The 72,089-nt window shown below is 39.2% G+C and overlaps 1 protein-coding gene across 1 annotated transcript; it reads left to right on the top strand.

Moving 5' to 3' along the window:
• The first annotated feature begins 12,832 nt into the window (after positions 1-12,832).
• LOC149007503 (PX domain-containing protein EREL1-like) lies at positions 12,833-44,717 on the top strand. The gene is given in 11 exon segments (XM_089167497.1): positions 12,833-13,393; positions 16,593-16,703; positions 24,239-24,337; positions 24,534-24,620; positions 28,268-28,376; positions 28,555-29,324; positions 30,370-30,534; positions 30,622-30,864; positions 43,788-44,006; positions 44,249-44,470; positions 44,473-44,717. Coding segments are annotated over 11 exon segments (2,145 nt in total). The 5' UTR covers positions 12,833-13,303; the 3' UTR covers positions 44,503-44,717.
• Positions 44,718-72,089: the final 27,372 nt, after the last annotated feature.

Genomic DNA, 72,089 nt, shown 5'->3' with positions numbered 1-72,089 from the left:
ATATAGTTCTAGATATCAAGGTTAAACTCAGAATATAACTCTTAGAAGAGTTGTATTAGGAAAGTAACTCTACGAAGAGTCCTTTACCTGACTTACCCTTCTAAGAAGTTGATAGGTGATATGAGTTTACCTAGATCGGGCTCCCTTAACATGATGGCCGGACAGACCACTATCATTATGGTCGAGACAACAAGTATTGAACCCGTTGGTCGGACCGGTTAGGGAAGAATGACTATTTTAGTCATTAACACTGGATTCACAAGTGAATTGGGTTGAAGGGAAAAAGGGGTGGAAGCAGTGATTTTAACGATGGAGGAGCAGCGAAGAGAAGAGGATGCTCGTGCATGAAGAGGATTTTTTTTTCTTCCTAAAAGGATCTTTTGTTTATTTCTGTGAAATTTTTCGTTGTTTAGAAGTGGGTTTTCAATTTTGTTTTGGGTTTGGAAGATCAAAAACGAAGCCAAAACAAGAAACCATGATTGCCCTGAATGCAAATCTTGTACTCAAGATCTTTGTGTTTTTATCTCTTCTTTCTCAGTTTAGGGTTTTTCAATTTAGGGGATTGTTGAAGATTGATTCATTTGCGTGCAATGGATGGATTCTTATTGAAGTATGAACTTCTAGTAAGTTATTCTGAGACCTTAACTTGAAAAATGAGTGAGGTCTGAAACCTTAAAGGGAAACAAAGGTTTTTGGGCATGTTCGGTTACATGAATTCAAGGATTTGAAATGAAATGAGATTTCAAATCTATGGATTCATGGTTTAAAAAATTAACTATTGGTTAGCCTCAAATCTATCGAAGTTCGTAGAACTCTGTCGGGTTCCTTTGCGTGAATCTGTAAATTTCATCCATTTTATACTTAAGATGTAATCCATAGATTTCACCCAATGCCCAAGAATGGCTTAATTCATGTTTTTAGGTAAAAAAGCGAAATCCCAATATTTCATGAATCCATGGATGTTTTACAGCCATACAAGTATAAATCTTCCATTCATGGATCCATGGATCTTAAATCCTTGGATTTAGATAACTAAACAGGAGAGAAGATGAGTGAAGGGATTAGTATGAGAGGGTTTAAATGGGGTAGTTACGTCATTTGACTCTATGTGGGTAATATGGTCATTTCATTCATGTGTAACTTGTAATTTTAAGAATTTGCAATCTATAATTTAAGGCACTAAAGTGAGTTACCCAAAGTTTGCCAATGATGGGTTACTAAAGCGGTTAAAGGCCCAACTTCCCTAAGGCTCCGTTTGTTTGCAGGGTTAAAGTGGGGTGGACAAAAAGGGGTGGGAAACTTGTACCTTTTTCCCATAAAATTCTAAAGTGTGGTATGTTTGGATACCTGGGGTGGGAAAGTAGCAGACCATATTTGCCACCGTGGAATTCTTGTCGGGACTGTTTTTTCCCACCCCATCTCCTCTCAAAATCCCACGATTTAGATGGGGTTTTGAGGGGGAAACGAGGGAAAGTTGGGAACGAACGAAGGCTGTAGCGGCTGAAGCGAAGCACTTCGCGGGAGTTCTAACGGTGAGTCTTCTTCTTCTTCCATTTCATTTTTTCTAACGGCCAGCCTTCTTCTCTCCTATCTCTTCTCTATTTTTCATCTTCTATCTCTTCTATCTCTTCTCTATTTTTCATCTTCTTCCATTTCATTTTTTCTAAAATGAGTACTTCGGTTGTAGACTGAGATTGGAAAACCTTTCTCTGCAACATAAGGGCAAGATTCTGACCCATCATTGCTAACCCTGCAAGTCCAATACGTGATATTGTAGAGGCTTCCATGGCTACAGTTCTCAGGTGAGGAAACTAGGGTTTAGGAGTTTGGTGAAGAAATGTTGCTGGAAACCAAAAATGAATTGGAAGAAGAACCTGGGTGAAAGATTAAGTGATTTATTAGCCTCTCTCTCTCTCTCACTCAGGATCATAGATGGAAATCTGGGTCGTCTTCCTCACTACTCTAATCCTTGGTGCTGCCGTCAGGTTTCTGCTTGATTTCCTTGCAGACAACACAAACCCCAGATGCCCAACGGGACCTTGGACGGTACCCATCATTGGCAACTTCCTGTGGCTTTGTATGAACTTGTTAGATCTTGAGCCAATACTCTGCAAATTACATGCCAAGCACGGCCCTGTCATCAGTCCTCCAGTTGGTTCTCAAGCCAACATTTTCATTAAAAGCCCTTCCCTTGCTCATCAAGCCCTCGATCAAAATGAAGTTGTCTTTGCCGATCGCCCTCAAACACTTAATCAATTAGCCACATGTTCTGTTTCCCCCCTGTATTTGTGTTTCACCCAAGCTCTTGCAGTCAGGCCTTAAAAAAGGATCTCACAAGTGTTGAAGGCAAATCCATATTGGCCTGAACTTCTGAACCATATGCTAAGCCAGAACTTTAATTATGTGCACTATAGAAGGCATACATAGAAATCATTTTCCATTTCAGTTTCTCAAATCCACACTTATTGATGATTTACAATCTGTAATTTGGTTCTACGTAACCCAGGGGATCGGTTTAAGAAATACAAATTTTTCATAATACAGGAGAAACTGGTGCTGAATGTATGTAATTCATGTCAAAAGTTAAAAGAGAAAAGGTAAACAAATCTGAAAAGTTCAACAAAATCAGATGGGTTGAATTGAAGACATAAAACTATCCTACTTGATTAAGACGGCTAAGAACTCAACAGATTGAGATATTTCAGAAAAACAGAAGACCAAAGAATCAAATCTGGTCGAAGATTGGTTGAAGACATAGATCAGGCTGGAGAATAGAGAAGTATCAAATTAATCTAATTGTTAGTGTCAGATACCAATAACTGGAAAAAAAAAAAGAAAAAAAAAAAACTTTTGGAGATGAAATAGTTTAAGAATAGACGACTAACAGGAGACCAAAAGCTTTAGATTAGCAAGTAATTAACCATCAAATTAGGACATAAATTGCAATACAAACTAGAAGGAACCAAAAAAATAGAAAAATGAATTTAAGACTCAGAAAACAGGATACAAGAATGTAACTACCTGGAATTGGACTCCTGAAAATTTAGGTTAGACTAGATGTTTTTCTTAGCCTCAGTAGCAATATTAGGTTAGACTAGATGTTTTTCTTATTGTCTCCATGATCACAGTGGTTCCTTTTTGTTTGAATGACTTGCTAGGTGATTATATTTTCTAGTAGGAATCATATTGTCACATTCTTTATGTATATGCAATTTTTTATATATGAACAGATGATGTCAAGTGTGGATGTTAGTAGCTATGAGCAACGAAGAAAAGTTGCAGCCGTTGCATTTTCTCTAGCTACGATAGCTTGCATATTTGTTATATTGGATGATGGGGCTGATATACAAGATGAAGAAGAGGATGGACCATCACCACCTAGAAACTCATATTTGACTACAAGGACCTTATTAATAGACATTGAATCGAATGACATAAGATGCCATGATATGCTTCGGATGAACATAGAGTGCTTTCATAGGTTCACATTCCTATTCAGATCATCAGGAAGACTCCATAACACAATTCATTGTAGTGTTGAGGAGCAAGTTGCTATATTCTTACACACTATAGCATTTGGTGTAGTCAATGGTAACAATGTAGGTTATTGGCGAAGATCAGGAGAAACATTTAGTAGGTATTTCAACTTAGTGTTGGGTGCTATTCTTGATATGCAAGATCAATTCATCATTCGACAACCATCTACAGAGACACACTCAATTATCAGACATAATCATAGATGGTGGCCATACTTCAAGGTATGGAATTCTTAAAATTCCAAAATTTTGTTTATTTATGTTTTAAGATTATGGATGTTGATCTAATAGATCATCGGCATTCTAGGATTGTATAGGTGCAATTGATGGTACACATGTACCGGCATCGGTACCTAAAGAGATAGAAGGTAGATTTCGTGGCCGAAAGCAATGGTTATCACAAAATGTGTTGGCGGCTTGTGATTTTGATCTTAAGTTTACAATGGTTTTAGCTGGGTGGGAGGGGTCGGCTTCCTACTCAAGGATATTAGGTAGTGCCATTACAATGGAAAATGGAATTGTGTGTCCTCCAGGTTTGTGATTGGCATTATATTTAAGCATAAGATAAATTTATCTTTTCCTTTTTATTCAAGCACTAATCTTAGTGCTTTTATTTATATGGTCAGGTAAGTACTATCTGGCTGATGCTGGTTTTCCCTTGCTTCAACACTTTGTTACCCCATTTCGAAGCACTCGTTATCATCTCAATGAGATACGGGGTCGAATTCCAGCAACAGAAAATGAATTATTTAATCATAGGCACTCCTCTCTTAGGAATCACATTGAGCGGGCCTTTGGTGTGTTGAAGAAGAGGTTTGACATACTAAATATAAGACCAAAGTACACTTGGAAGAAGCAAATAGATATCGTGTTAGCTTGTGCATCAGTGCATAACTTCATTCGTGGAGTAATGCCACGAGACTCTATATTGGATGAAGTGGATAGAGATCTTTTAACACGCGTTCTTGATCCTATGCCAGTCATTGAGCCACAACTTAGTAGAGTCGAGAGTGGTCGACAAGGGGTTATATTAAGGGATCAAATCATGCATCAAATGTGGGGTGATTGGCAAGCACACCGTCAACGTCGAAATTGATGCATTCAATAGATATTGACAATCTTTTTTGTACATGGATATTTTGGGGTCATGTTTTGTACATGGTGAATTATTTTTTGGTTGTCAATCTTTTATGTATATGAATATTCCTGGGGCCATGCTTTGTACATGGATATTTTGTGGTCTTGTAATTGGTTTATAAACTTAAAATATAGAAACAAATGCAAGGAAGTTGTGATTCCTAGAGTTGGTAAGGTGGCGTTTGATTAAGAGGAATTGAAGAGAGGTCTTACATGAAAATATTTATATTAAAGAAAGTTGTCAGACTTCTTTACATTCCAACCTGATTGATTGGTATCCTTAGTTACAAGACCAAAAGCAAAAGCAAGGACTAACAAAATCCATCTGAATCAACCTACACAAATCTAACTCAAGGAAATGTATGACATTTAATCACCATATAGTAACACCATTTACTTGAAGAAGCAGAGATGGTAGTGGGTGAGGGAGCTAAAGTAATTCAGTATCGGAAGATGATACCTTATTATTGTTATGTTGTTATTGTTATTATTTTTTTCATTGAAGTGCACTAGCATGTTTAGTATCTTGCCTATGGGTTTCGATTTGAAGTTATTGATTTTCCTTTTCATACTTATGTATCATGTATTCACGTGTAGATGAATGTATGAAAAGTGCAAGGATACTTAGAGAATACATGGAAGAGTATCAATTAAATTGTCTTTCATTTGACACATGGCGAAATAGAACCCTTTGTTTTACTTTAAACTTTAAATTAATATTATAATCATACTTGTATAGTGAATTTCTTTATTTTTCTTCTAGAATGGAACTGATTTGGTCTTCAAACATAATAATAAAATTTTACGAATCTATTTGAAATGTTTTTGTAGTTAGTTAAAGAATCATATTATTTAGTGACTACAAGATTCCCACTTGGGTTTGATTTGAATTCAATTCTCTTCCCTTTACTAGAAAAATACCTACTTTGCAAACCATATTATGAGATTGAATTCTAAAAATTCTCTTTTCAGAAAGGTTATAGAAGATGCAATGAACTAATCATATTGTTTAGTGACTGCAAAATTCCCACTTTGGTTTGATCTAGATTCAATACTCTTCCCTTTACTATAAAAATAATACTTTGCATTTGGTAAATACCATATTGTGAGATTTAATTCTAAATATTCACTTGTGAAAGGTAATGGTAGGTACTATAAATGAACTAGATACAGAAATTAAATCATTATAGTACCTGTGAACCATTTGAATAAATTGGGCTGTGCATTAATGTAGTGATCGGCTTACGAGTTGATTAAGGGATTCAACCCCTGGCTCGTGGGCAAGCTCGAGAAGATACTCTGATCATGAGGTGAGATTTGGCCATGAAATCCAAGACTTAGTCTTCAATTAGTTTGAATCTGGTTAATGAGGTAGCTTGTACATGCTGTTTGATGGTTAGATAATACTTAACTTTCCCCTTCAAAGGACCAAGTCTACTTATGTTTGTTAAAAATGTCGGTTCAGAAAATATTTTCTTATCTCATGTAGATAGGTATGCTAAGTTGTACATGGTAGAATATCCATTGATTCTCTTAGAAAGGAGCCAAAAAATTCAACATTCCCAAGCCAGATCACCTTAGCCCTGCAAAGAGAACCATAATTAGGTTTGATTAATCATTATATTATGTTTTTAATTCTGTTGATTGTTTACTGTAAAATCAGTGTCTCACATAATACATACTTTTCACATTGTTGAATTTATTGTTTAGCTATGAAAACCTCTACAGGAAACAGCCCCAATACATCATTCTCTACCATCTAAATTTTCACTAACTTTTCCTGAAAGTCTCATTTTATCTTTTCTATTCAAACATATGGGTACTTGTTATTAAATTTTAGTCATTTATTTTTACAGATTGAACCAATCTACAATTCACCACATTCTAATGATGCCAACAAGAGAGGAAGAAATCAAACTTGGAACCCAAACATGGACAAAACTTTGTTTGAGTTCTTAGATAGTCAAGTTGCAGATGGCAAAAAATCCCAAAATGGGTTTAAAGAGACAACATATATACAAGCAGCCCAGGTTATTAATGCTGTCCATGGTTTGAATCTCAATAAAGAAAATGTATGGAATAGAGTTAAAAGTGTGAAGAAAATCTTCAGAACAATCCTTGCCATTATCAACACCAGTGGATTTGGTTGGAGTTCTGAACTCAAGCAATTCACATACCATGAAGAAAGTGTTTGGAACTCTTATGTCTTGGTAAATTACTTCCTTATATAGTTTATATTACACATTATCATTGACTTATATTGTATATTGAATTCAAATATGTTTCTTATTTTGCAGGAACATCCTGAAGCCAAACCTTTTCTTAACAAAAAATTTGAGTTCTTTGAGATTTGGGAAAATCTTTTTGGTGAAGACACTGCAACTGGGCAATGGGCTCGAACTCGAAGTAGTAGTCAAACTTACCACTAAAACCAAGCAGAGGCAATGGATGGGGATCAATTCAACTTTCGTGATATTCCAATGGGATCAGAAGTGAATGAGTCACAACAAAATTTCTCTTCATCCCAAATTCCAGTTACACAACCTTTTGGAGAGGGTGCTAGTCATCAAGGTCAACCTACTCCATCAAAACAGAGGGAGAGACGAGGTGTGTACGCTCAACAGATGACCAATATTGCTCAAAGTTTAAATGTGATGGCAAATGCATTTCAAGAGAAGGATTTGACACCTCTGCTTTCTGCCATACAAGAGATCCCTGGTGTTCTTGATGATATTGTTGAAAAGTCATTTGAATATTTGAGTGAAAATCCAATGAAAGCAAATGTGTTCATGACATATGACGTTTCACGTAAAGCATCATTTCTCCAAAGGTTATGGCAACCTCAGAACAACGGTGGATAGAAGAATTTCAGATTTTCGGAGACTTTGTTTAAGGTATATATTATAAGAAAACCTTAAACATATGGAAAAAGATAGTTGGAACTCTACTTTGTATTTCTCATTTTTAAGTGGTCATGATTCATGTGCATGGGGTGTCACATCCACCCAGCCGGTACCCCATTTGGAATACCCGGGATGTGATCCACAGTCCAAGGATCAATGATCTGAGGTCCATGCCTCCCACATACACGGTAACACAATCATGAACAATAATAATCAATGGTAAAAACAGTTAATACTAAATATCATGAATAAGATAAGACTAAATAAATCGAGTGCCAGAAGGCAATAACATTAAAGCATAATCATAAGGGTGAGAGAAGGTATGACAATCACTCTCTCAGAACAGCGGAAAAGAAGTGTGATAACGTCAAATACATGTCTAAGTGTCAAAAGGTAAACTCAAAGATAAGTTAGTTACAAGACCAATGGTTCCACAAATACACCAGGGGAATGGGGCACTATGCTAGGGTTTCTTCTATACTAATAGTAGTCTCCTCAACGAGATCGAATGAAGTAAACCCCAGCGCTGCCGCTCCCGCACAACCGTGGGGCTAACCCCTGGTGCGAATAATAATCCTCCTCGGCTCCAATATACGAATCCTCACCGACGCCACTACCCGGAGGGTAGTATGTGGAATCATAGTCCGCCTCATAGGAGGTGCCATCGTAATCTTTGGTACCTGGAATGTAATCTAAAACATTTGCACAAAAGGAATGAGTTCGAAGAACTCAGCAAGGAAGTTATTCCATAATTAGAAATCATACACATTCGTAACATATAATAATGCAATGTGATATGGAACATATGATGCGAGATATGAGCCTAACTCTATGAATGCTGGTCTCTAAGGTAGACATGCTTTAAGTCATAGCACCGTACTTCTCTCGGGTCGTCAGTCACTCTCCCATTTCCATATCTTGGGAATGCCCGGGGAAGATCGGTAAAGTCATCAAAAACCATGGTAAGGGGAATCGGTCACCGCTCTCTCACATCACCATTTGTTCAAATCATGGCGCATGTCACGGTAAAGCCTAGCCCAATGCAAGTCATCTACTCGGTCGGTCAAGTCGATTCAAATACGTCCATTCCTCGCCCCCGGCGATCCTTTCCGGTATCCTTCACACTAGAGTCAGCGAAATCCTGGATTTCGGACTCATCAACCCTATTGGTCATCCACATATAGTAAACGGGAAGCTCTCACGTCCTCTCACGGATTGGTTACCGGTCTTGAGCGCCCGTGAGCCCAAGTCTATCCATATGCAACCCTACCAATAAATGGCCCCTTTCAGGTATCCGTAGCATGGTTTATATCCCCTACCGGATTGGCTACCGGCCTAGAGCGCCCATCCAACCATACACTACCACGGGTTGTTCGGTCTCAATGCCCTTCCGATTCGGGTCTGACACGACAAGGATGAACCTAGCCACACCACTAGACACTCCTATGTATGTCATCCAATAACTCGGGAGAGTGTCGATAGGCACCATCGGAGAATATCCCATACTATTCCCTCCGATGCCCAAGGACGAAGTGTCAGTGAGGACACCCTCCAATCCCAAGTCATACGTAAGCAATCACACATCAGATCTCATCATTTCTCATGCATCCAATGCATATTCATAATAGTAATCAAATCATGATACTGAAACGAATCATTATAAACATAAGCAAATCAAAATGATAGAGTAACACAACAATTGTATAAAGATTTAAATATTACTGTTCCAACACATATGTATCAGTATCATAATGATTGAAAGAATTTAGGGACTTCATTCTTTGAATAAAGCATAGTTCAATATTTGATGACTTATATGTTTATGGATATAACCATCCTTACCTTGGATGAGTTGATGATGAATTGAGAATACCAAGAATAGTCCAATAGAAGTGTTAAGGCCCTAAACAAACATCAATAATAAGTTAGAAAAGAAGTCGGGAAGATCGGATGTCATTCGAGTCAAAACTGACCAAGGTTGCTCTCAGCAACAACTTTGGTCGATGGTATCGACCAAAATGATCGACCAAAATAGTCATCGGGCAGAATAGTGGATTTTGGGGATTTTTGGTCCGAAATGAGTCTTCCGGTGTTCGGATCAATCTGGAACTTGGAGGCATACTTAACAACAGTAGTAGGACACTATAAATCAAGGAATTAACCCAATCCAATGGTCTAATTAAAAAGCCCCAATTTGAGCTATCAAGTTCAAGTGATAAACATCATGGCATGAGTTGGAATTGATTGCATTGATGAGGAATAGCATGCAATAGCTAGAAGAACTAATAGAAATTCGATTGGAATCATATGGCAATGTTAAACATGAACATAATACACTTTATAGCTCAGTTTGATATCAAATGGTATGATGTTAATAGGTAAAGCATGGAATACATATGCTAGGCATGAGATATAAGCATTAGCATCAATGAATGGCTAAGGGAATCATGGATTGAGCATGAGTAGGCACTTGGAGTGGTGGTTGCAAGGTTGCAGCACCATTCCAAATGTCCCATCAGCAAGATGACAATAGAAAGGAGTAGAAAATGGTAGGGTAGAGAGTGGAATGAAGAGTCTTACCTTAGTGTAGAAGATGAAGGCAAGAATCAATGATAAACTAAGTGTCTTTGATGAGATACCCTTCACACTAACCAAGGAGCTGCTTTGGGAAGCTCTCCCCACGTTCCCAGGTGAGAAAAATGATTGCAAAAGGCTCAAGGCTTGAGGTCATATTAAATAGAAAAGGAATATTCCATGGAATCATTAACTTGGCAGACTGGGACATTTTGGTCATGCTTTTGGTCGATGGTATCGACCAAAATGATCGACCAAGATGATTTCAGCAGAAAACTCAGGCTTAGAACAACAACTTCAAGTAGGGATTTGAAAGGCTATACAAGGTCAAATTGAGTGAGGTTTTCTTCCACAATTCAATCAAGAAGTCTAGTTTCGGGGAATACCTTCGGATTGTGCACAGGAGGTCATTTGGTACATCAACCATATTAATCTTCTCCGATGCGCAGACTTTCCTTAAACACTGACAATGCATTTAAGCAAGGGGTATCATTGTCAATGTCCATGGGCTCGGTCTCCAAATCATGATCATCAATCAGGATGGTCCATAGATCTCTTCTTCCACCGCTTCGGGTCCTCGGACCTGAATACAACAGTGGATCTGGGTCAGGGTCAAGGTTAGAATAGGGCTGGATATTACATGGGGTGCTGAATGATTCAAGATATATCTTCTAAAGATCTTTAGTTTCTTCTTGCCTTGATCTGACTTTCATTCTGCTGCCAATTTTTGTGATGCAGGTAAAACACTCAATGCATGTGGTGAGTATTGTTGAGTAAACAGGTTGAAGGGACTCCATATCTTGAGAGAAGTAATTTTATTCTGATGTATTACAGCTTTTTTTTGCATGTTTATAATACTGCAAGATTCATGGCAGAATCCTGTGATGATTTGTTTAATCCACCCCTTTCCTGAGCCTTGTGTGTAGTTCCTTGTAAGCTTATGGTAAACAAGCTAAGTATGGCTTTCTTGGATTTTCTTAGGAATGTTTTTCTGTTAATTTAGACCATTTGGACATGGTAAACAGGCTGAGTATGGCTTTCTTGGATTTTCTTTCTAGAAAACTTGATTATCTTTTGTTTTATTGGTATTATCTGAATAATTGGATCATTTCATGGTTCCCGCATGGGTCTTTCTTCTTTGTCCATCTTAGTTGAATATGGTAGATAGATAGCATGGAAGGGGCAGTGACACACAGCTCAATGGAAATGTAATCCACTCTAGGAAACCTTGCATTTAAGGGCCAAAGTTCCTCTTCCCTAATGCAGACACAGTTGTATGGAAGCAATCGGTTTTTGAGATACGAACCTCCAGTATTGGATGAGTTGATTAGCAAGAATAGGAGACACGGAGGTCCTGTTTGGGGTGGAAGAGGAGACCAGCTGAGCCAGGATGGTTTGTTTGTGATGGAACAGTAGACCAGTAGAGAGTAAGATGGTTTTGTTTGTAATTCAACTTGAGCATAAGAGTGCCTAAGGGTTTTCAACGAAGAATGTCATATGGAATTTGTTGGTGTTAGTTTGGATTTTGAAAGGAATGGAAATGATGGGGATCAGTATGTAAGAACCCCATAATTATTTCTCAGATACAACAGCCAAATGTGTGCTTGGTAACGGTTTTTCTAAGTACGGCGTTCTTTGTGAGAATTGTTTTTCAATGTTTTTATGAAATACCAGTGGTCTAAGAATAAGTGGTAAAATTAGCACTTAGAATATTAAATTGCAAAAAAATAAAACTCAAGAAATTCTCTTGAAATTAAATTTTAACCAAGGTTAAATGGCATTTATGTAATTATGTATCATGATTTTGACAATTTTACCACCCCATCCAACCAAACAAGTATTGGGGGTGGAAAAGTATTTTTTCCCATGCCAACCAAACAAGTATGGGGTGGGAAAAGTTACTTTTCTACACTTTACTATCCTTTCCTTTTCTTGTCTCTCACCCCACCAACATGTGGGACCCAAAAGTACAACTTTCCCACCCCTTTTTATCCTGCAAACAAACGGTGCCTAAGGGAAGTCTTGGATTCGCATCTGTTCGGCAGCATTAATTATATATATATAAAATCTCCCTTGAGGATATAATCATGGTGAGGGTAAGCTGGCCAGGATGAACCTCATCCAAAAAAAAAAAAAAAAAAATTTAAGCCCCACTAAAGTTTGCAACTTGTAAAAAACTTTTTTTATTTTCGGATCATCATCAAATAGTGATAAGGGTTATTTGACTCATAGGCCCAGGAAGAAAATGTGAAGAGATGGAGATTCGAAAGGGGATGGGGCCAGAGGGAGAAAGTATGAAGAGACGGAGATTCAATCCAAGACTTTCTTGAATTTTGCACCCATTGTATGATATTACACAATAATCTACGCACGTACCGAGTGGGATGTAGGGTCAGCACGACACATATATCACCACTTCTCTCTTAGGCTGATGTCCTACCTTGATGAGCACAAAAAACATCATGGAACCACATGAAAAATTTGTCTAACCAGTAATAATCAACAGCTCTTAATAGATTTGTCTAATCAGTAATAATCAATCGCTCTTAATGAAGAGGTCATCAATAGTACTCACCCGCTAATATAATGTAATGGCTGCCAATTCCCAAAAAACTGAAAAATAAGGGGGCGTCATGGAAACAATCTTTGGTCAATGGCGTAAGAACAATGGTAAGGAATGAAGACAGGTAGTTGAGGAGGTTCCCTTGTCTAGTAAAAAAGCTGCCTTCCAAGAATTCCCACAACGCACGCGCGCGCGCGCGAGATATTCTTAGTATTGGAAACTCTGTTCAGAGTTGAACCAGGAGTGGACAACTCGAGCAAGCAAGAAAAGACGAATGCAGATGGTGGGTTCCTGGGGACCCTCCGAATTCGTGTAGCCACGTTTCCAATTTCTCTCTGCTTTGAAATTTTGATCCTGAATTTGCTTCACACCAGCTCTTCTTTTCTTTTCTCTTCTCCTCTCCTCTTCTTCACAGTGGATCGCCCTCTTTCGCTTATGTTGTCTGTTAAGTACTTCAGGAAGAGAATGATACCCTCCGATCGCCATTCACTTCTTCCGATTAAATCAACGGAACCCCAGCTCTAAATTTCTTGTTAAATTGTGGGCGTGCTGAGAAAAATTTGAGGAAGAGACCGAGCACCAATAGAGCGATGCTTGGCCGGAGTCCTCCCAAGCACCGCCACGATGGTAACTCCCCTCTGCCGCTGGGGATGGATTGGAGCCCCCCACCTAAGAAATGGGTGAGCTGTTCCGGTTTTGATCTTGAATTTTGGATTGTGCGTTGTTGGGCGTGTTTGAATTATGACCTCTATGATTTTGGTTGGATGACTTGATTAGTTGACAAGCTGCCATTGATATTTACTATGAATTCCATCATCGATATTTGGTTTTCATTTTTACTGCATAATCATGATTGGTCTGGAGTCCGTATGGCACTTACTTCATAATGCTTTAGGTTTTGTAGCTAAATCTTATCTAATTAGTCTCCGAAGTTCCGTTGACCTGCTTAAAATTAGTTTCATGGCTTCACCGCATTTCATAATGAGCTTGAGGTATAGGGCTTAGTCCTAATTTCTTTTGGGCAGGTTGATAAACATATTATCAGTTCTCTGGAACTGTTTCATGCGAAAAAGGTTACACTCCAACGTGTGGTAAAGGCTAACCTGTAAAGGATTGAATTCTGGATTGGAAAACGTGGTTGTGTCGGTGGGGGGGGGGGGTTGGGGTTGGGATGTTGTCACTGTATGTGCTTTTCTTCTTTCTTATGGTGGAAAAGGGAGCGGGGGAGGTGGGGTGGGATGGGTTGAGTATTTGCTCTGATGCACTTTGGACATCCTGTGGCATTCTGTGTCCAATCTGTGAGCTACTCTAATTTGAAATTGATCTGCACTATCAAAATCATGGGGCATGTATGTTCTTTGACATCAAATTCTGAGCAACTGAATCTGTTAAAATAACAAGCTAAAAGTCCATTAAATATTTGATGCCTCTTAAAGAGATTGATCCTCAAAACTGGTTAATTTTTGGTAGTTAAACATGGTCACTTCATTATCTTCTTTACCTTTGACCACCACTGCCCATTTTAACACCTACTGCAGACAGATGTAAACTCTGTCTCAGTTGCCATCTTTAGGCTAAGCATAAAAAGTAACGAGCATATCTCATGAACACATGTAACTTCTGAAACTATCTTGGACGTCTTGAATGATGAGCGAAGAAAAATCTAATGGAAAAGTGCAACATTGAAGTTTTGGCCATGATTTCCCTAAGAAATTTGGTTCTCTTTTAGAGTGATGTGGATGGTTTAGGGTGTGGAGGGAGACGATGAAAGCTTCTATAGAAGCTTTTCTCTAAAATATATTAGGATCTTTTATTTGTGGGTAAACTTTTGTGGAAATGAAAAAGCAGTCACGTTTTACAATCTTCTCAATGATCAGAACATGAGAGACTGTCAAGTGTGAACAAAATGAAGGAAAGCATGTGGGAAAGCCTAATTATGGGGTGCGGTACCTTCTAAACAAATTGGGAAGTAGATTTATTAAGAGATTCAAGCTGGTTTACTGTGTGGGCTTTCATCCACCTGTATTCTATGCATGTTCATAACTTCTATATTACTTTCCCGTGCAATTGGAATTCCTACCTAGTTCATTGCTTGACTTGGTATATCCATCATGGTAGAAGATCTTGCCACCTTGAAAAACCGAGATCTCGACTAGCTTGGCGAGATCTCGGTCGAGATATACAATTTTTTGGCAATAACTCGGTGGCCCATCTTGGTGGGTTTTAGGGTCCCAATTAGGTAGAAACTTGGTATTTAGCCTATTTAAGGCCCTTTGAACACATTGGTGGCCTTGGATTTGTCAGAAAACTACCCTAAGCATGATTTATAAGTCTAACCATAGTGTGAAACCAAAATGTTGTAAGATTAGGGAATGCAAGGTTATACAAAATGTAATATAAAACCTTTAAGACATATAAATGAAAAGCAAGTGTATCAAATGCATCAAATGATCTAAATGTTATCAAAATTCCATCCATATGAGTATCGGAATCTCAATTTTAGACACGGTCGAGAAGTGCCATGCATGGTCGCCCCCCGTCCTTTCTTTCTCTCGGTCCCACCCAACTCAAAAACGGATGCGCGCGCCCCCCTGAAAGAATAGAATAATAAAATTATACAATCATTAGAAGTTTTATATAAGTTACCAAATCATTCATAAGACAAGCAGAGAATGATTGATCTTCCTTCGATGTTGTAGATGTGCTAAGGAGTAGTTGCAAGTGAAAATCCAGTTGAAATCCAAAAAAAGAGCGAAAATTGAGAGTTCTAGCGAGATATGAAGAGATCTTGAGCGAGATATCCTAACTCTTTGCTCTCGACTTCCATCTCATCTTGTTTCTTTGAAAAAGAGAGATATCTCGCGAGATCTCCCACCATGATATCCATATTATCAGTTGTCCTTGTCAGGTCCTTAATAAATCACATTTGGGATTTAAAATATATTCTAGAGGTTTGTGATGAACTTTACCTCAAGTTATGTATTTGAGCTTGTCATTGTCAAATTTCTATTGCGTGGCTACCATGTTTTGTAGCTAGGGGGTACATGACCCATATGTATTGTGGGGGTAGATATGAATCCTTTATGGCTTTGTTTTGCCCTCAAGTTGGTTGCTTAGGCAATCTACCATATGCTAGTTAGAAGTACTTATTTCCGTTTTATGTTCTTTCTTATTTGACTCATATTGTGATCTATTTTCTTTCTTATTTGACTTGTATTCTCTTAGGAAGTTTTTCCTAAACTGTGGATACCTTTTTATTTATTGCAATCATGAGGAGGGAGAGACAGCAAGTGTTCTGCACAATTTCTTTTCAGTATCTCCCATCATCTTCTTCTATTTCCTCTCTTCATTGTGTTTCTGGTTACTGATTGCTTTTTGTCACAAGAGCAAACTAGATCATACCATGAAGAGAATGCATACTTTCTGCTGAATATGGTTCACTGGAAGTGAAAGTAGAAATGTGCATAGACCTGTATGGATGGGGCTGAAATATTGAGATTCTGTAGTAAAGTATCTTGGTTCTAAGTTTCGGTGTGAATGGAGCGGTGAAATCTGTCTCCATCCTGAATTTGGGACCATGATTTAGATATTGCTCTTGTTGATTGGATAAGGCGGTTTTAATTAGAATTTCTATATTATTATATTCTGATATGTGTATGTATTATGTGTTTGGTCATATTTCTGTGATGAATGAATTGTTTATTATTTACACTTCTGTTGCAATTTAAGATCAATATTTCTATGATGAATGAATTGTTTATTATTTACACTTCTGTTGCAATTTAAGATCAATTTTTTATAATGAAAAATAATCCTATAATTATCAAATTATGTTTGGGACAATTGCAATTCTTGATATTCTTCAGGCTTTTTTTATAGGATGGACGAGACACTGTTTGGCCACATGACCCTCATACAGGATGGAGTTATTGTGTCACAATTCCCTCGTGGATCCTCCTACCTAAGTCAAGAGATTCAGATCCTGTGGTGGTGAGAATTATCATCTTTGGCCCAACTTAAATGAATTTTTGGCCTTTAACCTAGGAAAGTAATAGCTGTCACTTTATATTGTTAGTAGTTTTGGCACATCAATGTATAAAATGTACTTGCAATTACAAAACAGGCTCTTGTATGTGATCCTTTATACTAGTGACAATAAGCAGTACAGGACCAGTGATAGTATGAACAGAAGAAGGTGAAGAAGAGAAGAGGGTATTAATGGGAAAGACTGCAAGAGAGGCACTGTGCAGTTGAAGTCTCTCCTTAGTCGTTACAAATGATAACAAAATATGAAATAGAGACTACAGTTTAGGAAACAATCTTCCTAACCTATTGTCAGGAGAATATAGAAAGAAATAAAAGAACAAATAAAGCATGTAACTAGCCAACGGGTTACTCTAACTTAAAGGATTAAAAGGTAAACTCACATGCTCCATCTGTACCTTGAAACTAAACTGGTTTCAGGAGAATATAGAAAGAAATAAAAAAACAAATGAAGCACGTAACTAGCCTACAGAATTAATCTAACTTAACGGATTAAAAGGTAAACACACATGACTCATATGTACCTTGACCGTACATATGGGGCATATTTCCCATAGAAGGCTATCGTGGTAGCCAAAGTTACATAGAGTTAACAAACCCCCTCCTCAAACTGGAGCATAGTGTTTCCCTTGCCGGCTTGAGACTCCAAATTTGAGTGTAGGACCAAATAAGAGCTCTGTTACCAAGCTGATCTGTAGAAGGAAAAAGGGGAGCAACAATCTTGTTCTTAAGGACTGCATCTCGATCACAATGATATTCAACTTTATTGTGCTTCGTATGCTCATGAAAGGTTTAATTACTTGCAATATAAATAGCACCTTGAATTTCGCAAAAGATCCTCACGGGTTGGGTAACTAGAAAGCCCAACTGAAGAAGAAAAGACTGCACCTACATTAGATTACTTCCCACAGAGGTATAATCACCATCATACCTGCCCAGTCAGCATTGAATTATTTGATTGTCAATATGATTGTGAGGATGATAATTAAGTCCCTTCCATGGAGCTTCCTTTAAATACTACAAGATACAACATATTGCTTTCCATTGAATTTTCTTAGGAGAACACATAAGCTGGCTTAACAGACAAACCACAGAAAGATATTTGACCTAGTGACAGTCAGGTAGATAAGTTTTCCTGCTAATTGTCATTGTGGGTTCTCATAGTCTTCACCATCAATAGAGCCAAACTTTTGATGCAGATTTATAGTGATGCTTATGGGTTTGGCTGCAAGAAGGCCTATGTCAGCTAATATGTCAAGTACATACTTTGGAAAAATTTTATTCAGGAAGTACCGAGGAGAGCACAAATCCTTCATTTGAAAAATACTAGTGCAGGTAAGCCTTTGCATCACTAATTCTAGTAGGACGATTACCAGAGATAATATACTGATTCATCAACATAAACAATAAGAATATCAACTTTGGAATCCTAGCCATGAACAGATACTGATTGGTTGGAGTAGCATTGTGAAAATCCACAATGAGTAACAATATAACTGAATTTATTGGTTGATTATGCTCCATGAACAGATACTGATTGGTTGAAGTGTTCTGTTTCAGCCCATTAATAGCCTTATGAAATGTTGGATGAGACTCCTCCTGAGCAAAAAGACTTCTGGTTGAGAGTCACCATAGAGAAAAGCATTTTTTATATCCAGTTGGTAAAGAGGCCATTCAAGATAGACAGCCTAAGATATAAGAACCCTTATAGAATTCAACATAGTAACATGAGAAAGTGTCTCAAAGTAGTCTGCACTTTATGTTTGAGAAAAGGCCCTTGGCAACCAACCAAGCCTTTAAGCATTCAACTTTCCGATCAATAAGATGTTAAACTGTTAAATCCAACTGCACCACACCGGATCTTTTGCAGTTGGTAACATCTATGATATGTCTGACATGATAACATAGCATCCGTCTCCACATCATTGCAAGTTTATAACTAGAATAGGACAAGATCTCATGTTTGACATAAATAGTAGAAAAGATGATATAAAAGACTGATATAGGGAAGGGGGATGAGTTCAGAAAACATGCAATTGGATAGATAGGTGAAGTTTTGAGTACAATAAAGCATACCCTTCCAAATAGCAATAGGTAACCCAAGACAATCTGCAAAACAGGGAGCTAGATCAGGGGTCGGCTGTACAGGAGCTGTGGTAGAGGTTGGTACCATAGGAAAAGCTATTGTGGCTGTCTCTGCTTCACTTGCAAAGGTGTAGCTGAGTCTACAGGAGTAGGAACTAGATAGGGGGTTTACTAGTAGACTATGTGGAAAAAAAATGAGAACTCCCTATGTTACAAGAGTAAACAGGCTGTAAGGCTTGCATAAAAATAGAATCAGAACTAAAAAAAAAAGCAACTGAAATAAAAAAAACTAGTCATAATAATCCATATCTCTAAAAAAGGAAACTACCTTATAGAACCATGCGGTTACTACTTACTAGTATTAGTGTGTTACTAATTCCATCCCTTCCCAGACTAGAAACCACTGTAGGGGTTCGTTCAACCAGGCCAAGGCAATTTTATCAATCCCACAGATTTAATTTTCTTAGGGACCTATATATGGAGCATAATCAACCAACAATTGTCCAAGAGATGTTTATTTTTGTGCTCAGCAACCCCATTTTGTTCGGGAGAGTAGGAACACCTGGTTTGATGCACTGGTGGTGTTGCCAATAGGATGATAAGTGGAGGTGTGAGCAATGGCGAAATTCGTTAATTTGTTAGTCCAATCAAAGCATCCATGTTTTGCCCAAAATGTGTCGACAATATGATTACATTTTCAATAGTAAGTACATTGAGGATCTATCAATTGGCTATGCACCAGAACCACGGTCATTAGAACCATGACAATGACCTCTACTAGAAACTTGGTCATGATCAAAGGTGAAAGCCAAGTTATCCTTAAGAGGAATAGGATAAGTAGGCTTTGGAAGGTGCAGCAATCAGATATGCAAACCACTGAAGACCTCATTGAGGGAAGGAACCTTCTCTCCAATAAGTTGGTGGCGTTTAACTGCTTGATACTCGGGATGGACTAAAGGAGACCAGCCATAATTTTTGCAATGAAACTCATGATTCAAGTCAGTGATAAGAGGTTGATATATCTGAAATTCTTCAAGATTTCTTAGTAGGTGCTGAATTAGTCATTCAAGGACTTGTCACCTTAAGGAAAGTGGGATAATTTATCATACAGTTCATAGGTACAAGAAATATTCTTTGCTTGGGAGTATCTATCATGCAAATCTTCCCATACCTCCTTAGAGCGTGAAGCATAACATTACCTGCAATTGATTTTTCAACACTCCTGCAATAAATTTTTCAACACTGTCCTGCTCTTTATGGTAGAATTCTCATACATCCGCTCATCTTGGGCAGCAATAGTAGTAGGATTCTTAAGATCAGGAATAGGAGGTTCTTCGATGAGAAATTTCAACCTCCCTTTAGCATGGATAGCATGGGATCAAGATAAGTAGGTAGAGACAGACCACTTGATCTAATGGTAGTAGCCTGCACATGTAAGTATCAGTGGTAGTATTAGATTCAACTTTCCAGTAACAGACAATAAATAGACTGGACAACCAGCAGCTGCAAGCTATGAAAGTAACTATAGAACATCCAAAAAGCAGATCATTTTAGTAACAGATTGGTGAAGAGTTAGAACTCACACAGCATGAAATTAATGTTGAGCCTAAACAGAGAAGGGAATGCCTGACAACTCAGAGACGCAGGTTAAGGAGAAGAAGCATGAGAGGGATGGGGAAGAATAATGCTCACACGCATACACCAGACGTGTAGGCTCTCACAAACATAAACCCAAATGATGTTTTCAATCTTTGTCTGACAGTGGGGGATTACTTCGTATAAAGAAAATTAAGATGTTTAAAATAAGACTAATTCCCGAAGTAGGATTCTAATTCAAAATTTTGATCGAGGAAACTAAAATGAACTAGAAATGGAAGTCCTATGATACTAACTTTGAAATAATCAAATAAATAGAACAAGATAAGCAAAGATGGTATTGCCCCAAAAAAAATATTTCTAAAATTTCTACCAGATCCATGACTTGAACTGGGCCTGGTTCATCTTGGTCTGGGATACAGCTGGGTTTCGGTTGGTCCAAGGTAGCATATCTGCATCAAATATGAAAAGATAATAAACCCATACTGAAACAAGTATCTGGTAGTGGGGTTTCATGCGCAGAGTAAGCAAATTTCTCGATCAGAAAATATAAGGTTAAAGGCAACAAAACCTTGAAAAAACAATGCTTCCCCTGGGTATTTTGTAGGATGAGGTTAGAATCAAGCCACCGGAAGCTGACCCAGTTTGGATCTAGTTTTCCGCTCTTCCTCCTGTTATGTAGAATTAGCCATCAGAAAATCACCAACATCAGTAGGTTACACAGAGAATTTGAGTTTTAAAATATCTGGAAAAACACCTAGAACCAGCATCCATAGGCTTAGAGTACATTTGGTAATAGGTGTTCTTTTGTTCTGAGAACGCCAAAAAACGTTTGGTTAAATGGGTTGTTCTATCGTTTTCAGGAAATGAACTGTTCCAATTTTCATGTTTGAGAAGGTTTTTTGCAAAACAACTTTGACTTGCTTTGTCAGTTCGTTGTTCTCTCTACCGTTTCTGCGAGAAGGCCTCTGAAAACCCATCTAATCCTCCATCGCTCTCCATCTTCTCTCTTCTCTCGGTCTTTCTCTCATCTCTGTAACCAACGCAACTCAAGTTTTCCTCCTGGGTAGCCTTCTTGAGTTAATTAAGTGTCTCTCTCTCTCTCTCTCACATCTCTCATCTTGCTCTCTTCTCTCGGTCTTTCTCTCATCTCTGCAACCAACGCAACTCAAGTTTTCCTCCTGGGTAGCCCTCTTGAGGTAACTAATTTTGTCTCTCTCTCTCTCTCTCTCTCTCTCACATCTCTCATCTTGCTCTCTCTCTCGTCTCTAAAAACTAGATTGTTTATCGGCTCAATTCTTTAGAAAATCTTGATGAGACTTCCTGGTTATCTCTAGCATCTGCAATCGCTGACCGAAGAGAGGTTTTCTGATTATATTTGCTTTTCCATGGAAGGTCTTCATTTAATAATAGGGGTTGTTGACGTAGTCAATATTGGTATTGCTATAGTTTCTGGAGTTTCAGTCTTTGAAAAGCACTAGTAGTTATTGTATCTGTACTTCTTGCTTCCATTTTTGTTGAAAATTAGCAAAAAGAAAGAAAAAAGAAGAAGAAGAGATATCATAAGATACAATTGTTCCAAATACTTGTATCTGTAATTTTTCTTCCAACGTTGAATGAAAAATATACGTTTTATGTGATTTCCTTCTTCTACATAATCAAGACAACAAGAATTTAGTGAAATTTTTGGTGTCCTCCATATGTTCTCTAGTTGGTAGGCTGGAAGTGCATGAGGCGGCAATGGATGTTGCAGATCCTTCTCTTACACTTAATTCAACTGTTCATCCCTTTGAGGCTATGATCTGGCATTCCCATGTAATTATTGTATATAAGAAAAATCCATATTTTACTTTGTTCTGTAGTTTTTTCACTTTCCTGATTAAATTTACAAAATTTACGTATATATTAAATTTCAACATTTACTTTGTTCAACATATATTAATTTCACTGTAATTTAACGAGTTTTGAACATGCATTTTAAAATGTGATACTTCAAATTGGAGAAAATACATCAATCTTGCTGTTGGGGGGCTGAATCTTTATCTAGCATGCATTTTCTGGCAAGGATCTCGATTTTTCCCCTTGATTTGAGCAGGAACAAAGTAAAAAATGGTTGAAAATCAAAGTAGAACCAAAATGGGAGCTTCTGTCTTGTGGTCGAAGTTTTGCATAAAATGGCGAAATTCCGACGGGTTTACGTATATACTATGTTGAAATTACAAAGGGCCCCTCAAAGTTTATGAAATTTTGATGGAATTTAATCTAGTTCTGTTTTGTCTTCATGTTTCATTTTGCCAAGGTTGGAATTTTTTAAATTTCATACCATTGGCAGAAAATGGTTGAAATGATTCCAGTATATAAGAAATAGATACTAGGAACAACCTTCCTAAACTGTTTAGAAGGTAATGGAAGTAAAATAAAAATCAAGCAAGTAGCTAGCCTGTGTAAGCAATCTAACGTAAATGACAAAAAGATAAACCCACATGACATGTAACCCCATGGTATGGTTCAAGAACTCAATGTGAAGGGCCATCTCACCAGCTCAAAAAAGAGAGTTGGCTTGAGATCTCACCTAGTCAGTAGAAATTTTTTAACCCAACTGAAGGCTTCTACTCTAGGGGTATTAGGGGTTGTTTGGGCTGAAACTTGTTATCCATCCTATTTCAGCCTTTCCGACCACAGAGGTGACCTTAGAATAATTTTAAGAAAGTAAATGTGAGTTCCACTTCGGACTCTAAATGAGAAACCACTTGCTGAGGTGAAACCTTAATGGCCTATTGTACGCATCACATATCCATACACTAATGCTCAAAGTTCAAAATTCAAACAAGTTTAATACATTACACATGTTCATAGTTCAAATTATAAAGTTCAAGTGATAATCTAATCATAAAAGTTACAACTCAAGGGTTGAGACTTGAGACCCTATGTGCTATATAAGCATATTTTCTTGTCTTGCACATTATCTAATTTTGCTAAGAGAGATATCTTGCGAAGGTCTCAGTGAGATCTCGACAGTCTCTGACCAGGTCCATGGTACGTATGGGTCATTTATTGCATAGAAAAGCTATCATGGTAGCCATAGTTACATAAAGTTAACAACTGTTTTATTTGCTTTTGTGGAGTTAACTTGTTCTAATCTTGCTGCCCATACTCCTATAATCGCATGAGAGATAGTGAGGAATTCCTCTTTCCTGGCCATGATGTTACAATGATATCCAGTGCTTCATGTGGGTCTGTTAAATTATTGGAAAGATACTGGGAGGCACACATGCACGCACACACACACACATGCATATTTTGGCACCTTTCTACACTCCTTTTGATTTTATTCTCTATTTTTCGTTCACTATCTTCCTTTGTTCAAAGCTTATCTGGAGACACTGTTGTCTTGTTATTGTTGTTATTACTGCTCTGGTTTATTCAAATATTGCTTCATTTTATTAACTGGAAACAAATGCTATATTTCTTTTGCTAATCTTTTTAATCCAAATTTTTGTTGGTTGTCCATTTCAATCTTGTATGATATTGAACTTCAGATATTGCATAGATATTGCTGAAATTTCTTCACAATCAAAAGTGATATTTTTGTTGAGGACCATGGATTAAGATGTGGAATGCCTTTTTCCTTACTTAATCGAATACTGAGATTGTTTCTGTGGACTGTGATAGATGCATAGGTTATCATCTGGCCTTAATTGTTTATCCAATTTGTACATTGGCTTTGTATAAAGTTCAAACAATATTTTTAATTCTCATCCTGCTTGAGTCATTTTCTGTTTTGACTTCCCTAGTTACAGTTTTACAGGGTTCAAGTTGGCATACAATCACCAGAAGGGGTTACTACTACGAGCACAATCCTGCGTAGATTCAATGATTTCCTAAATCTATTTACTGGAGTAAGTCTAACAACTTTCTCTGAGGTTTTAGCGTAAAACGTCTCCTTGTATTGCTGATCTTTTATAGAAAGACTGGCTTCATTGTGAGCATTAGGATTGGCCCTGGCTTTTTCAGGAAAACTTTATTTTTGTTTTTTAATTTTTTCATTACTTTTATTTAAATTCAAGTGTTTACACTAATGGCTTTCTTTTGTAGCTTAAAAAAGAATTCCCCAAGAAAAATCTTCCACCAGCTCCTCCAAGAGGCCTTTTGCGACTAAGAAGCCGGACGCTCTTGGAAGAGGTACGAAACTTTTTTTTTCTATTTCTTATATCCTAAGCTTATGCTGTGTGAATCTTTGAGATATGCCCCAAAGGTGTCATTTCTAGAACTGAAAAACCATTCTTGCTACAGTCTGTCCTTCTACCAACTAAAACCAGTTCGACCTGTCTTCACTCTTTATACATAATAATCTTTTTGGTACGTCTTTATACACGATAATTTGCATTAAGAGGGGCAAGCATGATGAAGAATGTCGCATTACAAATGTAAAAATAGGTTTTTGAGAACTTCAGCCTAATATGAATAATTAGGGCATGCATGGAAATATATTCCAGCATTTTTGTGCTCTTATGGGACACATTTAAATCAGAACATGTATTTGATGTGTTGGTCTTGCTAAAACCATAGTGCATTTCCTGATCATTTGAGAAACACAATGATAGTGGTACCAAAACTTATACAAGTCTTGACTGTCTATCTCCACCTCCATGTCTACCACTCTCACCACAATTACTACCACCACCTCCTCCTCCTCCTCCTCCACCACCTCCACCATAGCCACCAATAGCATAGAAAGGAAAATGTGCTTCTGTTAATATGCGTTTCGTACATATTCTGTCTTTCTTAGTGGCAAGAATACTTTTTTCCTAGTTTGCCATACAACATTTGCTTGCAGAGAAGTCTTCCAATTAAGAGTGACACCATCATATTTCTGTCTCAGAAATTACAATTTTGGAACAAAAGTGTTGCCACACAGCCTTAGGCTCCTGAAAGGAAACAACAGGAAGCTAAATGAAATGAATTCATTGCTGAAGGGGCAGTTTTTGTTTTTATTGCCACATGGTGGTGTATCTAGCTCTAAATCATAACATTTTTGGTGTTGAATTTTTATAAACTTTAAAAAGTATAATTCCAAATACGGTAAGATTTTTAGGTAGGTTATACAATCATGATTTCCCAAGTTTCCTTTACACAAAACCAATTCCTAATGGAGCCTTAGTGGTGCAGACCAGGGTGGCTTTCTGTTATGGTGGTCTTCATAGAGAGAACGATAGAAGGATGGAAGGAGGGGGGGGGGGGAAGAAGGAACTCACATTCACATACAGTCATGCAGAGCTTCACTAATAAAATTTTGTTATTCAAATTTTCATGCCTCTTTCTACTACAGTGCTTGATTAAATTGATACTCTACTAAATAGAATGCAAACTTCAACTAAGAAACTACCAAATTGGGCCACACTTAAGAAAAAGGAGAACTGAAGAAGATTGTACTTTATCTCGTAAAATAATTATTAAATTCTATGTAATTACCAGCCTTGCCAGACCAGAAAACCGGTTCGGGGATAGTCCTTGGTTTGGATTGCCAAGGTAGCTGATGTCGATCCAGCCAGGCTTAGGCTACTGCATCACTAGTGTTTCAGAAAAATCATGACCTGCAAATTGGGGAAAACTGAGAAATCACTTGGGCTATTTTGGATTCTGAGGGTTATGCATTCAGACTCAGAAATATAGAATCATCATAGGTTGATTAGGTCTTGTGACAATTGTACCTTGGGAAATCTTCTAGGGTTTGCTTAAATGCACTTTTTGGGGATAAGTGTAACTCCATAAGTGAAAGTGTTTTGAAATTGAGCTGAGGTAAGTACTAGAATTTGAGATTGAAAATGAAGATAAATAAATAGAGACAGAAGTCGGTGCAAGAAGTATATCAAATGAGCTTGCTCATGGAATTGCTCATGGAAGCATCACTTCTTTCTTCTTCACTAGGGTTGGAATCCTGCAAATCATTGAAAATGGCTTCATTGGAGTGTGAACACCAATTATATTTATATTTGGCCTTATCCATTATATGGTATGAGGATAAGGTTTTTGTGCAACAACCTATTGATCATGGGTTATGCAATGTGGGCCTCCACAGACTGGCATGCTGGTCCAACCAGTCTAAGTCATTCTGCATCAACTCAGGTTCATGCGAGCAGAGGCTCTCCCCCTGGCCAAAAACCTGATGTGGGCTCAAGGCCGCACCTAGGCTGGCCAAATCCTGAAAAGGGATAATATCGTCATTTTAGCCCCAATTAGCTGCTGATTTATTTTCAAAATTTTGGTTTTTATTTTTTGAGTCCAATCATGTCTTGAATTCTTAATTTTGAGTTAATTGTTTGAATTCTAGTGCCATTGGGAGTCTCTCTTTTAAGTAGGACTTCATGGATAAGTAGGTCTTTTGAGTTCTTTTATTTTATGTGGTCGTTATTTAACTCTAAGGGAGTATCCTAACTTATGAAGGGAACCCTAGTTGAGTTCGTTTCTAAGTCCTAGTTGAGTCTAAGTTAGTTTCCCAGTTAAAGTTAGAATCTTCTTTCTTGATGTAAGGCTATAAATAAGCCATTCTTTTATTTGTAAAGCAGTCTACATTGAATAAAGAATTGAAGAACTCTTGTGGGAAAACAGGTCGTGGCCCTCCTTCATCCCAAGCCAATCATAACCCTCCCCCTTATTTTCCCTTCTTGCGCAACCCCAGGAAACCCTGCCTCCTGCTATCATAGCCCCCTATTTCCTCTCTCCCACCCCTGCCTGCCCCATGGATCCCCTCCTCTACCCCCTGCGACACACCCAGACCCCTCCCCTACCTCCCTGCTACCTTGCGGCACCCCCTCTCCCCCTTTTTTCCTCTTGGCTACCTCTTTATCTCTCTCTTTTCTGACTTGCAGCAACCTGAAAATCAGAGAAGAAAATAAAAGAAAAGAAGAAAAAGAAATTAGAAAAAGAAAGAAGAGAAAAGAAGAAAGAAAGAAAGATTAGAAGAGATTGCCCAGGATCTTGCCGAGAACCTTTCTTTCTCTCAGAGATCAAGCCCATAGTTACTCTAAACCTTTCCAAGATCAATGCCCTCTATTCTCTTTCAACTCTTGGATGATTCTTGGTATCCTAAAACCATCCATAGGGATTTGATAAATCCCTTAGTTTACCCTTTTTCCCAAGTTATCCCAACCCATTTATATTTTGTTAATTGAGCTTTCCCATATTAATTTTGGGTAACTCATCATTCCATAGGAACTTATTACAGACCCTAAATTTCCTCTTATCAACCCCTCTAGTTTTGTCAAACCAAGTCTTATTCAAACCCTACCCATGGGAATTTAGTAAAAGCCCCAGCTTTTCCTAGCAACCCATAGACCTTTCCATTAGTATTCCTTGTCATCTTAGATCACCCATAGGATTTTGGTGATTATTTGCTGGAAGATTCTGGGTTAACCCTAAACGTAGGGAATTGTTTCAAAGAATCCTAACCCTAGAGTTGGCTTTATATCACAATTCCTATATGTTGACCATCAGAGGATTTGCATTGCTCATTGAGACCTAATTGATTTACTTAGGATCGAGAGAACTATATTTTGTTCTGAGAGGGCTAGCATGGTGTCTTCTCCCATTCTTCTCTCTCTCTCTCTCTTTCTTTTAAAGATTCGTAAATTGCTTGTCGGATATTAAACATGATTAAAAATTTAGTTTTGTTTCATTTTTTATGGAAATACTGTAAATAAATGCATGGTGAAGTGCATTGTTATATAAAGGGAAAATGAACGTTTAACTTACCAGAAATGGAAAATCAGCTGTCTATCTACTGATAGTATGGGTGATTAATGTTCTCAACATTGTTAGTTTTGTCACAGCGAAGGTGTTCATTGGAGGAGTGGATGGGAAGGCTTTTGTCAGACATTGATATATCTAGAAGTGCTCCAGTGGCTTCCTTTCTTGAGCTAGAGGCGGCTGCTAGGTCTTGTAGGTGGCTCCTTTTTTAATTCCCACCCTTATTCGTTAACTTGCATTAGCTTATGCTCTCGAACTTTGGAGGCATTTCACTTTAAAAAATTTCTGAATGGTTTGGAAAAGTTTTTAATGTATTTCATTTTTCCCTGAATACATGATTTAATATGGGGTATGGAATTTTTATTTTCAGCATTCTATGATGCAAATCAACATAGTGTAGAAGCAAATTCATCTGGAAACACTGTGGTTTCTTCGCTTCAAGTTCAACCCCATTCAGGTGTTTCTTTTCTTGCTGGTAGCTCATCAGTTGCATCAGATTATGGTAGCGATAATGCTAATGAGACATTTGAGCTTGGAACACCAGGGCAAGGAAGGGATTATAGCTCTGAAATCGGTCCTGAGGATATACCATTGGATCAAGAAGTGGCCAATTCTGTGAGGGCATTTGTCAATTTTGGCATACCTGGTGATAATGGTCTTTCTGTGAGTGAGTCCAATCTAGAGCCGCTAGAAGGATTTTCAAGGCACAAAAGTGGTACTAGAAGAGGAAAAAGTGTTATAAATCGGGATACATTAAATGGAGATGCTTCAAAAGATGTATTCCTTTCCAGAGAAAGGATGGAGTTCTTGTCTGAACCAGAGCATGGTAATGTAGCTGGTCATACTCGAAAGATCTCAACTGAGAGTGTTGGAAGCGACATAAGTTCCGTAAGAGGTAGTGAAATATCAAATTCTGGTGCCGCTACTTCATATGGTGATGGATCTCTTGACTTTCATGGAACCACTGATATACGGTATCCGGAAGATGTACAAATTGTTCTTCCATTGGATCAGCGCAATAAAATGAATAGAGTCCTTGTGACCATGCAGCAGAGACTAGCTACAGTAAAAACAGACATGGAGGATCTTATCGCAAGACTAAATCAAGAAATGGCTGTGAAAGAGTACCTTACAACAAAGGTGAATGCCAGAACATCCATGCATTCTGTTGCATTATTTATGTTATAAATTTGATTAGACCTGAGTTTTGGTTGAGTTTTTCTTCCTGTTTCATCTGATATTATATTTCTCAGTTGTTTTTCTGTGGTCAATATTGAGTTTTCTTGACTTCCATTGTTTCATTTTTTTTTTCTATTTGTTTTGGGATTTATACAATTTTGTTGGGTGGGGGTGAGTTTCACTATTGGAAATTTGGTTACTAATTTTAGCTTTTCAGCTTCTAGGTTGATCTGTCAAAGATTGAGGATGTGGGGGTGGGGGGCAGTGGGGGTGTTAAGGCGGCACTTTCTATTGTTGTTTCCTCAGGATACCTACATTTTAAGTGAGTGCTCCTGTCCTATTGCCATTTGTCAAGCATTTAGGATTAGTGTAGCATAGAAGGGGCCCCATCAGTTGACACCCTGTGCTATTGAGTCAGAAGTCAGAATGTATTTATGAAAAAAAGAGCACCCCAATGCATGTGGCTCCTGCTACTGAACGGTCCGGAGGGCCAAATATATACAGCCTTAACCTTCTGATTTTCAGGAGAGGCTATCCCAAGTTTTGAACCCAGAACTTCTTAGTTATGATGGCACATCTCAGCTGCTTTATTTTTGCTGCATGCTCTCTCTCTCTCTCTCCCCCCCCCCCCCTCCTTCTTTTGGGTGTGGGAGACTTGCCTAAGTTTGTTAAGTTTGATATTTCTTACACCGATTGTTCAGCAGAGAGCTCGTATTATATTTTTCCACAACTGTGTTTAGTTAGAAATGTGAGAACAGGAAACTGACTACATTAAGATCACCAAGTTTACTGAGATTGAGAATAACCATGGTCAGAAATGTGTGAAGAGGAGACTTTTGCAGCTTCCTTCCAACTTAACCATGGACTTTCTATTAGCTATATTTCTATAATCACCTAGTTTATTGAGCTGGAAATGTGTAAAATAGTTTTAATTACCACACGATATTCTCATTCTTATCTTAACATTCTGGGCCTGATAAGTTTTACTTTGATCTCACTTGCTCAGGTCAAGGACTTGGATGTGGAACTTGAAAGCACGAAAGAGAAAGCTAAAGAAAATCTGCAGCAAGCCATTCTAAATGAAAGGGAAAGATTTACCCAAATGCAGTGGGATATGGTAGAACTTCAAAGGAAGTGTTTAGAGATGGAGTCAAAATTGAAGTCTGAGCAGGTTCCTTTTTTGACTCTTGACAGCCTTTTGTTTATAATAACTTAAATTAATGACTTCGAATGATAAATGATCGTGAGAATATTCCAGGACGAAAAGGTTCTTACAGAGTCTACAAAAGTATCTGCTGTTCAGGAGAAGGAACTGTTGATGCAGGAGTTGGACTTAACCAGAGAACAGGTGCGAAATTTGCAAAAACGTCACGAAGAGCTTGAGCTGAAATCAAAAGCGGATGTTAAAGTTCTTGTTAAAGAGGTTAAATCCCTTAGAAGTTCTCAATCAGATCTAAACCAGAAGCTTAGTCAATCACTGAAGGAAAAATCAGAGTTAGAGGTAACTTCATGTTACTTAACATTTCTATTGTCTAGAAAGGTTGAGGTAATTTTATTAGTTTAGTCAGTTTGTCTTCTTCAATTTAAGCTTCCGGTCTTTTTCACTGTGAGATATTGTTGTAGCCTTAATTGAATGAGGGCCACTAGGAAGGTCTTTCAAAGAGAAGTGAACAATACCGTAATGTGAACAAAAGTATGGTCTTGAATCAGATCTTAAGAAGGGAAGGGTAACAATACTGAAAGTAAACTCTCTGCTCTTGCTTGTATTTAAGCTATGCTCGTCATGGTACGGATTTGAATGTGAGCTACATTATTGCAAACTATTGCTCTGCTGAAAAAACATGCATTCCTAGCTTCTGTTCTCAACGAATTTCACACACCTGAAGTGGATTAAGTTTAACTTCATTGTAGAAAGCATTATAAGAGGCATTTCTTTGTAATATGCTTCAATTATCTTGAAATTTATCCTTGCAGTTTCAATTTTAACTAGCCTTCTTTTAATGGATGATATAAGTAGCTTCTGTTTTTGGGTTATCAGTTTTAACTTTTTCTTCAGTACTTGGGCCATCTTTGGTTGGATTTCCATTTCCATTTCAGATTAGTTTCTTAAAATAACTCAACAAATAGCTTTTGGGTCATGAAATGGAATTTGTTTGCTTCCATAATAAATCCATTTTGGACTTCTTGTTAAAATCAGAGATGCAGAGGGAGAACGATGCAAATCAGAGCATAGCCCAAGGAAAGGAATGGACACTTTTCATGGGGTGGGTTAAACCCTATGTACAAGCTATACACCACGAACAAGGTCCGAATGTAACCAAATTAGAGAAGTTAATCTTCTATGGTGAAGGTCAAACTCTCACACTATAAAGAATGGACACTTTTTGGAGGATGACATGATCTATTGGTTGAATTCTGAGTAATTTGAAGAGACAAATCTGTGGTTGATTTTAGTAAATCAGATATCCCACATTAAATCAGAATTCTGAGTAATTTGAAAAGGCATGGGTGGTTAGCTTGCCACCTCGAAAGACTAGTCTCCCTAATTGAAGAAAGCTTATTTGCCAACTTTTCCACCCCAATGAACCAAACAAGCCACACTTTGGGATTTCATGGAAAAATTTGCTTTTTTAAACTTTTTCCCACCCTAGCTTTATTCCAGCAAGCAAACAGTGCTAAATGATAGGACCATTCTTGGATCCTAAAAAGTATCAAAGACTTGTAGGTAAATTAAATTATTTGTCTGTAACTCAACCTAACATTGCCTTTCATGTTGGTGTGGTGAGTCAATTCCTGTCCGTTCTGCAGACATCTCATTGGATGCTGTCATACGAATATTCAGATATCTTAAAAAGGCTTTTGGGTGTGACTTGTATATAATGACCATGGGCATAGGCATATTGAAGGTTTTTCTAATGCAAAGTTTGGCTGGATCTCCTATTGATAGAAAATCAACTACATGGTACTATACATTTGTTGGTGGGAACCCCTATCTTGGAAAAGTAAGAACAAACAACGGTGGTAAGGTTAAGTGCAAAATTTGAGTATTGTGCTATAACACGTCAGTATGAACTAATATGGATAAAATAGTTACTAAAAGAACTTTGATTTACTGATAAATCATCAATGAGATTATGGTGTGACAACTAAGTTGCATTTGCATAGCTTCCAACCCGGTCTTTCATGAATGCACTAAGCATATTGAAGTATGTCACTTTGTCATGAGAAACTACAACAAAATGTGATATCTCCACCCAAGTTCGAACATGATAACAATTTTCAGATTTGTTTACTAATGCTTTGGGGAGTGTAAATTGCAGAAAACAAGGAGGAAGTATATAGAAGGAGAAGAGAAGAAGGATACGATTTAGCTGAGGCTTCGCTTCTTGTTGTGAACACTTCAAGACTGAATAGCTTTATTTATACAACTAAATTGAATACAACTAGGAACAGATTCGAATTCAGATTAGGAGTCTACTAGCTTAATTTTTAACCTATTTAATGCATATTGGGTCCACCAGACCTATCGATGGTCTTCTTTAGACCAAAAAATGCCCCACTTACGCTCCCCCTCAAGCTTGAGTATATATATTTTCCATACCCTATTTATTGCAAATATACTCAACCCTAGTACTTACCAGAGCATTAGTAAATAACTCTGCTAAGTATTCTCCTATGCGAACATGACTAGGAGATATCATGTTATGTTGTAACTTCTTATGAACATAGTGATAATCAACTTCAATATGCTTGGAGCATTTATGAAAGATTGGATTGGAAGCTATCTGAACGGTGGCTTGGATATCGCGCTGAGTTTCATGGGTGATTCATCAGCCAATCCAAGGTCTTTTAAGTAATTGTCTTATCTATAAGAGTTCTCATGTAACATGCGGCATGGCACAATATTCTGATTCTAAACTTAACCTTCCCACCACTGTTTGTTTCTTACTTGGCTAGAATACGAGATTCCCACCAACAAATGTACAATACCTTGTAGTTGATCTGTCAATAGATGAACCAACTCAGTCTACAACAGGGAATCCTTTGGAGAATATGCAGATGCCAATGAACCTTACATGAAGTCCAAGTAGCCTTTTTAAGGTATCTAAGTATTCTTATAATAACATCTCAATGAGATGTTTAAGGAGCGGACAGGAATTGACTCACCACGCTAACTGTAAAGGCACTATCAGCTTGAGTGATAGTCAAATAATTCAATTTTCCTATACTTCTTCGGATGGTAAAAAATGATCTTATCATCTGGTGTAAGCTCCAAATTGGTTTCCATGGGGAATCTGAAGGTTTTGACCCTAGCATACCTGTTTTAGAGAGTAGATCAATTACATGTTTTCTTTTGGATAAAAATATGTCCTTGGATTGAGCCACTTTCACACCTAGGAAACACTTGAGTTTTCTCACATCTTTAATATGAAAAGTCTGTCATAAGTAACTCTTCTCTCAATTCCCACCTAATCTTCTACTATAATGATAATATCATCAACATAAACCATAAGAATATTCTACCAATGGGAGTGTTTAAAAAACACAAAATGATCACTCTCACACCGTGTCAGCCTAAATTGAAGATGATTATAGTAAACCGACCAAACCATGCACAAGACCATTACTCTAGCCCGTATAGTGACTTTTTGAGTTTACAAATCTTACCCTGCTCCCCTTGAGCAACAAACCTAGGTGGTTTCTCCATATACACTCCCTCATGAAGATCTCCATAGAGGAAAACATTCTTCACATCTAATTGATATAGTGGCAAATGGTTGGTAGTAGCAAGAGATCAAAATACAAATAGAAGAAAGTTTAAGAAAGTTTAGCAACAGGTGATAAAGTGTCCAATTAATCAATTCCATACAATTGGCATAGCCCTTCACAACAAGTCTTGCCTTTAGTTGAGCCAAAGATCCATCAGGATTAATCTTGACCGTAAAGACCCATGGACAACCAATAGTAGTCTTCCTTAAAGGTAGAGAAACAAGATCCCAAGTCTGATTTTCTTTTAAGGCCATTAATGTGTCATTCATCACAACAGCCTACCCCAGATTAGACAAAGCCTTGGAAATAGATTTTGTCACTTTGGTAATGGGTATTGCTTGATAGTGGACAGAGTGATGGTGAAACAAGATGATAAACCATCATAAAATTCAAGGTTAGAAATAAGGTATTTAACACAACTTGTAGAAAGCAATGGGAACATCAAGATTAGTTGAAGGGGGAACTAGTCTTGAATGACAAAAGTAAACTTTGGTGATTGCCAGTGGTGTGGCAGGTAAAGTAGTACCCTGAGGAAAAACACTTTGGGATAATGGTACAGAGAGATCGTCATTAAGCTCAGTTAAACTATCTATATCATTCAAATAAGGAGTATATTCATAGAAAGAAATATCAACAGTAACAAATATTTGTGTAGGTTAAAATAATACCAGTGATAACCCTTTTTATGAGAATATCCAACAAACAAGCATTTAAGAGCTCGGGATCTAGCTTAGATTTTCCAGGACGGTGATCGAATAAAACAAACATTGCCAAAAACACGGGAAAGCAAAACAAATAAAGGGGAAGAAGGGAAAAGCAAATAATATGAAATACCACCTTGTAGCATAGAAGAAGGCATACGATTAAGAAGATAGCAAGCAGTCAAAACAACATCAGCCCAAAAAGGTTTAGAAATTTTCATCTCAAATGATAAAGAGCGGGTGTAACCTTTATCAAGTGTCTATTTTTCCGTTCAGCAACCCTATTTTGTTGAGTATCAATACACAAAGATTAATGAACAATTCCATTCAAACCATAAAGATTAATGTCTATTCTTTTGCATTATCACTATGGGAAGTGCAAAATGGAACACCAAATTGATACTAATTTTTGTGCAGCAGAACCGACAAGGATTATTCCTTTCTTCCCTTTGGTTGAACCCTCTAAAACCCTTAATCTGAACCCTGTTCACATTGTGACCGACTTATAAAGTGTGAAAACACCCTCTCGAACCCTAGAATTTTCGTCTTTATTTGCTGGAATTTCCTGGGCAACCAAAAATCTAGGAAAATTACCTTGTTACCCTAACTCTAGATCCTGGTTTACATCAATGGTATCAGAGCAACAAGTCCCAGCACCTTTTAGGAAGTCTATAACCATCATGGATGATCTAGGAATCAGTAGGCAGCTGGAGCAAATTCTGAAGGGCCAGCAAAATATACTTGTTCAAATGACTAAGCTGAAACCAGGTTTGCAAACCTAGAGGAAAATTGGAGCAGCTGCCCTTCCTACACCACAGTCCAATTAGGGGAAATCAGGAAGACACAGGCGATCAGAGCAACTTAGAAGGACTTCAAGATGCAGCACTTGGTGGATCCATAGGCTGAAAAACCCAGTCAAGAAAGCAACTACAGCAGCCTTAGCCACTACATCCAGGACTATCCAGTCAGTAAGTGTTCTTGAGGAAGTGGAGATATAGTCTCCCAAATCCGTAGGCACTTGGTGGATCCGTAGGCTGAAAAACCCAGTCAAAAAAGAAACTACAACAGCCTTACCCACTACATCCAGGACTATCCAGTCAGTAAGTGTTCTTGAAGGGGAGATACAGTCTCCCAAATCCACCAGTCAACCCCTCCAAAGGAAGTACAGTGTCCACCTTGGAAGAAGCCGTAGAAGAATTTTCTGAAGACAAAAGGCACTTGGACAGCCCACAAGACCATGATGGGCTAGTAAGAAGTACAGTAATGCTGCCAACGCTTTCCAAGGTAACTACTGAGGAGTTCCAAAGAGTCCACAAGGTTCCAATCATGGAGAACCAGGAGGAGATCAAAGCCCTTGAAGATAAAGCCCTAATTGACAATGAGAGTGCCTCTAAGAAGTATGGGGACATGATCGAGGCAAGTACACCAGCAGAGGACAAGCCTCTAAAGATTCCTCCGATTGAAGATTACCAACAACAACAATAAGCCTTGTCCCAACTAAATGAGGTCGGCTACATGGATTCTTGCCTTCCAATCAGTTATGTTTGAGATCGTGCTAGATACTAGGCTTAAGCTATGCATATCCTTTCTCACCACTTCTCTTAAGGTTATCTTAGGTCTACCCCTAGCTCTTCTAGTTCCTTCAATTTGGATTATATCACTTCTCTGTACAAGGGCATTTATAGGTCTCCATTAAACATGATCGTGCCACATTAAACGACTTTCCCGAAGCTTATCACTTATGGGAGCAACTTCCAGACCAACTCTATTATGATCATTCCTTATCGTATCCTTCCTAGTTTTGCCCCTCATCCATCTTAGCATCCTAATTTCTGCTACACTGAGTTTATCTATATGATTCTTTTTAATAGCCCAACACTCTGCATAGTACATCATAGCTGGTCGAACGACGGTCCTATAGAATTTTCCTTTAGGCTTTAATGGAATACGTCAATCACACAAGACCTCGAACGCACCTCTCCACTTCATCCACCCTAGTTTAATTCTTTGGGAAACATCACCCTTTATATCTCCTCTTTATTTAGTTACCTAAAAGAATCACTTTGAGGAATCTCCTTATCATCAAATTTCACCACCTCATCGTTTACCTGATCATGACTAAAGTTACTACCTCCGATTGAAGATTACCGTGGCCCTAAATTTGAAGTTTCAAAGTTGCTGCCCATAGAGTCTAGATCAGCACCAGCCTCTCTTCTGCACTATACTGAACCCTTCCTTAACCTTAAAGGGTATCTTGATGGAGTCACCGCAGCAGCACACTCCTTGGATTTGATATCTTCATCATGCCTGCTTAGACCTATGAAGAAAAGGCCCCTCGACTTGAAGAGCACATTCACCAGACCATCATGCTTCTGGAGCTCTGTCTAGGAGTAGTACTGGCAGCCTTGTACCTATTACTTCCTCCCCACTGCAAGATGTGAGGACGAGTCCACACTAGGGATTTCTGACGCATTGAGCCAGGAATGCTAGAGCAGCACATTCATTAGCAGATGAATGTTTTCAAGAAGGGGAGTATTGATTTGAACCCAGGGACCCCCTGGCCGAAACCTCAAGGGCCCCCTAGGATGGCTCCAAGAAGCACCCTAGGCTGGCCGAACCCCTTTGGAGGGGTATTTTGAGCAATTTATCCTGTACTTTTATTCTGGGATTAATTCTAGTATTTTTCAGACTTTTAATGAGTCCAATTTTGCAATTTGAGTTAAGTTTGGAGACTTTTATTTTGAGTTAAGTGGAAATTAGTTAGTTGAGATAAGATAAGATTCCTTATCTTATTTGTTAGGAGTTGCTTTATCATTAAGAGTCCAGTCCAAGATGTAATTGGATCTTTATTTTATATAGAGTTCCAAGTTAATTCAGAGTCTTTTTTTTTTGTTTTTCAAGGCTATGAATAGCGTCTTTGTGTAATGTTATTTTTAGATTGGATTGATTAACGAATTGAGTGTTTTGCCAAGAGGTGGCAGGGTTCCTTTGAGGGGGACCTGCGGTTGTCTAGAGAAACATTCTAATCTTCTGCCTTCAACCTTCAAGTGCATTCTCAGCATTCAAAGCATTAATTGCATCAAGCATCACCAACATTCAAGTAAGCAAAAGACTCCAAACCCCAGCCCCAACCTTCCCCTCCTTGTTGCAACCTCCCCACCCCCTTCCCTTTCCCCGTGCGACCCTATAGTACCACTTCCAGACCACCGTAGTCTCCTCAGCCCCTCCACCTCTTGTTAGACCTAGGAAACCATCCCCACCCTATCACAAATACCCCCTCACCCTTCCCATTTAATGTCCTTCAAGCCCTAGCCCTCTCCCTAGTCATTGTGACCCTCCCCCTTTCCCCCTCTTCCTCATGGCAGCCCATCCTACTCCCACTAGGAAACCCTCAATGCTGGCCCCTTTCAAGCTCCTTTCACCTCCATTAGGATCGCATGAGCCATAGGAACAACTGCCTCTGTTACTTTATTCAAATATGCCCTACTTCCCTAACTTTAGAAAATCCTGCACTTTGTCTTCCTCCTTGAGATTCTGCAGAAATTTTAAATTTCTTGAAAACTGATTCTGTTGAGTTCTTTTCAATCAATTCCTAATCTGATTGGTAGAACATCAATAGAATTCAATTTCTGTGCAGGAGAACCAGCAAGGATTAGCCCTTTCTTTCCCTCTGGCCGAACCCTCTAAAATGCTAAATCTGAACCCTCCCAAATAACCTGGACCCTGTTCACTTTGTGACTCACTTCTAAGTGTGCAAACACCTCTGGAACCTTTGAATTTTTCATCTTTATTGCTAGAATTTCCTAGGCAACCATAAATTTGGGAAAATTACCTTGTTTCCCTTAACCCTAGATCCTGGTTTACATTGAGGACAAGTTCTCCATACATAAAAAATGAACTAAAGAAATGGGTGGTCAGACCTTTTAGGGACATGAGGGGGATATTTCACATGGTGAAGCTTCCCATAATGACAAGACTCACAATTCAAACTGGAAAGAGAGCAAAAATGATTATTTAATAATTTTAAAGTTTCTAATAAGGGATGTGTCGGTGATGTGGAATGGAGAAACTGGATTAAGAGACAGAAGAAGTGCCCTCGAACAAGTACAGGTCCCCTGGACACTCGACCTCTACCAAGCTTCTTCTTTGTCATAAGATTCTAGAAGAGACAAAAGAGAAAAAGGTAACAAAATAGTTATATGTGGTAGTGAATTTATGGACAGACAATAAATTGAAAGGGAAACTAGGGATATAAAGGACAAAGGATAGGGTGAGGGAATTAGTATGGTTGATAGTGCCCATTCGTTTGACGTTGGTGTGGAACCCATCAACAAGTATAATAGCGGAGGAAGATGAACAAAAAGAAAAGTGACCTGTGGTCTAAGTCATGTCAATAGATGCTTTTGAATCAATGATCCAAGGGCAGCAGGTGGATGAAAGGAAAAGTGTGGCATTACTTGTCTGAATTAGGGTGGCAATCGAGGGCTGCAATAGTGTAGCCTAAAACTGTGTAAAACGAGCATAGTCTTCATTTGGCATCTTCACTATCTTACCTGTAGATTGAACTGTGGTTGTAGGTGGGCACTCTGAAGTGGCAACATTAGCAACATGTGGTGGCTTTCCATGAACCCTCCAATAGAAAAGTTGAATGTGACCAAGATGTCCACAGTCATGACGTGTCCTAGCCTAGCCAATGGATGAGTATAGTTTTGAGAATCAAAAAACTTTCAACGATTATTTCCATGACTCCGTTTTGTATTTTGTCCCCCTGAAGTACTCTGAGAAACTGTGGCAAGTCCCAATTTGTCCATAGTTTGTTTGGCAACACACAATACTCTTAAAAAGGTGTGAGTTGGATTGGGAACCCAATCACTACCAAGGATTTGAGCTCAAACAACATGATATTCTTTTTCTCAGGCTTCCTAAAAAGCTCATTATTCCTAGATTCTAAATTTTGCAAAATCTCGTCGAAATTTCGCCATTTCGTTAACTAGCAAACGAAACAAGCAACAAAACCAAAAAGTTCGAAAATTTTCCAAAATTTTGTAGGAAATTCCATCTTGCAAGATTTCACCTATAAAAAGTCATCTTTCGGTCAAAATTTCACTCATTGAGGAGAAATTGTCCTTCTAATCTTGAACTTCTCTCTCATTTCTTGACTGGTTTTGGCCTTATTTGAGTCGATCTTTGGTATCTACCACTTGTTCTTGCATGGTTCTTGCTAGCAAACGCGTGTATTGCGTGGAGTGAGGTTTTTCATCTCATAGGTAACCACTCGTCTCCAAACTAGAATTTTTTACAAAATTGTATGATAGAATGTTGTTAGATGGGTATGGATTTAATATATATTAAACACTATGAGCCAATCTATGAAATTCAAGGTGTCAAAAATTTTATTAATTTTCGGGTGTTAAAGCAATCTATTTTCCTACATTGAAATGTAAAAGATATACATGATATATGCCTTGTATGGTGATGGAATAAATATGATTTATGGTCTCACAGTCATAGATTTGGAATATTTTTCCACCCAATAAATATTTATTTTATAAAATTATTAAAATGTTTTTCACTTGACTACTTGTATATTGAATTTTAGTCGTTGATTTTTTTTGTTGCATTTTAATCAAGATCTTAGTGTTCTTTTGCATCAGATGCATATTTACATTGGTTAAACTCATGTTCCAAACTTTCAGTTTTGCTCGCATATAGCCGGGCATGTGCGGATCAAGAACACCACTTTGGGTTGGATTCTAGGTAAAAATAACACACCCAATGTGTTTGTTGGCTTCAAATTAGGTTAGGCTCTAGAAACCAAGCCCGAATGGCCAAAAAAACCCACTGAGATGACAAAATCTTTAAAAAAAAATAATCCAAAATTTCGGGGAAATCTCGCTGAAATTTTGGAATTTCAGTCATCTAGATACCTATTGAGATGATCGAGTTGAGCGAAATTTCATACCTTGATTACAGCAAGTTCTCTCTCTCTCTCTTCTTCTTCTCTTTTTTTATTTTTTATTTTTTATTTTTTATTTTTTTATTATTATTTTTATTTTTTAATAATATCAGAGGAGATTTGTAGAATCGAATTTAATTCTTCACACATGCTCTTAAAGCTTGCAAAATATTGAGTGATAACCCTACCTCTTCTATGGACCCAATAAAACTCCTATGATAAATCATATATTTTGGCTAGATTGTTCTATCCAGAATATAACACTTTTAGATATTCTCAAAGACTCATGGCTCCCTAATAGTCTGCAAGTGGTTACAATCATCTCCTATAGAGTTAAACATTTGGCCAAATATTCGAGCGTCAGTGGTTTCCCAATGAGCTAATTTGGTCAAATGATCTAGTTTTTTTCGTCCAGTGAGAAAACCCCAACTATAGCTTTTCGTTGGGAAGTTCAATGCACCTTCCATTTTTTTTTTTTTTTTTGTCAGTCAATTGACAGGAGGATGAGGACATTATCCCAGTCATGGAACTCTTATTAGATGTTGAATCTGTTTCTCCCATATCAAATATTCCAGAATCATAGAAAATTTAGATAACAATCCACAGAGATCCCGAGAAAATTACCCACAAAGAAAGGAAACCATTGATCAAAAGTTTTACCCCAAAAAAGAGTCCCTTCAAGCTTTCTTCCTAGTAAAATAGGTAAACTCAGCACAATTAATACCTCAACCAAGAACAGAAGAGGAACCCAATTGCAGATAACAAGCAGGCCCCAAAGAAAGATATTAATCAATCCCAAATCAGCTATCACAAAATATTATCAGCCCCTAAATCTTATACAGGTTCACAAAGTAAATCAGTTGCAAACTGCTGTACCAAGTCTAGGTTTGTTTCAAACAACACAAACAGCCCTCAAAAATAGGATTTTAGACTCCAATTGATCAGCAGGGCCTGATCCCAACATACTTGCATAAACCAGTCCCAGAAAGTCAGAAAATTAGGAGGATGCGGTAAGCATACCCCGAAAGAAGAAAGAGCATTACAAGCATCCATTCAACAAACTGGGACTCGATATTTTTGCAGTTGATGAAGAATCAACCTCCCATATCAGTTCCAGAAGGTCAAAAGACCAGCACAGAGCGCTGCTGCAAGGTGAGAATTTGTTGTAGATGACTCTCAAACCTGTATTGATTACCCCACCACTCTGTGGCAGGAAGATAAGAGAACTTTCAGAGAATTGTTGGCGTGGGGACTTGAAGGCTTTGATAACCACAGCTCTGATACCATGTAAATCACAGAAAAGAGGAAAAAGATGAGAAGGACGAGAGGAGGTTACGATTTAGCTGAGGCTTCACTTTCTTATAGAGAAGACCTCAAGATGGAATAGCATTATTTATAATGATGAAACTAACTTGAATACAACTAGGAAACTAACTTGAGTACAACTAGGAAACAAATTCAAATTCGGATTAGGAGTCTACTAGCTTAATTTCTAACCTATTTAATCTAGAACAGATTACTCTTGACGGTCCTCTTTGGATCAAAATGTCCCTCTCACAGGGGATACTATAGGTTGAGTATATTTGTAACAAGCTGGTCATGGAAAATATATATGCTCCAGCTTGAAGGGGAGCGTGAGAAGGGTATTTTGGTCCAAATAGGACCATCGGTCTTAGTCTGAGTTTGAGTCCTGTTTGAGTGAGGATTTTTGGAAGTCAGAGTCCTAATATGTCTGAGTTAGTCTCTAGTTGTATTCTATCAATTTTATTATATAAATAAGACTATAGATCTCAGTGCTTCACAACAAGGCAAACTGCTACGGGAGCAGCGCTGCTCCGAGCAGTGGTCAGTTGAGATGTATTTTGGGCTCCAAAATGCATCTCAACCATTGAATCAAGCGTGGATTTGACCACTGCTTGGAGCGGCCTGCTCCGTAGCAAGGTCCAGAACAAGAGGGTGAAGCTTCAGTCCAATCGTGGCCTCATTCTCATCCTCATCTTTCTCTTTAATTTACTTATACAAGTGAAAGGAATCTTTATTGTGCATGGTAAAGGAATTGAAAACCTATTAAAATAAATTAGATTATAAGAAAAAGAAAAAGAAAAAAGAACCTAAGCCATCCTTGAATTAAAAAAAACTAAGTAATCCTTATCAGCTTATTCTGTATGCTTGCCTTCTGATATTTTCAGGTCTATCATAATGAATATACATAGGATTAAAGACCTCACACATACATAACCCAGCTGAAAGCTTATTTCCAATTAAATAAGTTCTTTATACTAACCATCTGCATTACACCAAAAGGAAAATGTGGAGGAGAGAGTTACTCAAGAGGGGTGTTGTACTGGTTACTGACTCATGCGATGAGCTTGTACCTAATTTTGAATGACTTAACCTTGGGGCATGATGAGGAAGAGAGGATTAGGGACAGAGTGAGAGAAAGGGTGGCATTGCAGAGAGAAGAGGTCCCCCTGCCGCTGGGGGGGGGGGGGGGGGGGTTGAGCAGAGGTAGGGTTGGAGGTGAGGGACAAAACAGGGAGGGGGCATTGTGCATGGATCCATGGGGAGGGGTCAGGGCAGTAAAGAGGTTACCCCTCCCCAGGGGAAGCATGGCTGGAAAGAGGCATGGTGAGGAGGAGTTGCTGTGCCGGCAGCATCAGTGGGGTGAAGGAACAAAGATGAGGGAGGGAAAATCATAAAATCGAAATTGGGGAATATCTTCTGTTATATCCAAGTTTCAGCTTCTAATCTTTCTGTTTCTAATAAATAGGGTGTGTAACTCCATACCAGATTCCCAAAAGATTTAAAACTGCTCCCTGAATGTGTAACAGAAAACCTGTAGCAGTCTTTTATTGTATTTTGTGTTTATGCAGACAGTAGGAAAGAAATAATGAGCAGCCTTTAGTTCCATTTCTGAGAATGTGATTGGTTTCTTCAAGAATTGGTATGTCCTTGAACTGCATAATCTTGACCATGTGTGTTTTTTGATGATATCAGCATTTTCTTAGAAGGGAAAAACAAAGAAAGGAAAATGCACAAATCGCTAGTGCAAAGCTGCTGCATGAATGTGGTATTCTTCGTAATCGCCTTCAAGAATGCAGTGTGGACTCCCTTGCAGAGGAGGAAGATAAATTCACCATGGATTCTTCTTCAGTTGCAGATGCTTTGGATGTCCTGGCAACTTCCGACAACAGGATTGGCCTCCTAGTTGCAGAGGTATCTTTCATATCAACCGTATCTTGCATACTGTTTTCTTGGCAACAATCCATCCTTGATGTCTCCACAAACTTTTTGTTATGGTTATTGCTTTTTTTTTAATTGTTTAATTAATTTATTTTTTGGGGTGTCATTGGAGGGTGTTTATGGCACCAATTTTCACATCCTCTCCATTTGTGGCCTCTTGCAATGTTATCTTTTGTCCTACCAGTTTTTCATTCATCTATACAAAATTTAATCAGGCACAACTCATAGCGCAAGACGAAGATGCTGTTGCTTCTTCCAGTAGAGATCACAGTATGATTGGGAATGATTTAAGAACAGATGATCAGGTGAGGAAGATGCTGACAGATATCTTCATTGACAATGCCCAATTAAGGAAGCAGGTTAATTCTGTGATCCGTCGTGCTCTCAAGACACTAGTTATGACCAATAAAGATGATGAGAAGGAAGAATCATCAAAACGATGGCACTGAACAGATTTATAGAAAGATGAGGTTTGGGTATATTATCATACACTTGATTCCTGATCAATTTGAGATTATAAGGGTGCCGCCTTGACCACTCTCCTCATGCTTCATAGAAGTTCTTTCTGTTTGTTCACTGTGGTTGATGCAGTAAATGTGCAGTAATTTTTGTTATTTCATATATAAATAACCTAAGGAATCATTGCTGTAATGTATTTTTGGAAATCTTTTCTCAACCCCCCCCCCCCCCCCCAAAAAAAAAGGAGAGAAGACAGACTTCAAACCACCCCTTGTTTCTTCTCTCTTTTGCATCAAAGTAATAAAATAGGAAGATGATGAGCATCTAGAAATAGAAACATCTCATGGAATTTCACTGGGTTGGCAATTCTGCGTAAAATACTCTGGTAATTGTGCTGTTCATGAGCTAACGAATCGAATTATTGGTGTTAATTCTGAAACAAAAATTGAGAGCAAACTAGAACAGGTCGAAGAAACAAGATTCAATCCAACTGATTGATGGTGCATATGGTTTTTGGCTTATTAGGGTAATCTGTAGAATTTTAATCACTTCATTTTTAGTACTGCACAATATATTAAGTAATTGATTACCAAGATTATTAAAATTTTCATTTAGACACTTGGCTTTGCAATCAATTAGAACTGTTACTCATGAAAAACTAAATAAAAATCAACTACAAAGGTATTCTTAAAAGTTAACACCAGTTTGAATTTCACAGTTTATCCAAAGAAAAAAGTTTGAGTGTGAAGAGATCATAGTGTCATTTTATCTATTTAATGTTAATTCTTAGATCCCAAGATGAATCCATCCAACCTTCTTCAAACTCCCAGCCTTTTTTCGTTTTTCCGAGGATGACGATGGAGGACGAAGAAAAAGAACCCTAATCATGGAAAATGCAAGTAAGTACATAAAAACGGATTTCAAACTTTTTAATTCATAAGGTTTTTTCCAAAATTAGATTCTCGGAAAGCTAATTGTTGTGTTCGCAGAGTGCTTGGTTCTAATTAAAGCTCTTTTTTGTATCAATTATCATTTTCAATTATGAGAAATTTTCATTATTTTAAATTGTTTGGCATCTATTTTATCAGTTTTATTTTTATTAAAATAATAGAAAAGCCTTCAAAATCTATAATAGACTTTTTCTCTATTATTAATTATGGCAAGAATTTCATTCTCTTCATTTATGCAAATGTTTACTTTAACTTTTATAGTTAAGATGAGGGTAAAATAGTCAATATACATTCTTTTATAAAAAATCTTTTTTCTCTCTCTTTTCTCACTTGTTCAATATTATTTTCTAACAATTTTTTATTTTGACATACCAAACTTATTTTTCATTTCATAATTTATTTAGACAAAATTCACCAAACCATTTTTCATTCTTGACCAATAAAGAATTATTGTACTTATTTATTTTTTAAATAGTCATTATAGAGAATGAAAAAATGATACCAAAAAGAGCCTAAGCCAGTTCTAGCTTCTTCGTAACATATTGTACCATGCTCTCTAAGCAAACTCGCTTAGAGATAGACAATGAAAGCGGGTGGACACAACCACCAAACTATAGAAAATTGAACCACCTCTAGCTAAGTAGTTAATTTGCATAAGAGTTGTTACTCCTATTTCCTTAGCCAAAAAAATATAATAATAATATAGTAATATTATGCCCAACCTGAGGCCTGTTGGCACCTGCACTTGAGCTGGGAGGAAATAGGTTCCGGTATAGATTGGATGGACAAAGAATTAATAGATATTTGAAGAAAAGGAACTGAACCACAGAAAAAGAAGAGTTCCTATCTTTCCGTATGATCCAACAAAGAGTGCGCCGAATGGAGTTAAGAAGCTCTAGACAATCAAAGCTTTTAAAACATAATTGGAGGAAATCTATCTAGAAGAGTTGAAACTGAAAACTGTTTAACATCCAACCTCAGTGGACGTGCCTTCCAACATTCACGGGCATGTGTTCGGAATAAGAGAGCATAACAGATAGTTTCTTATTGTTGAACCACACACCAGACATAAAGGGGGAGGAAAAACTCTTACGATTAAAGAGGGATTGGCTCATGGGTATAGCCTCATGTGCAGTTCTTCAAATAAAACTCCGGATATTTGGTAAAAGTTTTCAAACTCCAATTTTCTGTTCAATGTGGTTGTTGGTAATACTCCATTATTTTCAATTCTATAATTGATGACAAGGGAAAGATCCTTACCTAGATTTGCTTTCCCAAATATGAAGTATACGCAGCGGAAGTAAATCTGGATCCACGTTCTCGTTTCACCACCAAATCTCTATCGAGATGATTCCACAATCACAAGGAAATGGAAGTATTTCCACAACCCAAATGCCATGTGGAAAAAAGATGGAAGAGAGATCTAAGGCAAAGGAAGGAAACCTCCACTAGGTTTATCCTTCCTGCGTTAATTGGAGAGAGGGAGAGAGATGGGAGCTGCCTCCTTTTCTTGGAAAACTTACGTAATGTTAACACACTCATTTATGCGGTGGTTACCAAAATATATAACCCTGTTTTGTAACTGCTGCCTAATAGTGAGTTTTCTAATTTGCCCTTGGGCATTTAATTTATTAATTATATTAATAAATTCCAACAGCTCCCATTTGCATAAAGGCAAGTGATAATCTTTCAATGTGTCCCAGACACACATGTATATCCCAGATATACACATTCAATCTCTCTGCTATGTCTCCCAGATACATAAACCTCTTGTGTCCCAGACACACATGTATATCCCAGATATACATATTCAATCTCTCTGCTATGTATCCCAGATATATAGACCTCTTGTGTCCCAGACACATGTATATCCCAGATATACATATATATTGATCTCTTCACTATGTATCCCAGATACATAGACCACTTGTGTCCCAGACACTAATATCCACAAGTCATACTGGAAAAACGGGTTGTGCGACCGGTGCAATACCTGCACGCATGAGCCCCAAACTAAAAACCTTCCCAGAAGGCCAGAATGGCACATCACTCAAAGAAACATATCAAATAAGCATTAGTATAACACAGTGTCCTAGGTTTATTCAAACTCACCAGACTGAAGGTATCTCGATCCCTCTGAGAGATCACATTCTTGTCCTTAAAATGTTCACTACTGTAACACATACAGTTGGCGCCAACAAATACTTTTAGGGTGCAGTTGAATCAAACATTTCCTTTCACCCCAGACCATCACTACACTTAGGATTGACTCCTTTCCCGGTAGTGCCCCTTTAGGTCGAATCAATCAAGATCATAGATAACACCTCAAAGTAGCCACATCAACCCTTCGTTTCATGATGTTGTCGAAAGTCACTAAGAACACTAACGGACCATAAAGTCCAGGACTCACACAATGAGAGGAGCAGGGATCCATCCTCTCATTTCCAATGATCGCTAAGCACACATAGTATGATACACGTGCTATGGTGGAGCATTCTATATACAATAGAACGTATGTCTATCTCAACACCATACAGGTCTTAGTCTAGTCGCAACCTCTTGCGCCTAACTCGAGTTGCTTTATTGTTGCCACCCTAGCGCCACATAAAATACTCGCACCTGGCTCCTATAGGCAACATGAATAGTGGGAACATTCATGTTGATTCTCTTCACAATAGAGAAACTCATCTTGATTCCAAATCAAGGCGACATCATGATTATGAATTGACCTACACAAAGTCATTCATAATCTGTCTCATCTCTGCTCGCCTCCAAGGCGCCAGAGGCGAATGCTCGTGTGAGTGAGCCATTCTCTTGCCTATTGACATATCTTGTTTTATGCTATAAGAACACAATCACATAGAAAGTGAATAAAATAAATGCTGGAATGAACTCATATTACTCATTAATAAGAAAGTCTCAGTACAAAAGTAAGTCACAATCTACGCAAGCCCAAGGATTTTATATGAGAAATAAAAACATTCTTGGCTATAGGTTTGGTAAGAGGGTCAGCTACCATCTGACTAGCAGATATGTGCTTAAGTACAACTTTCTTCCTTGATGTAATGTCCCTAACAGAGTGATATCTCAACTGTATATATTTGGTCTTCCAATGATACTTGGGGTCCTTGACATAGCTAAGAGCTGGCGTACTATCACAGTAGACAAGGGCAGCCTCTTTGGATGTCATCACAATCCCAGTATGTCGAAGGAATCTCCTCAACCAAACTGCCTCTTAAATCGCAGCTGAGCATGCCACATACTCTGCTTCTATGATCGAGAGGGATATACAAGCTTGCTTCTTGCTACACTATGAAATGGCCCTCCCATTCAGCAAGAAAGCATATCCAGAGGTTGATTTGCGCTCATCAATGTCTCCAGCCCAGTTGGCATCGCTATAGCCAACTAAGCGCAAATCCAATCCTTGGTAACACAACATGTAGTTACTCGTTCCTCTGAGATATCTCAATATCCTCTTGACTGCTTTCCAGTGCTCTATGCCTGGGTTTGATTGGTATCGACTAACCAAACCCACTGCATAACAAATATTTGGCCTAGTACACATCATAGCGTACATAAGGCTACCTCTTGCACTGGAATATGGAACTCTTTCCATCTTGGTTTTCTCCTCTGGAGTCTTAGGACCCATATCAAGGCTCAAATGCAAACCCTTCTCCACTGGAGTATTAATTGGTTTGCAGTTGTGCATCTGGTATCTTGTCAAGACATTGTCAATATAGGTCTCTTGAGATAAACCCACTAATCTCTTTTGCCTATTTCTAATAACCTTGATACCAAGCACATAGCTTGCTTCACCCATGTCCTTCATATCAAATACAGAAGACAACCATTTCTTTATGGTTTCCAATAGCTCCTTGCTATTGCTAGCCATAAGTATGTCATCTACGTACAGTGTTAGAATGACATAATTACTATCAGATCTCTTGGTGTAAACACAGTGGTCTTCCTCAAGCATGGAAAACCATTTTCCATCATAGCTTGGTGGAAGCACACATTCCACTGTCTAGATCATTGCTTTAAGCCATATATGGACTTCTTAAGCTTGCACACTTTGTGCTCAAGTCCATTAGCTTCAAAACCTTGAGGTTGATCCATATAGATCTCTTCCTCAAGTTCTCCATTGAGAAAAGCAGTTTTTACATCCATCTGATAAAGCTCCAAGTCCAACTGAGCAACAATGGCTAGAATGAGGCAAATTGAGGCAAACCTAACCACAGGGGAAAAAGTTTCCTCATAATCAACGCCCTCTCGTTGGGTGTAGCCCTTAGCCACTAAACGAGCCTTGAATCTCTCAATAGATCCATCTGCCTTTCTCTTGATCTTGAGAACCCACTTGTTCCCAATTGCCTTTCGGCCCGACGGCAAGTCATCCAAGTCCCAGACATGATTAACTTTCATCGACTCCAACTCTTCCTTTATTGCTTTCAACCATTCCTTTGAGCTTGACTCAGCAAGAGCTTCTTGCATGCTCTTCGGTTCATGCTCATCGACTGAAGTCATCTCATAGTCTATCTCTTCTGGAGTTACCATGTAGGCTTCATCCTCTATGTCGAAACGTCGACGAGTAACTTGCCTGTGCCCACTACGGCGCAAGTGCATGTCAGATTGCTCACCCTCTGAGGTAGCTATCACATCTGCACTCCCACTCCCACTAGGATCTTCTGGATGAACCCCAGGTTCATTATCCAGAATCTAAATCCCTGGAGTGACAAGACCACTATCTTGTATTTCAAAGAATTCTGATGATTCTTTGTTAACTCCTAAAAGTGATGGGAAAATCATTCTCCAAGAATGTTGCATCCCTAGACTCAAGTTCTGTTCTCCTCTCACTCTCATCTAGTCCAATAAAGACATGACCCTTTGAGGGTTCAGAATATCTCACAAAGATACACTTTCTTCCTCTGGGTCCAAGCTTTCCATATTGGTGAGAAGTAGAGTGAACATATGCTGCACATCCCCATGCGCGCAAGTAACTCAAATCTGGCTTCCTTCCAGTCCACAACTCATATGGTGTGGAAGGAAGTGATTTGGTTGGAACTCTGTTAAGGATATAGGCATCAGTCAGCAAAGCATCTCCCCAATAAGAGATGGGTAGATTTGCCTGTGCCATCATGGATCTCACCATGTCTAGCAAGGTTCTATTCCTCCTCTCAGCAACCCCATTTTGCTGTGAAGTCCCTGGAATAGTAAGTTGTCTAGATATCCCCTTTTCATCACACAACCCTTTGAACAAATCGAAGAGATACTCTCTACCTCTATCCGTTCTAAGAATTTTAATCCTTTTATCTAACTGATTCTCAACTAAGCTCATGAATTTCTTAAAACATTCTAGAGCTTCTGACTTATGAGAAATTAGATAAATGTGACCATACCGTGTATAGTCATCTATGAATGTGATGAAATAAGCCTGTTCTTTTCTAGTATGCACATTCATGGGTCCACATACATCTGAATGGATAAGTTCTAAAGGAAGAGAGGCTCTCAAAGCCTTTTCAAATGGTTTTCTACTTGTTTTTCCTGCTAGACATGACTCACTGGTTGGCAAATCAGATAGTGAACCTTGGCCTAAGAAACCTTCTCTTGCCAACCTGTTCATCCTATCTAAGCTAATATGTCCTAGTCTAGCATGCCACAAATTAGAATCAAAACACACAGTATTTTGGCAAACAAAAGCACTACTAGAATTAAATGAATAATCAATTGAATCTAATACAATGAAACCATTCTTAAGAAAACCATAACCATAAACTATATCACCTAGATACAAAACCAAAGAATTGTTTTCAAATACAACTCTAAAACCATGTCTCAAAAACCACTCTTGTTTCTGTTCCCACCTCTGTTACTTTGCCTAGACCACTGAGGTTGAGCTCTCTCCTTCTTGCGCTTGAAGCCTGCACCCTTACTAGTGCTTGCTTTAGCAGCAACTACTTCAGTGTGAGGGACATCGGCCAACATCCGATCCTCCTCTAGCTCAAGGTGCTTGGTAGCTTGATCAAATGTCTTGATCTCATCAACATGAGTCAAGAAGATCTTCATATGCTCCCAAGACATAGGCAATGACCTGATGACTACAGAGACTTGCTCCTCATCAGTCTTTTGGCGCCCACATGTGCTCAACTCACTAATCATGTTGGACATGATGGTTATATGCTGCCTCATGGTGTGACCCTAGCGCATCTTATAACCATCAAATGTGAGTCTGAGCTGGCGGCCTCTTGTGGTGGAAGTCCCTCCATACTGGAACTTCACAGCCTCCCACAAAGACTTTGCAGTCCTATGCTTCTCATAACGAAGCATCAGGTCATCCCTCATGGAGCTTAGGATACTAATCCTAGCTACCCAGTCTTTCCTCTTCCAGGCATTGTAAATCTTTTCCTTTATGCATCTTTCCTAACATGTTGTGTGCACCTGTTTAGGACTGTCTTCTCAGGTTTAGTCAAGATCATACTTGATTCTTTAAGATCCCATCCAAGTTAGAAGGTAAGGACAGTTAATTCCTTAACTACATAGATTGCTTGTTCTCTGGTTTCTACTTTATGAAACTATGAGATTACCTACTGTTATTGTATTTTAATTCTGATCTCCTACTGTGAGAACAGTAGCACTTGTTTATATCATCTTTTTCATTATTCATGTTATATGAATTACTAATTACTGCTTAATCTGATTTTGCTTTTACATTCTCTTTTATATGATGAACTACTGGTTGTGTATGTCATGACTGATCTGAGAATGTGTTTGATTAAGTTTGGTTTGGGATTGGGAGGTGTCCTTTTGACACTTCTGTCCTTGGACATTATCGGAAATAGTATGGGATGTTTCCGGGGTTGCCCATCGACACTTTCCCGAATCATTGGTTGTCATACCTAAGGCTGTCTAGCAGTGTTTGGTTAGGTTGTACCCCTGTTATATCAGACCCGATTCGGAAGGGCATTGAGACCGAACGACCCGTGGTAGCAATGGGGATTCACGGGCGCTCAAGACCAGTAACCAACCAGTGAGAGGACGGGAATCACATTGTGGGGGCCATTTATTGGAGGGTTGCATATGGCTAGACTTGGGCTCATGGGCGCTCAAGACCGGTGAAATGATCCGTGAGGGGACGTGAGAGCTTCCCGTTTACCATATGTGGATAACCAATAGGGTTGATGAGTCCGTAGTCCGGGACTATTAGGACTCTAGTGGAAAGGATATCGGAAAGGATCGCCGGGGCGAGGAATGGAAGCATCTGGACCTGACTTGATGTAACTGACTAGATGACTTGCATTGGGCTAGGCTTTTCCCTGACATGCGCCAGTACTTATGCCAAATGGTTGTGAGAGAGTGTGTTGACTTAACCCCCTACCATGGTTTGTCTTGAGGGATGCAGGACCCATTACCAACCGGCTGCCCAAGATACCTTAAATGGTTGAGGGAACCCAAGATATCTTATATGGTTGAGGGTGTGAGCGGACTTTCCCTAAGAAGTACGGTGCTATGACTTAAAGCATGTCTACCATAGAGACCAGCATACATAGAGTTTAGATGCATTCATACTTTATCTGTTTCATAATGCATTGCATCATGTTATGTTTTGCCACATGTTATCTATGATGTTATGGATTAACTAACTTACTGAGTTTCTTCAAAACTCATTCCTTTTTGTATATTCTTTGTTTAGATTATCCTACATGTACAAATTATTATGACGAGCAATACAGTGAAACGCAAGCCAATGAAGCGTATTACACGCAAGGTGTTGGCGACGATCAAGATTACTCTGATGATCCCCCGGCGGATCAAGCTGCGTACTACTTTTGAAAACAACATAGAGTTAGAACGAATTCATTGGATTGACGAAGTCCATACTTATGAAGACATTATCTATAAACTAGAAGACGCTTGATCTTAGTTTATTTCTTAGTACATTTGTTTCAGTTGTAACTCCTTTTGACTTTCATACTACGTTCCGCTATTTTGGTGAAGTGAGTTTCCGCCTCACTTTACTCCTTTTTGATATCATTGGATATCCGGTATCTTTTCCGCACTCTGATTATACTGATTATTCATTTTTGTTTTGAACCTTGTTTATAATATTAAACCTTGATTAATTCCTATTTATGATTATGTTATTGTATATGTGGGAGGATGATTTCCTCGATACTTGATCTTCGGGGCTGTGGATCACACTCTTGGGTATGCCATTTAGGGTACCGGCTGGGAGGATGTGACAGTGTCAACTTCCGTTTACATGGCAACAAGTCAGAAGAATAACATACTTCCTTACCTTTATCCTTATCATGAACAACTGCAAAAGGGAAGTGTGCAGCCACAACAGCACGCAAGTCCACCTCCGAGGTGACTTTAGATAAGAAGGCAGCCTCATCAACCGGAGTAGAAGGAGATGGAGGTGGAGAGTAAGGCATGGCATGATCCAAGGCTGACTTAGGTGAGCCTGCATGAGAGAATTCCATAGGAGAATTGGGAGGATTAAGATGGTGAATAATAAAATGCATATCCTCATCTTGGATTGCCAAGGAGTCAAGAGAAGTCGAGGACCTGCATGGGCTGATGATAGCCACTGCCAACGAGTTTCTGCCCTCCACATGCTTAGGAATATCAACATTAAATATAAAATCCAATTTGAGAAAGCTTCATTGAGTTGCCTCTCCCTATCTCTTGGCACTAGCCCATTATAAAAAGAGCGATCTATCTGTAGATAGCCAACAAAAACTTTGTCATACAAGTCCCTCACTAGCTTCACGAAATCATTTCTTTTAGATGGGATTGCCACTGGACGAACAACATATCTGAGCTCACATGGTTCAGATGAGGAGCTCGAATGACTAGGAGCAAGACGTCTAAAACGACAGTCTGGCTCTTATTTCCAATTCGAATGCAATAAGAACATATTAAGGATGGACATAATTCACATGCAAAATTAACAGAAATAACGGAGATAACTGATGACACCAGATCTTGATTCACTAGAATATGCACATGGGCAGCAAGGCTATATGGAGGGTTGCCATCCCCCTTAGGGCACTTGATTTCAAGGGCATACCCAACTTTGTTGAAGATGGGATTCAAAACTTCATGATGGTGAAACCTCCAGTGAAGTTTGAGAATTTGCACCCACATGATAACATACTTGAATGGAAGAAGAGAGGCAGGAACTGAGGGATCCCATTGCTGGAACGTAATTATATGTTCTTTATAGTTCCACGGCTGAGCAAAAAGAATGAGATTCATTGTCTTTTCGTTTCTGCATTTTATAGTGAACCGATCATGAATTCCTTCCACTAGATTATAACCATCAATTTCGAAGTTTTCTGCCTTAAGAGCACGGGTGATGGAAGTTAGACAGGTCATATAAAGTCACCACGAACCATCTACGACCCATCCAACAACGTGAATTTTATGTTGTCTCTGATATCTTCGAATTTGCCATCAGACAAGGAGATCTTAGCAGGGGGATGAACCGGCAGCTCCATCTTGGCAAAGTCCACAGCCAAATGATCAAAGGATGTAGGTTTAGAGGAAGAAGAAGGACAGGAAACCAAATACAAGGCCATACATATTTCGCTTAAACTTGAGATAATAACAAGGTTGATGAAGGTTGTAGATATAGGAGAAACCCCTAGCGTTGAATCAACTCGATGTGGAGTACTTAAGACCCATACCAACAGAGAATAAATACCCAATAAAATGAAAATCTTTCCATCATCACAGCCCAAGCTTGTCACAAATGGCACATGCATCGTTCCTCCTTCGCTAAGCGAGCAACAACACTCTAAGATGATAGAGGCACCATGCACACTAACAACGCGCATAATAAATACATCACAAAGATGGGGAAGGGTAGAAAACTTTGACACCAAGAAGATATAAGAATGACATCTAAGAGGATTTCTCCTATGTCGGTAAACCCCAACTTGCAAGACTTCAGTGAGTTGAAAAGAGTCAAATTGATAAATGTTGGGATTTATTAATTATTTTATTAATAAATTATATGCCCAAGAGCAGATCTGGAAAATCACTTTTAAGTGGTTACAGAATATAGGGTTATATATTTGTAACCACCGTATCACTTGGGTGATTACATTATTCGTGCGTGAGATTTTCCAGAAGAGAAAGGCGGCTCCCATCTCTCTCTCCCTCTCCAAGAAAATGCAAGAAGGGTTTCCTTCCCTTTGCTTTAGATCTCTTTACCATCCTTTCCACACGGCATTTGAGTTGTGGAATTTGTTCCCTTTCCTAGTGATTGTGGAATCACACTAGTGGAGCTTTGGTGGAGGAACAAGAACATGGAATCCAGATTACTTCCACTGCAGATATTCTATATTTAGGAAAGCGAATTCAGGTATGGATCTTTCTTCATCAATTATGCAATTTATATATAAGGAGTATCACCAACATTGGCATCAAAGCCGAGGTTCCCACGATTCTCGATTCCTCTCCATTGTTTATTTTTCTTGAATGGACCCAATGGGAGGATCCAAGGTTTAATAGGAAACCCATGGGAGAATTGAGAGGGTTTTAAGAAACCCTTATTTTTTTGTTCGAATTCGAGTGGGAGGATCCTTTGATTCCCTTATGAAAAAATTGCATGCATTGATGATCCATTATGAATGTTTTTTGTTCAATGTTTATTGGATTTTTTCCATGCATATTTTTGGATGATTTTTTGAGAAAATTTGTTTTTCTTATCGTTCAATGGAACTGAAATTCGTTCAAAGGGAAAAGACGTTTGTTTGGTCACTGAGGACCAGACAGACTCCCAGATGGTGAGCCTTCTCATAATCCGTCTAGACGGATTGTCAGACGGCAATCCATCTCAGAGTTCTTCCGACCACAGTGGACCAAACGGAAAGTCCGTCTGGTGAGACGGTAGTCCGTCTAGGCAGACGGACTCCCAAAAGGTGAGCCATCTTAGAATCCATCTCAGACGGATTGTCAAACAGAGATCTATCTCAGAATCCGTCTAAGAGTTTGTCCAGTTCTGAATGTGTTTCTAACTTACTAGACACCAGTGGCCCGACAATCTATGTGATGTTTGGGCATTGAGGGCCTAATGGGGCCTAGTGGGAGCTAATGATGTAAAACCCAGCCCTAACCCTGACCCGGAAACCTTGCTATTTGTAGGTCCAGTGACCCGAAGTAAAGTAAGAAGTCAGCTTTGGGCCATCCCAAGAGAGGACTTGGTGTCTGGCTTTGAATCCATGAAAGTTGATGATGAAGTTCTATTTATGGAAACTGAATCCTGATGAAGATCTGATTAGTTGATGGACTTGGAGTGCTCTCTATCTTGGTTTGAAGGCATTTCTACCTACTAGGTAAGTCACTTGACTTGTGTGCAAAACCCCTTTAGTATTGGATTTGATTTGGACCTTCAATACCCTGTTTTGGTCTTGCTGTCAGCATTGGTCGACTGATTGGTCGACTGGGCCAGTCGACCAATCCACTCGACCAATGAGTGCTGTCTTTGGCAATTAGGTTGTTCTTGCTCTATTTAAGTCCAATCTCGAGTCCACTTCGTATTTGCTGCCTCCAAACTCTCTGGAACGAACCAAAGACCTCTGCAAGTCATCTCTCTTGCATCCTTGGTGTTTTCTTGACGGATCTTCGTCGAAACTCTTCTTTTTGCATCAAAAGGTATGTCTACTCTCTTTTCTTCTCCTCCATCTTTGTTTTTCTTTCCTTTTTGAGTTGAGACAGTAGAAGAGATGCTGCATTCTCTGTTGCAAACATCTCTGAACATGTTCTCATGATCATCCTAAGGATTTGAGGCTAGAACAATGATCTTAACTATGATCATTGCAAGCTTTTGAAGGAATCATGATCAAACCATGATCTAATCTTGTTAAACATCTGATTTGAATTCTGATCTCTTTGGATCTTCTTTATTGATCATGTTAGTAGTTAATTACTGTGTTTTCCTTCCATGATCCATAATCTATAAATTTCTAGTTGTTCTCTTTTACCATACTATGTGTTCTTCATGATGCATGGTAGTTACATATATGGTAGGTTTTATTTCCTTATTTAGATTTATGCTTCTAAGCCTTGTTCCTTGAAGATCTAAGTATGTTTTCATGACACCTTTACCTGAAGCAATGATCCATCCTCCTATTGTTCTTGTCTTTGTTTTCTATTTCAAATTCATCAAGATCCATGGTTGATCTAATTATGGTAACTTTTGTTTCCTAATTTGGATCTTGATATCTTGATTTGATTGGTGTTTTGAGGTCCCCTATATGTTAGAATACTACTGATGTAGTTTACCCCTTGATTAGTACCCTTTTGAACCACCAAATTTGGATTTCATATCTTAAAACTCTGTTTTTTTTTAGGCTACTGTCTGCATTGGTCGACTGATTGGTCGACTGGACCAGTCGACCAATCCACTCGACCAATGAGTACAGCAACTCCAGAATTGGTCTATGATGGATGTTTTGGTATCTTTTCTGTTAGGGATCTTTCCTAATATGTTGTATATACTTGTTTAGGACCTTCTTCTCAAGTTTGCCAAGATCTTACTTGATTTCTTAGGATTCTTTTGCGAGTTATAAAAGGTAAGGATGGTTATTTCCCTAATTACATAGATAGCATGAATCTAGTTTCTATATTTGAATATCATAGATATGATTCCTAAATTAGATTCTTACAATGATATACTACTGTTGCATAACTTTGATTACAGTAGCATTACTTATTCATATTGAATTGATTCATGTATGATTTACTTACCAATGTTATACAAGTAATTGTAATTATTGATTTCTTTCCATATATGAAGTTACCATATATGTGATGATATGATTTGATGCATGTGTATGCGTAAGTATGGTTTGGAAAGGAGAGGTGTCCTTTTGACACTTCTGTCCTTGGACTACTACGGGAATATTATGGGATGTTTCCGGAGATGCCCTCTGGACACCTTCCTAAACTGTTGGATGACATATCTAGGATTGTCTAGTAGTGTTTGGCTAGGATGTCCTGTTATGTCAGACCCTAATCGGAGGGGTATTGAGACCGAACGACCCGTGGTAGCAATGGGGATTCATGGGCGCTCAAGACCGGTAACCAACTCGTGAGAGGACAGGAATCACATTGTGGGGGCCATTTATTGGTAGGGTTGCATATGGTTAGACTTGGGCTCACGGGCGCTTAAGACCGGTAACCAACCCGTGAGAGGACGTGAGAGCTTCCCGTTTACCATATGTGGATGATCAATAGGGTTGATGAGTCCGTAGTCAGGGACTATGAGGACTCTAGTGTGAAGGATACCGGAAAGGATCGTCGGGGACGAGGAATGGAAGTATCTGGATCTCGACTTGATGTAACTAAGTAGAAGACTTGCATTTGGCTAGGTTTTACCCTGACATGCGCCAGTACTTATACCAAATGGTTGTGAGAGAGTGTGTTGACTTAACCCCCTGCCAAGGTTGTCCTGAGGGATTAAGGACCCATTACCAACCGGCTGTTCAAGACCGGTGAAATGATCCGTGAGAGAATCCAAGATATCTTAAATGGTTGAGGATGTGAGTGGACTTTCCTAAAGAAGTACGGTGCTATGACTTAAAGCATGTCTGCCAATAGAGACCAGCATACATAGAGTTAGATTCATTCATTCATTGCTTGTCTCATATCATATTGCATTTATGATTGTTCTGGAATCCTGCCATTTATGTTATTATGGATTTTTAACTGCCTTACTGAGTTTCTTTGAAACTCATTCCTTTATTGTACAATGTTTGTTAGACTATCCTGCAGTACTCGAGTACTATGACGGTCCCTATGAAGAAGCGCAAGGCGAAGAGGCATATCTCCAGGAAGGTGATTGCGGTTACCACAATTACTCTGAAGATCCCGCGAGTGGTTATGCTCCGTACGATGCTTAGTCCGACCATCGAGTGGAAGCGTCCTTGTGCCATTTATGAGATTTACACTTATAAGGATGTTGTCTATAAAGTGGAGAACAATTTAGTTACCCAATGTACTAGCTACTGGGATTAGATTTTATTTAGTTTATTCTCTTTAGAGCTACTTTTCCGCTGGTTGTAAGGTGGGATTTTTGCCTCACTCTACTTATCTGTTGATACTCTGATTACATCTATTATTCTGATTCATTTATGATTCATTCTTTCTTTATTGGATCTATGGTTTATCTTCCGCACTTTTATTATGATTGTTCATGATTATGTTATTGTTTATGTGGGAGGTTGATCACTCGATACCTGATCTTCGGGCTGTGGATCACACTCTCGGGTATGCCAGATAGGGTACCGGCTGGGAGGGCGTGACAGATTGGTATCAGAGCCCAAGGTTCGAGGAGATCCTAACCACAAAAGACAACAACTGAACATTCCTGAGTCATTGATCTGAAATGACTCTTCTACTCTTAGAAGTGAATGATAGAACACTGAATTAGAAACTTGATCTTTGAAGCATAACAGAACATTTTCGAATAACATACCATAATTATACTTGAACAAATGTCACTAATGCAAGGAAAAGAAAAGTGCATAACATACAATAATTAAGTGAAACAGAATGAACTTCATTAATTTCAAAGGTTTCTTTTTACAACGATTACATCTGAAATGCATAAATGGAAATTCTAAGGTACAGTCTATCTAGGTGATCTTCTCTGATCTCTGTATGCTCTGAACTCCTCCGCTAGCTGAGTCACCTGATGCTCTATCCTATCCTGTCGTGACTCCATCCTCTCGTACATCTGCTCCTGCCTGACCTCCATTCTCTCTAGCATGGAAGTCATCGATCTCATCTGTGCACCAAGATCTGAAGTCTCCGGAACTGCATGTGAAGGGCCACCTGCCTCGAAGTGTGATGAAGGAAACTCGTGATGCACAGGCTCAGCCTCGCGCATATCTGCATCATCTCCGGCCTGATCATCACTATCAGGACCGATATCCTCTCCTCCATCCTCCGATCCCTGATCCTCATCCTCCGATTCATCATCATCCTCACCCTCCGGACCAGGAGATCTCTCGATCGCTGTAGTCTCATCCGACGAATGGTCCGAGTCCCAATAGAGTATCCCCGTGATCCAGGTGTCCACCGGTGTATCCTCGAAACTCACCCCGAAATGCCCGAAGATCAAAGTCGGTAGCCTCCCATAGCAAAGGTTCCGCATGCTAGGCCGCGAGAACTAAGTCCAGCATGACCTGCTGAATGATGTAGGAGAGATCGATCTCGAAGCCCATGTAGATGCGGTAGATGACTAAGGCCTCCATCATCGTGACCCGATGGTGATGTCCGGCTTTCGGCATGATGTTTCGGCCGACTATGCGACCGATAATCCGTGCAGAATCCGTCATCCGTCTGCTAGTCCATGGTGTGAAGCATCGACGGCTATCCTATAGCGTAGAGCATATCTCGCGTAGCTCGTACGGCATCGGATGGCTGTCCGGATCTGCTCCTGCAGGTATCCACACACACCTTCTTGTGGATAGTAAGGAACCTGCAAGATCTCAGCCGGTGTCCGGGTAGAGAAGCGAATCTGAGTCCGGAAGACCCTGCTCCTGAGGACAAGTCTAAGTGGATGTCCTTGGCCTCGAGCCTCCTCTGTGTAAGTAAGGTTGCTAAAGAACAACCTCACTAGTTCCGGGTATACCGGCAGATCCTCGGTGAAGAGATGAGTCCACTGCAATGTGTCGAACCTCTGCCGAATCCTAAAGGCTACGAGCTGGCGTAAGTGAAGTAGACGTCCCATCTCGATATTGCAAGAGCTGAAGTAGGCCTCGTACGGGAACTCGGCCCGAGGTGTGTCAAACATGTCCGGTCTCCTAACCTCCCGTCTAGGCTCTGAAGGAACCTGACCTCTGCCCCTAAGAGCACCTACAATGCGACCACGACCTCTACCTCGTCCTTGCCCTCCCCTTTGCATAGTGTATCTGTGAAAGAGACAAGAGACAATTCCAGTTAGTGCTATCTAAAGATTTGAGCCAAAAGGGTATTTTCGTAATTTTCGGAAAATTTCAAATTTGGGGGAAATTTGATTTGAACATACTAGCATGTGCGCTATACTTGGAATTTCATGTCTATGAAGTTTGTTTGATGAAAATCGATCGAAAACTTGGTTTAAAGCGAAAAATTCAGCAAGAAGGAAATTTGGGGATTTTGCAATTTAGGTCAAAAGTGGATTTTTGAAAAGTTGAAATTGATTAAATCAAATTGTATGGACCTATCTACAATGTCATCTTGAGCATGTAGCATTTGATCTCGTGCGAAAATTTCAAGCGGATTGAGAGAAAACGGAATTTTTCTAAAAGATATCGATTTCGGTATAAAACTTTGCGAGATGAGCACCATTATGTTAGAACTTGTTGTCTATGCATGGCATTGTGTTTGAAACCTAGGGAATATGTTTCTAAGCATTCCTAAGCATGATTTCTAGCATTGGATACAAGTAAAGCATGGTTTTATGGAAATGCAAGCATGAGAAGATGAAAATGGAAGAAAGAATAAGAGATTTACCTTGTTTGTGAAGATGGTGTGTTGTGGTGTTGTTGTTGAAGCACTAAATCACCTCAAGAACACTTGTGGGAACTCTTGGAGACTTTCCCTAGAGCTCTCTCACCTTTGGAAGAAGTTGGAATGAGGTTAGAATGTGAAAGTGAGGCTTATAATGCGAATTTTCGCATTCTGTCTGCATTGGTCGACTCATTGGTCGACTGGGTCAGTCGACCAATCACTCGACCAATGGTCACAGAGACCTCAATTGCTGTTGAATTTTTGGAAAATGTGATTTTTGCCTTATGGAATATTGTTTGATGACTATATGGATATATTTGAGCATGATTTAAGTTTTCAAATCATTTGGACTTGTGGTTTATGTTGAATCTTCGAAATTCGGTATTTTGATGTTCTCGGTTTTGCGAGAATGGTTACTCCGAGAAGTGGGCGTGGTGAATCCAGTGGTCATGGAGGTGGTGAAATACCTCAGGGAGGTGGTGAAGTACCTCATGGAGGTGGTGAGATACCAAACGCTGATCAGGGTACTCATGAGATCCCTGGTGCCCCGAATGTTGGGAGTTTTCGAGATATTGCCAATATTATGGGCAATATGATGCAGCAGCAAGCAGCTCAATTCAACCAGATGTTGGTGGGTTTCATGACTTTGCATAATGAGACCCGGGCTGGTGCTAATGTGAATCCTCATGCCGCAGTCCTGAATGCGGGAGGTTTAGCTGGAACTCCTCATACTACTTTGATGGAGAGTTTTCTGAAGATGCAAGTACCCGCTTTCACTGGAGTTACCAAGGACCCCTTGTTTCCTAATAAGTGGCTTCGTGAGTTGGAGAAGGCTTTCCGACATCTGCAATGCTCGGAAGCTCAGAAGATTTTGTTTGCTGAACGAAGTTGCAACAAGAAGCCGATGCATGGTGGATCTCCACTCGGCCTGTTCCGGAAGGTTTGCATGCGGGAGTTGTAACTTGGGAGTTATTCAAAGAGGCTTTTTGTATGAACTACTTTCCCGAGGCGGTGAAAGATGCGAAGGAAGCTGAGTTCATGATTCGACTCAAGGAACTCGTCTCGTGTTGGAGTACCAACGAAGTTCGAGGAGCTTCATTTCTTTGCTCCAGATTCTCCGAAGGAAGACCTCGCGAAAGCAAAGAAGTTCTTCAAAGGACTGCGCCCTGCCATTAAAGCTTACCTCACAGTCCAGCCTATAGTGAGCTATGCTCAAGTGGTGCGAGAACTCGAAGAAGTTGGAAGAAACAGAGAAGGAAAGTGCTCGTGTGCAAAAGCCTTGGCGATCAAGGAATTCGGCTTGGTGGATCGTAATGACCGTCGTTTTGTGAGACCTACACCCTACCCCACTCCTACCTTTCGGGCTAAGAGTGTAGGTCGAACACGGGTTTTCAGCAGACCGGCCGGTTTAGACAAGTATGGCGGAAACCAACCACCAGCAAGTGCAAGTGCAAGTGCAAGTGCAAGTGCAAGGCCTTTTGTTCGAAGCCCTCTGTTGCAGCCACCCCGTTGGATCCAGCAATCCTGTTTGTTTCTACCGCAAGCAAGCTGGTCATTTTGCTCGTGCCTGTCCGGGCGGCCTGCCAGCAGCCTGCCCCTGTGGTGAAGAGTGCTCCTGCTCCTCCCTCCGGTAGAGTTTTCAGTATTTCCAGTCTTTGAGCGGGATCCAAGCCATGAAGTGATTACGGGTACATTGTTAGTTGCTTCTATTTCGCATTTGTCTTATTTGATACTTGGTGCATCTCATTCGTTCATGTCATCTCGCATTCATCAAGAAGACTAACCTAATCCCCGAGAAGTTGTCTAGTTGTTTATTGATTAGTACACCTACTGGTCTGTTGTGAAACTAGATAAGGGGTTATCTAAATGTCCTGTATTGATTGGTGAGAAGAACTTGGAAGCCAATTTTGTGATTCTTGACATGAAGGACTTCGATGTTATTTTGGGAATTGATTGGTTGACAGCCCACAAAGTCGTGTGTTCCTTTGTTCCACAAAGAAGATTCAGTTCCATATTTGTGGAAGTCCGGTCTTTGAATTTCGGGGTGAAAAGAGAAGGGTTTGTAAGAAGGTGCTGTGCTCTGCACCGATGCAAGTCTATGCCCTAGTGGATGATGCTTCATCCTGAAGGCAAGGGTATAGTGGAGAAAAGAGTCGATGAAGTCGAGTTGTCTGCGACTTTGTTGATGCCTTCCCGATGATCTATCGGGAGTGCCCCCTGACAGGGGATGTCGAATTTTCTATTGATCTCGTCCCCGGTGCCGCTCCGGTATCTAAAGCTCCGTACGGGATGGCTCCTACCGAGTTGAAAGAGTTGCAAAATCAGTTGAATGAGCTCATTGATAGAGGTTTCGTACAGCCTAGTGTGTCACCTTGGGGAGCTCCGGTCTTGTTCGTCAAGAAGAAAGACGGTAGTATGCGCTTGTGCATCGACTACCGTGAGTTGAATAAGTTGACTATCAAGAATAGGTATCCGCTGCCCAGAATTGATGATCTCTTCGATCAGTTGAAGGGTGCAGTTGTGTTCTCAAAGATTGACTTAAGGTCCGGATATCACCAATTGAAAGTGAAGTCTAGTGATATCTTCAAGACAGCTTTCCGAACGCGGTATGGTCACTACGAGTTTAGAGTCATGCCCTTTGGATTGACCAATGCTCCTGCGGTGTTCATGGACCTCATGAACCGAGTATTTCATGATGTGCTTGATAAGTTTGTGATTGTTTTCATTGATGACATCTTGATCTATTCGAAGAGCGAAGAAGAGCATGCGAGTCATCTAAGTTTCACGTTGCAAAGGTTGCGAGAAAAGAAGTTGTTTGCTAAGTTTAGCAAGTGTGATTTCTGGCTTAAGAGAGTGGTATTCCTTGGTCATGTAGTTTCAGCCGAAGGTATTCGTGTCGATCCTGAAAAGGTCCAAGCTGTGGCTGATTGGGAAAGACCGAAGTCAGTAACGGAAATAAGAAGTTTTCTTGGATTGGCGGGTTACTACCGAAGGTTTATTGAGAATTTTTCTCGGTTGGCTGCCCCTATGACTAAGTTGACCAGGAAAGAAGAAAAGTTTGTTTGGTCTGACGCTTGTGAGAAGAATTTCCAAGAGTTGAAAGATAGATTGACAAGTGCCCCGGTTTTGACTATACCTGATAGTTCCGGTGGTATGACAGTTTATACCGATGCGTCAAAGATTGGTTTGGGTTGTGTACTGATGCAACATGGCAAGGTCGTAGCCTATGCTTCTCGGCAATTGAAGGATTATGAGCGGAATTACCCCACTCACGATCTAGAACTTGCCGCCGTTGTCTTTGCTTTGAAGATTTGGAGACATTATCTTTACGGTGAGAAGATTGCCATTTTCACGGATCATAAGAGTTTGAAATACTTCTTTACCCAAAAGGAGTTGAACATGAGACAAAGGAGATGGTTGGAACTAGTCTCTGATTATGATTGTGATATTCAGTATCATCCTGGGAAAGCAAATGTTGTTGCTGATGCTCTTAGTAGGAAGAACCAGAAGAAGACTTTGGATTTGAATGCTTTGAGTTTACCATTGTGGTCTTCTATTGAGAGTTTTGATTTGGAAATCGTTCCTAAGAATTCTGATTTTATTCTTTCTGCCATGACGGCAAGATCTGGTCTTAGAGATAAGATTGTTGCTTTGCAGAGTTCTGATCAAGAGTTTTTGATCAAAGTTGAGAAGATTTCTTCGAATCCTGAGTCGGACCCCGACTTTGGTATATCCATGGATGGTGCTTTATTGTTTAGAGGAAGACTGTGTGTGCCAGCAAACGAAGAAGTTAAGAAAGAAATATTGAAGGAAGCACACCAGTCAGTCTTTACTATACACCCGGGAAGCACCAAGATGTACAAGGACTTGAAGGAACATTTTTGGTGGATTGGTCTAAAGGCGGATGTTGTTGATTTTGTTGCCAAGTGTGAGACTTGCCAACGTGTGAAAGCCGTTCGACAACCTCCATCTGGATTACTTCAGCCTCTTCCTATTCCTAGGTGGAAGTGGGAGGATATCTCCATGGACTTTGTGACTAGCTTGCCTCGGACAAGTAAAGGCAATGACACTGTGTGGGTGATTGTTGATAGGTTGACCAAATCAGCCCATTTCATTCCTATGAAGATCACTCATACTCTGGATAAGCTAGCAAGGCTTTATGTGGATAATGTGGTTCGTCTGCATGGTGTGCCATTGAGTATTGTTTCGGATCGTGATCCCAGGTTCACCTCAAGGTTTTGGAACAGCTTGCAGAAGGCCTTGGGAACCCAATTGAACTTGAGTACAGCTCATCATCCACGGTCGATGGACAATGCGAGCGGACAATTCAGACACTCGGAAGACATGCTCGGATCTTGTGTGGTGGATATGGGTGGTAATTGGGATGAACACCTAGCTTTGGTTGAGTTTGCCTATAACAACGGTTATCAAGCAACAATAGGCATGGCTCCATTCAAGGCTTTGTATGGCAGTACTTGTAGGACACCTTTGTACTTGGATCGAGACAGGTGAAAGAAAAGTCTTAGGTCCCGAGATGATTGAAGCTACGAGTGCTATGGTAGATATGATAAGAGAAAGGATTAAGTCGCCTGATCAAGACAGAAATCTTATGCTGATAAGAGAAGGACCGATTTGGAATTTCAAGTTGGGGAGAAAGTCTTTCTGAAGGTCTCACCAATGAAGGGTGTGATGAGATCCAATGTTAAGGGAAAGCTTAGCCCTCGTTACATTGGACCTTTTGAGATTTTGGAAAAGGTTGGACCTGTTGCGTATCGATTAGCATTACCTCCGCCTCTTGCTGGTGTTCACAATGTGTTTCATATTTCGATGCTCCGAAAATACATAAAGAATCCGGAACACATTTTGCTGCAAGCACCTGAAGGACTTAGTGCTGATTTGACCTACGATGAAGAACCGGCCGAAATCTTGGATAGGAAGGACAAGCAGCTGCGGAATCGCACCATCCCTTTGGTGAAGATTCGGTGGAAGAACCATACCCCTGAAGAAGCTTCTTGGGAGAAGGAAGAAGATATGAAGGAGAAGTTTCCTTACCTCTTTGGAAGCACAGGTACGCTTTCAATTTCGAGGACGAAATTTCTTTAAGGGGGGGAGAATGTAAAACCCAGCCCTAACCCTGACCCGGAAACCTTGCTATTTGTAGGTCCAGTGACCCGAAGTAAAGTAAGAAGTCAGCTTTGGGCCATCCCAGTAGAGGACTTGGTGTCTGGCTTTGAATCCATGAAAGTTGATGATGAAGTTCTATTTATGGAAACTGAATCCTGATGAAGATCTGATTAGTTGATGGACTTGGAGTGCTCTCTATCTTGGTTTGAAGGCATTTCTACCTACTAGGTAAGTCACTTGACTTGTGTGCAAAACCCCTTTAGGATTGGATTTGATTTGGACCTTCAATTCCCTGTTTTGGTCTTGCTGTCAGCATTGATCGACTGATTGGTCGACTGGGCCAGTCGACCAATCCACTCGACCAATGAGTGCTGTCTTTGGCAATTAGGTTGTTCTTGCTCTATTTAAGTCCAATCTCGAGTCCACTTCGTATTTGCTGCCTCCAAACTCTCTGGAACGAACCAAAGACCTCTGCAAGTCATCTCTCTTGCATCCTTGGTGTTTTCTTGACGGATCTTCGTCGAAACTCTTCTTTTTGCATCAAAAGGTATGTCTACTCTCTTTTCTTCTCCTCCATCTTTGTTTTTCTTTCCTTTTTGAGTTGAGACAGTAGAAGAGATGCTGCATTCTCTGTTGCAAACATCTCTGAACATGTTCTCATGATCATCCTAAGGATTTGAGGCTAGAACAATGATCTTAACTATGATCATTGCAAGCTTTTGAAGGAATCATGATCAAACCATGATCTAATCTTGTTAAACATCTGATTTGAATTTTGATCTCTTTGGATCTTCTTTATTGATCATGTTAGTAGTTAATTACTGTGTTTTCCTTCCATGATCCATAATCTATAAATTTCTAGTTGTTCTCTTTTACCATACTATGTGTTCTTCATGATGCATGGTAGTTACATATATGGTAGGTTTTATTTCCTTATTTAGATTTATGCTTCTAAGCCTTGTTCCTTGAAGATCTAAGTATGTTTTCATGACACCTTTACCTGAAGCAATGATCCATCCTCCTATTGTTCTTGTCTTTGTTTTCTATTTCAAATTCATCAAGATCCATGGTTGATCTAATTATGGTAACTTTTGTTTCCTAATTTGGATCTTGATATCTTGATTTGATTGGTGTTTTGAGGTCCCCTATATGTTAGGATACTACTGATGTAGTTTACCCCTTGATTAGTACCCTTTTGAACCACCAAATTCGGATTTCATATCTTAAAACTCTGTTTTTTTTTAGGCTACTGTCTGCATTGGTCGACTGGACCAGTCGACCAATCCACTCAACCAATGAGTACAGCAACTCCAGAATTGGTCTATGATGGATGTTTTGGTATCTTTTCTGTTAGGGATCTTTCCTAATATGTTGTATATACTTGTTTAGGACCTTCTTCTCAAGTTTGCCAAGATCTTACTTGATTTCTTAGGATTCTTTTGCGAGTTATAAAAGGTAAGGATGGTTATTTCCCTAATTACATAGATAGCATGAATCTAGTTTCTATATTTGAATATCATAGATATGATTCCTAAATTAGATTCTTACAATGATATACTACTGTTGCATAACTTTGATTACAATAGCATTACTTATTCATATTGAATTGATTCATGTATGATTTACTTACCAATGTTATACAAGTAATTGTAATTATTGATTTCTTTCCATATATGAAGTTACCATATATGTGATGATATGATTTGATGCATGTGTATGCGTAAGTATGGTTTGGAAAGGAGAGGTGTCCTTTTGACACTTCTGTCCTTGGACTACTACGGGAATATTATGGGATGTTTCCGGAGATGCCCTCTGGACACCTTCCTAAACTGTTGGATGACATATCTAGGATTGTCTAGTAGTGTTTGGCTAGGATGTCCTGTTATGTCAGACCCTAATCGGAGGGGTATTGAGACCGAACGACCCGTGGTAGCAATGGGGATTCATGGGCGCTCAAGACCGGTAACCAACTCGTGAGAGGACAGGAATCACATTGTGGGGGCCATTTATTGGTAGGGTTGCATATGGTTAGACTTGGGCTCACGGGCGCTTAAGACCGGTAACCAACCCGTGAGAGGACGTGAGAGCTTCCCGTTTACCATATGTGGATGATCAATAGGGTTGATGAGTCCGTAGTCAGGGACTATGAGGACTCTAGTGTGAAGGATACCGGAAAGGATCGTCGGGGACGAGGAATGGAAGTATCTGGATCGACTTGATGTAACTAAGTAGAAGACTTGCATTTGGCTAGGTTTTACCCTGACATGCGCCAGTACTTATACCAAATGGTTGTGAGAGAGTGTGTTGACTTAACCCCCTGCCAAGGTTGTCCTGAGGGATTAAGGACCCATTACCAACCGGCTGCTCAAGACCGGTGAAATGATCCGTGAGAGAATCCAAGATATCTTAAATAGTTGAGGATGTGAGTGGACTTTCCTAAAGAAGTACGGTGCTATGACTTAAAGCATGTCTGCCAATAGAGACCAGCATACATAGAGTTAGATTCATTCATTCATTGCTTGTCTCATATCATATTGCATTTATGATTGTTCTGGAATCCTGCCATTTATGTTATTATGGATTTTTAACTGCCTTACTGAGTTTCTTTGAAACTCATTCCTTTATTGTACAATGTTTGTTAGACTATCCTGCAGGTACTGAGTACTATGACGGTCCCTATGAAGAAGCGCAAGGCGAAGAGGCATATCTCCAGGAAGGTGATTGCGGTTACCACAATTACTCTGAAGATCCCGCGAGTGGTTATGCTCCGTACGATGCTTAGTCCGACCATCGAGTGGAAGCGTCCTTGTGCCATTTATGAGATTTACACTTATAAGGATGTTGTCTATAAAGTGGAGAACAATTTAGTTACCCAATGTACTAGCTACTGGGATTAGATTTTATTTAGTTTATTCTCTTTAGAGCTACTTTTCCGCTGGTTGTAAGGTGGGATTTTTGCCTCACTCTACTTATCTGTTGATACTCTGATTACATCTATTATTCTGATTCATTTATGATTCATTCTTTCTTTATTGGATCTATGGTTTATCTTCCGCACTTTTATTATGATTGTTCATGATTATGTTATTGTTTATGTGGGAGGTTGATCACTCGATACCTGATCTTCGGGCTGTGGATCACACTCTCGGGTATGCCAGATAGGGTACCGGCTGGGAGGGCGTGACAAATGAAGTAGAAGCGTTCTGTATGAACCACCTCATAGCATAAACATGATTGGATGTTTTATTTTATTAAAATTGTTTTAATTATGGGTTTTTAATCATGTTTCTAGCACAGAATGAAACTAGTGTAATAGTCTATGTGGGTTTGCATGAGAATTTGATTGAATGTTTGTTAGCATCTCTTTTGGTTTAAATGCTTATCCCATATGTTGATTATGCTAGTGTGATTTGCTATTGCTTGTGTTGTGTTTTATGCTAGAATAATTGAACTCATCCTTGTATATAATGTCTCTAGTTTAATGGCTGCTACCAAGAGCATTGTTGCTAACCTCACTAAAGGAGATAAACTTAATGAGAGGAATTATGACCTATGGCACTGAAAGGTGTAGTATTTCCTAGAAGAGCAGGATATACTAGAAACCATAAACCAGACCATGTCCCCACCTGAGGAAGGTACCACTGCATAGCATCGCAGGGACCTTGAGCTTTACAATGCCTAGAAGAGGAAAGATCGGGTAGCTAGGATTACTATCCTAAGCTCCATGAGGGACGACCTGATGCTTTGGTTTGAGAAGCATAGGACTGCAATGTCTTTGTGGGAGGTAGTGAAGTTCCAGTATGGAGGGACTTCCACCACAAAAGGCTGCCATCTCGAACTCACTTTTAACGGTTATAAGATGTGCTAGGGTCACACCATGAGGCAACATATAACCATCATGTCCAACATGATTAGTGAGTTGAGCACATGTGGGCGCTAAAAGGCTGATGAGGAGCAAGTCTCTGCAGTCATTAGGTCATTGCCTAAGACTTGGGAGCATATGAAGATCTTCTTGACTCATGCTGATGATGTCAAGACTTTTTATCAAGTTTCCAAGCACCTTGAGCTGGAGGAGGATCGGATGTTGGCCGATGCTCCTCACACTGAAGTACTTACTGCTGAAGCCAGCACTAGTAAGGGTGCAAGCTTTAAGCACAAGAACAAGAGAGCTCAACCTCAACGGTCTAGGCAAAGTAACTGAAGTGGGAACAGAAACAAGAGTGGTTTATGAGACATGGTTTAAGATTTGTATTTGAAAACAATTCTTTGGTTTTGAATCTAGGTGATACAGTTTATGGTTATGGTTTTCTTCAGAATGGTTTCATTGTATTGGATATAATTGATTATTCATTTAATTCTAGTAGTGCTTTTGTTTGCCAAGATGCTGTGTGTATTGGTTCTAATACGCGGCATGCTAGACTAGGACATATTGGCGTAAGATAGGATGAACAGGTTGGTAAGAGAAGGTCTCTTAGGCCAAGGTTCACTATCCGATTTGCCAACCTGTGAGTCATGTATGATAAGCATGCATTTACCATTATTTATTTGATTTAATTCCCCATACTTATTTAATTGAAGAGAGCTAATTGAGTATTTTTGTGTATTTTTCAGGAATAAGGTGATTTTGGTTATTAGATATAATATTGAGTAAAGTTGGCAAATATATTAGATATTGGTGGATTCTAAATCATGCCATTCAATCTTGCTGCCCAAGAAATCATGAAAAGTGAGATTTTAACCAAATTGGAAACATGTGGAGGTCTAAGGAACAAAATTGGTAATAAATCTGAAAATCGGGTAAACAGACTTACCTTTAGTATTTTGGGCATATCTCTCTCGTATGAGCTTGGATTGCGATGATTCAAGATGCTATGGAACTATATTGAAAATATTTACAACTTTCCAGTTTTGAGTTTTTCCAAAATTCAAAATAATAAAGGTCAAATTGACGGGTAAAGAGAGGGGATTCATTGTGTGCGGAAGACATAAAAGAGAAACCAACCACAAAGAAGAGGAAGAA

This window comes from Hakea prostrata, chromosome 8 (genome assembly GCF_041222555.1).
Source record: "Hakea prostrata isolate BN-2017 chromosome 8, UWA_Hpros_2, whole genome shotgun sequence".
NCBI lineage: Eukaryota > Viridiplantae > Streptophyta > Magnoliopsida > Proteales > Proteaceae > Hakea > Hakea prostrata.
The sequence above is the reverse complement of the archived record's forward strand: the minus strand, read 5'-3'. Positions and strand labels throughout refer to the sequence as shown.